We start from the raw sequence: 72,089 nt of genomic DNA, 5'->3' as shown, positions 1-72,089 counted from the left end.
CAATCGATGTACGCGCTGCTTAGCAGACTCATTTGACAGTCGCCCATGAACAAGAGACAACCGATGTTCGCGCTGCTCAGCTGACTCGTTTGACAGTCGCCCATGAACAAGAGACAACCGATGTTCGCGCTGCTCAACTGACTCGTTTGACAGTCGCTCATGAATAAGCGACAGCCGATGTACGCGCTGCTTAGCAGACTCATTTGATAGTCGCTCATGCATTAGCGATAAGCGGCGGTCACGTTCTTCTACTGTTTCGCGAGACAACCGCTCATGAGTAAGAGACAATCGATGTTCACGTTGTTCTAAAGTCTCTTGTGTCAATTTTCTTTGAACATAATTTCGCATTTGAGAGAGCCGTTCTTCACGGTCTTCGGAAGACTCTCCGAGACGCTGAACTTTGTTTCTTTCTCTATTGCGCTTTAGGCGTTCATCTTTGTCCTTTTCAGACTCCTGTGCTCGACGCTTTCTCAAACGAGATGTACGTAAGGAAGGCCTCCCCATCGTGTACCACCTCTTCTATCCTACAATCTATTTTATATTTATTTACACCACTAAAAAGCAAAAAATAAAATTATTTTTAAATAAAAAAAAAACCGCCTTCAAAAAACGCCCAGAAACTAAAAAGCAAAAAATAATTGGATATATTTACCTATAATTTACATACTAATTCCTACTCAAACCCGTAATAAAATTTATTCTACAATTCCAGTAGAAAAATCAACTAAACTAAACACCCACACAAATAAACACTTATATTAATTACTATACAATAAACGATATTAATACTTAACTCATTATTATATACAATTTCTTAATTTTTAAGTACCTTTTGAAGTCGGTGCCTCCCGTACGTATAAATCGCCTCCTATAAATAAACTATTAACTAACCACAGACGTACCTAACTACCTATGTGTGACTAAATAAACTAAGACTAACAGTAACTGAGTAACCTAATCTTAAACAACTACCTAACGACCACCTAGTCCTACTCCTATGGAAACCTTGAGTCTTGGCCAAACTCCAAGTCCAAAATCCTATGAAAAACTAAATAATGAAAGTTGAGACAAACAGTCAAACAAGCTGAAATTGACTCTTGCAACGAACAGAACACAGCGAGCGAAAAGGCATGAAAATCAAATTTTATTTAAATTTTATTTTTATAGACGAATAAAATCTGACCTCGACGGTCGGCCTTATACAGTTTCCGTGACAGAACGATAGGACGATATACTTGATGTGTGGTGCCATCTCTTGAGTAATTTAGGAACTAAACTATACGTACGGGAGGCACCGACTTCAAAAGGTACTTAAAAATTAAGAAATTGTATATAATAATGAGTTAAGTATTAATATCGTTTATTGTATAGTAATTAATATAAGTGTTTATTTGTGTGGGTGTTTAGTTTAGTTGATTTTTCTACTGGAATTGTAGAATAAATTTTATTACGGGTTTGAGTAGGAATTAGTATGTAAATTATAGGTAAATATATCCAATTATTTTTTGCTTTTTAGTTTCTGGGCGTTTTTTGAAGGCGGTTTTTTTTTTATTTAAAACTAATTTTTTGTCTATTTACATTGTTCCTTAATTTAAAATAAAATTGATTTTTCTTTAAAAATAAAACGTAATTAATCTAAAAGTGCTCCCGTAAAAGGGTAAGTTTTTGAATGGTACCTAAAACAAGTAGATAAACTAATAACGTAATAACTTTCGATACATTATTTGCAACCGCCAGTTTCCTACTTAGTTAATTTTAATTCTAATTATTTTATTTTGACAATCATAGCCCTAGTAGTTAATTTGAACCGTTGTATTAACAATTAACGTAGTGTATTTACCAATTCATTAGTAATTTTCAATCTACATTGCATCATCATTGTAAAATTATTTTGACAACCCTCTTTTTTATATTTTTGTGAATAATTTAATTCTTTTTAATATTTTGGGCCTTCAGCCATATATTTAGCCAAATCATTGTAATCTCCGTTCTGATATCGCCACACCGGCAATTCTACCATGTCAAGTACCTACCTTCTGTGTTCGACACGGGCCCGGGTTCGATTCCAGAACGGAAATTTATATGACCAGAGGATAACCCACATTGGTTATCAATTCCAGGAGCTACGTTTGGATTTGAAAGCGTGGTCTGGACTTAAAGGCGGGTTTAACCCCCATCAGCAACCTCCATCATCTAGTCAGCACCGTCGGGTACCCACGGCAACATCTGCTGACACCGAACTCCCGGCCTCACACCATCTACGAGGCCGACAACACGAGGGGAGTACACATTACTGCCGCTAGGGCAAAGGCCGAAATCAACGTAACACCACGACCCTACAATTTTTGTGTGCCGACCTACGAGCTAAGCCGCGGTAGTTTTCTGTACCTACTATCATTTTTATATTATTAAAATTCTACCGTGTGCTATTTATGCCGTTTCATTTCCATCATTTCTCTCATTATCATTTTTTTTACACCCGGTACACTGGCGCCTTCACGTGGTTGATTTCTGCTTTTCCTTAGTGGTATAGTGATAGTTTGTATGGTGCGTGCTTGTTTTGTAAAACGCTTTTATTTTTTTTGGTTTGCAGTAACTGAGATGAAAGCAGCAATTTCACACAATTATATTGTTTGTTCCTTTTTTCCATATTATTTTTATTAGTAGATTTTTTGTGAAAACTTTGTATTATTATTTTTTTTGCCATTATAAAGCTGCGTTCACACCAGTTGCAAATTTAATTTTATTGTTGATTAATTCACCTTTATTTTGCCATTCATATTTCATTGTTTTGTCATCGAACCAAAGCGTTCTGTTAAGCTGATTGTAACAGAACAGAGTATTTTTTCGTAATATTTTGTTTTTGGTACCACTCAAAAAACAAACCCACCCGGCAACAAGGTTTTTTCCCGTGTTGCGGTTTGTCTTGTAACATTTTTATACACTTATTCAGGATAATTTTTTTTCATTGGTTTTTCTGATTTAAAAAAAAAATACCATGCCGTACCCAATCAAGTACTTCTCATTACAAAAGTCGGAATTGGAGTACGAGGTTGCAGTCAGAGGGGAAACTCCTAGTGCCACGGTCGGTGGCAGAGCTTAGGAAACAAATTAATAAACTGAGTCAATTGCACTTTTCTGAGGACATTTTATGTTCTCATTTGGAACCTGCTGAAGACCTATCCAGCTGTTTAGAACTGCTGGATAAGATTAACACAGCGTTTACAGGTGATGTTCCAGATAAAAATACACTTGCTCGGTACGAAAATTTATTACATCACCTATATCATCGGCTTAACAGGATAGAACCAGACAGGCAGCTTTTGGATAACCATATACAATGCAACGTATTGTTCAAGGAGCTTTATGAAAAACTTTTAAATTTAAAGCCAAAGAGTATTGACCCACTTGCAGTAGCTGGTCCGAGTTCAGAACCCGCAGCACCATCATCTTCGGTAAATGTAAACGTCACATGTGAAGGCGGCACCAAAATTTCATCCGAAGTAGACAAATTAAAATTTAATGGTAAAACATGCGTTCGTTCGTTCATCCAAAGAGCAAATGAGTTTAGTTTGGCCCGCAATATATCAGGTACCAAGCTTTTGGCTTATGCTACCGAGATTTTTGTGGATGATGCCCTACACTGGTATCGCGGTGTTCAGGAGCAGGTTTCAACTTGGGAAGAGCTCACCGTTCTCTTAAAGCAGGATTTTGACATAATTAATTACGACTACCGCCTATTATCGGATATTTATTTATTTATTTATTTATTTATTCAACTCTTTAAATCTAGCATTACAGGAAATGGTCCTAATGCACTAGATTAAGCCTTAAATATTATCTAAATCTAATTAATATATTAAACTAAAAATTAAAAAAACTTATATTAAACCCCCACTATCGTAGCAGATAGTCCCCAATGCAACTCTTGTGAATTCACTTAGAGCACAACAAAACAGGTCAGTTTTCCCCGCTATGACGTTAAGGGTGCGAAGCGCGCGCGTCAGCGGCGCCTTGCTGAGCAGGCTGGTGCGCTCCACCGGTACCCACAGCAGCGGCGGCCTGCGTCTCCGACCCACGTATCCATCCGGGACTAGAAACCTGACTTGCCCTAAAACATCCGAGCTATGCAGCGCCCCTCTTATTACTTTAAAAATATATGTAACAAGTGCTAGTTCCCGCCTAACTCTCAGCTCATTGTACCCGACCATACCTAAAACAAATAACGTAGGATACATTAAGGGGTAGAACGGGTATACCCCATACAGCTTCAGGTAGAGGAACCTAGCAAATTTGTTTTGCACCCGCTCCAACATGAGTCTATATTTAGTGTATTCGTGCTAGAACTCAAGCTAAGAGCGAGAACATCACCATTTACCTATCAATCTTAGCAAGCATGTTTGCACGATTGTCAAAGCCCTTGCCAGAGGAGGACAAGCTCGAGATAGTGTTGCACAATATTCATCCTCGTTATGCGAGTACACTGGCCTCTGCAACAAACATTGTTCCCGTTGAAGAATTACGTACATTGTGTAAAAATTACGAAAACTTTCAGTCACGTTTGTCTCAATATCACACACCTACGGCCGCGACATCAGAGACTTTTGCACCGGAGTTCTCATACAAAGAAGAACCGAATACTGGCAACAAAAACAGTAATTATAGGCCGAATTTCCATAAGAATTTTAATGACAAACAAACCACCAACCCTAAAACTAATACTACTAACAACTATGTCAATCAAAAATATTTGCATGCAATTAACAACACTAACTCCACTAATATCAATAAACCACCCTATTGTCAGAGATGCCGAAATAATTCTCATCATTTCCGAGACTGTAAAAGTACAGAGATTATTTGCTTCAGATGCGGATACAAGAATGTTAAAATCCCAGACTGTCCAAATTGCAACTCAAAAAACTAGGTCGGCAGAATTGTTGTAATCCACCTCCAAGTAAAGGTCACCTCGAACAGAAAGAATGGGAGGAATGGTTGGAGACGATACGTAAATTTTTCATGTGTTATAAAATTGCAACAATTCGGCCTAATAAACCAATAGATGATACTAGACCTTATTTAAATATTAAAATTAATGATGTAGAAGTCTCAGGTCTCTTAGACTCGGGAGCAACCATCACTATTATAGGTAATGGTGCTCATGAGGTTTTAATGAGTCGTGGCCTTAGATTAATTGAATATAATGAAATGTCCATTGTCGCTGCCGGGGGTCAAACTCTTGGTAGTATAGGGTATATGAACCTACCCATACATTTTGAGGGCCAGTTTCATATTATTAAAGCACTTGTTGTTCCAGGCATTAAGTTATCACTTATTTTAGGTATCGATTTTTGGCGAGCCTTTCAATTATGCCCAAAATATTTAGGTTCAATTTCATTAACAGCTGAGCCATCAAAGGATTTGAATGACAACAATCATACAAACACGTTAATATAATAATATTGGTGAAATCTAAAGAATTCCTGGAAACATTGGCCTGAAATATTTTCTTATATCTATTTTTGATTCCTAGATTTTTGTATATTTTTGTATCTATCTTAATTTAACAGCAGTAACCTTCATTTAATGGTAAAAAATTTAAAACTTTTTTATCAAAATGTAAGAGGAGTACGAACAAAGACAAATGATATATATCTTGCAATTCTTAATTCAGACTTTGATATTTTGATATTTACTGAAACTTGGCTAAACAGTGGAATATCTAATAATGAGTTCATTGATGATAGGTACAACGTGTTTCGTCGGGATCGCGAGACTTGTGATACGAGTAAGTTGGATGGTGGAGGGGTTTTAATTGCGGTATCAAAAAAATTTAAATGCTACAGGATTAATGCATGGGAAACAAAATACGAGGATCTCTGGGTTAACGTAGTAGTAAACTCAAAAACTATTTCCATATGTGTAGTATATATCCCTTCACCATTAAAGTATGACACTCTTCAGGGTTTTACTCAGAATGTTGAACGGATAATAATTAACAAACAAATGCCAACTATGGTAATCGGAGACTTTAACATACCATCAATAAAATGGGTTTACGAAAATAATAGTCTTAAAAACAACATGATTCCAGGCAATAACGGTCCGGAAATAACTCTTATTAAAGATTTTATGGCATTGACTAGCTTATCTCAGTATAATGGTATCAGTAATGCTTATGGTAAAATTTTGGATTTAGTTTTAAGTACCTCCAACAACATTACAATTTATGGCAGTGACTTTTCTGCTTGTCCTATTGACAAACATCATCCACCACTAGAGATTAATTTTGAAATAGCTTCTAAAGAACATTTACTAAAGCCCAATTCAATAGTTAAATACGACTTTTTAAATACTCGATATAGTTTTCCGTAAGAAAATATTACCGTTACGCGACCAAACAAAGCGGTATTGTTTATTCTTTGCAAAGGTACGTGCTGCGGCGTAGATGTCCTTCGATGTTGAAGACAAGTGCTCTGAAATATACACTGGTTTTTTTTCTCCAGAAATTCCAAGATGTGTTGTGTTCAACTTGTCGTCTTTATTCGCTTTATTAAAATTGATTACGCCAGCTAAAAACTTATCTCGAAGCAGAGAGGAGCTGAACTTGACGATTACAGATCTAGGCCTGGGCGATTCCTTGTTAAGTTTAGCGACACGGGTGCATTTAATTAGACTCCCTTCAGCGATAGGAATGTTTACTACACTTCCTATTTGTTCAACCGTCTTGACTAAGTTTTCGCCTCTAAACTCCGGAACGCAGTGTAACTCAATATTGCTGGCTCTTGCCTCCTTGTTATTGATCGTATTTGTGTGACTGTTTATTATTTCTCTGAGATCACTATTGCTCTTCTTCAAAATTATAATCTCCTTTTTAGCGTCCTCCAACTCTTGCTTAGCTGTGTCAAATAGACTTGACAAATAGTCGAGGGAAGACTTGATGGTGTGTAGCCCGCTTAATTCCTCGCGGATTTTTCTTAACTCCACACTTACTGTTTGAGAGATGACTTCCTTCAGTTCTTTCCTTATATCCGATAACCAGTCGTTAGAATCGGTAGTGTTTTCATTTAGGTTACTTTCAAAGCGAAATCTACGGTAAAATACTTTGACAGTTTTGGCAAATCCACTGGCCACGGGCCACAGGCGACTTATTCCCAGATGGTACGATGCACTCAAAGTGGTATAGTAATTGACATTTAATGCATTTTATTCTCTTTTGGGTTACTTGTACGCTAATTTTGCAAACTTTACATTCGTTCGTCATTTTAAGAAGTTACTTAATATATTATGCAACTGGTGTGAACGCAGCTTTATAATTGCAACGTATGTACTAATACGTAGGTACCTACAAAACTTGAATAAAATGAGTTACAAAAATACCTAACTATTAACGCAAGGTGGGTACTAGGACGTACACAACTCTTAATAATAACATTAGGTAATTTAAGTAGCATTATAAGTATGTAGGCGTGTCAATGTTATAATAGAATACTGTCATAGATTCCGTGAAAAGAAACATGAAGGAAGCTTTACTCTGTGAAAAGAAGCCATCTTGGATTAGCCGGCAGAGTTGGATTTTGACAGACACGCGTAGGTTGTCAGATTCAGAATTCACTCTAGCCTTTTTATTAGAATTCAGATTAGCTTAGGTAATTCGAGATAGGTAGCTTTTAGCGTGAATAATAATGATCGTGATATTTAATTCTGTGATTGTGATAATGTAGAATGTTTGTGTTAAATCGTAACCTTAAAGTAATTCTAACCTTTAATGCTATCCGGTGACTTTGTCTGCAAAGCACTATTAATAATGTTCGCGTAGTTGTTAGACGAATATGGAATATTAATTATATTGGTGAATATTAGAGTAATTCGTGAGTTAACGGTTGGCTCAGTGGATAGATTATTATAATGACATCCGTTAAGGTTATTTCTGCAAACGCTAGTAATTTAGAGTGTAATTGGAGATATACCGGCAGTTGAGATAATAATTAGTTTAAAGTGATAGTTTAGTGTGATAGTAATTTGCAGTTAACTTTGATAGTACCCGCTTTAGAAACGTATAACCCGTTTGGTTAAGAATCATTGATGACTCTTGTGTAGGGTAGACACTACCCTACACAAGAGGTAGGGTAATCAGACAATGAGTTTCCCATTAGATCGAAAGCTTGCATTCTGGTGGTTTCGAGGAAACCGGGCACGAGCTGGCGATCCCTTGAGTGGGATTCGCGTAGGTAGGTATAGTGTGGCGATTGCATGCCTGGATGAATAGTGTTCGAGGCGCCGTAGCGCACGATGCTATGGCATTCGGTATGTAGACGCGCATAGAGTGGATAAGGTAGAGCTATTGTGATATTGCGAGTTAGTAAAGAGGAGTCAATAATATGATCTGGTTTAGATAGTGAGTGTCAATGCAATGATTATTGTAAGAGTGTTCATGAAGTTGAGATTGATGATTGAGCTAGTCGCCACGCGAGTTTCTTGCTGGCTCTTCTCGCGGTAGGCTGTAGCATTCCGAACCAGTGGTAGATTGTCTTTAGATAATCAGATAAAGAAATGGCTAGTGATTTGATTCAGAGGTTGCAATAGCAATTGTGCCCTAATCACATGATGCGATGATGCTATGATGATGATGATGTTGAGATTAGGTTAGAGTGAGGTGAGGGGTCGCTGTGAGGGGTGGTTGGAGGCGACCTAGGTAGGGTTAGGTTAGGTTTACCTCGTTACCTTGCGTTGATAGTTTCCCTGTGCTATACGTGAGAGTTTCCATGATAATAATTGAGGATAGTCCATGTAATTTGATAACACAAGAATATCGTTAGTTCACGTATGCGGCCTGGTTCATTTTAAGAAAGTAAATCCCGACTCATCCAATAGGTTGTTTAAAGTGCTGAGAACTAATTGTAAAGATCATTGATTAAAGTACCTAGTGGTTAATTACTACGTTCTGATACGTTCTGATGTCGGCTGAGGATTAATAATAATAATTATCGGTCATTCTCCTTCCTATTTCTGATGTACGTGATTAGCGCGCCTACAAGTACAATAATTATGAATGTTTACTAATACATACTTTTTAGACTTTAAACAAAAAGAAATGCAAAAACACCTGACAAATAATGCGAAGGTGGGTACTAATACGTACACAACTTCTGAAACATTAGGTAGGTATGTATGCAAGAATTATGTGATAAGAATTACGGAGGTTATAATGTAAAATTTGCTGCTATCACCTCAGTTGCTGCAAACCAAAAAAATTAAAGCGTTTTACATAACAAACACGCACCGTACAAAACTATCACTATACCACTAAGGAAAAGCAGAAATCAACCACGTGAAGGGCGCCAGTGTACCGGGTGTTAAAAAAAAGATGATAAGATCGAAATGATAGAAATGAAACTGCGTAAATAGCACACGGTAGGATTTAATAATATAAAAATGTTGGTACAAAAAAACTACCGCGGCTTAGCTCATGGGTCGGCACACAAAATTTGTAGGGTCGTGGTGTTACGTTGATTTCGGCCTTTGCCCTAGCGGCAGTAATGTGTACTCCCCTTGTGTTGACGGCCTCGTAGATGGTGTGAGGCCGGGAGTTCGATGTCAGCAGATGTTGCCGTGGGTACCCGACGGTGCTGACTAGATGATGGAGTTTGCTGGTGGGGTTTAAACCCGCCTTTAAATTAAAACTTCGCCCCTGGAAATGATAACCATAGTGGGTTATCCTCTGGTATATAAATTTCCGTTCTGGAATCGAAAACGGGGTCCGTGTCGAACACAGAAGGTAAGTACTTCGACATGACAGAATTACCGGTGTGGCGATATCAGAACGGACATTACAATGATTTGGCTAAATATATGGCTGAAGGCCCAAAATATTGAAAATAATGAAATTATTCACAAAATTATAAAAAAGAGGGTTGCCAAAATAATTTTACAATGATGATGCAATCTAGATTGAAAATTACTAATGAATTGGCAAATAAACTACGTTAATCGTTAATGCAAATGTTGAAATTAACTGCTAAGGTTATGATTATTAAAATAAGCCAGTCCTGAGAAACTTACGAACAAATGGTTTTTGTATGGAATAACTAACTTTGCGTTGCCAACATTCAAAACGTGAAGTCATTTTACCAACCAACATAATTCACAAAACGTGCACAAAACCAAACAAATATGTCTGCCTTGGTCGTATTTCGTTGTTTCGTCATAATATTATTGTATTGTGTAGTTTATTTGTTTGCATAACAAACAACATCAATCGACATATTTTTTTTGTATGTGACTACTGACTATTGTGTTACGTCGAGGTGAGCCGCACTGCTCCGTTTCAACATCATCATCACATTTTACGAGATAATTGACTCTTTAGTTATAAGCGAGATATTTGACTCTATTAGTGATAGTGAATCTTTATTATTTAACGAGGAATTTGACTTTATTAGTGTTATGTGAATTGTTGCTGAATTGTAATATATATAAGTTATAACCTATAAAAAAACACCATGGGTAAAGGTCATAGAACATGTGAGGCTTGCGGTATCAACTTCACACGATGAAAACTCCTTGCTTTTTCACATGTTATTAGTATTTTAGTCAGTCCTCAGCACTGAAAGTCCTGTCTGTTCCAGACGATCATCAGAATATCGTGATCGATATTCGTGGAGACTTTCCCTAATCATCTCCTTTTTTAGTCGCTGATTAATAAGTAAAAAGTAATATATAAAAGAAAAAGCTGACTAACTTATCTGTCAACTCACAGCTTAAACTACTGGACGGATTTGGCTGAAATTTGGCATGCTGATAGGATAGGTAGATTAAGATGTAGACATCCTCCTGATTGCTATCTCTCGTGAATTGCCGTACTTGCAGCTTGGATCCTCTTCTTTAAAAGGTAACTGCACAATGTATCGACTTTCAGAGTCTCTGGTAGTTGTTTCTTGAAAAAAATCTTCACATCGTTGTTCCTCGACCGTGCGATGGTTTTTACTAAGAGTAAAGTTGTCAGATTCAAGTTCCCAAAATTTCTTGAGATTAAACTCTTTATCATTATTTTGAGCATGCATAGCAATGATAGTTGTATAGCACTTTATTGTATCCCTTGTTTCATTTTCCTCACTTACCTGTCCAGACAAAATCCAGCCGAGTTTCGTATTTTGCGCGATTGGTGTCCCTGGAGGTCCTCGAATCAACCCCTCCACTAAAATATGACAGTAGACGTCGGCGCCAAGCAAAGTGTCAATTTTGCTCGGTATGTTAAAGTCGGGATCAGCAAGCTTCATTTTCGGCAAGTTTGGCCACAAGTGAGCTACAAATTTCCTATCAGGTATGAATGAAGTTTGCTTGTTGAGAACATGTGCCTTAACACGAATGGTAAATGTTGGATCCTGGAGAGATTGCAACTTTAGATAAACCACGTATTTAGAATCAAGTGATGCGTTGCCCACTCCAGTTATGACACTGTTGGCTTTGACTTTCTTTAGGTCCAAAAGCCTGACTGCAGACTCCGTTATAAACGAAGCTTGTGATCCTTGGTCAACTAAGGCCCTCAGTGTCATAGTAGACCCAGTGTTTGTTTCAGCTTTCAATAAGGCTGTTGCTAACAAAACCTGACTTTTTGTATTAGAACAGCAAGTGGTAATATTTTCTATTGTTGTCTCACCTTGTTCTGTTGTGCTGTTCGTACCAATGTCGTTACTATCCACTGATTGATTGTTAACGCCTGGATTCTGAGTTGACAGGTTAGAACCGTGAATCTGTGAGTGATGTTTTCCCTTGCAGTATCTGCACCGAGTGGGTAGCCGGCATGAGGATACTAAATGATTTTTCCCTAAGCAGTTAAAACATAAACGGGTACTTTGAACAAAATTACGACGTGTTGTTAGATCTGTTTTGGAAAAGTCATTACAATTCCCTAACTTATGATCGGTGCCAGAACAATAAATACAAGAAATCGACTGGTTGTTATCAAAACTGGTAGATACATGATGTGACTGAGAACCCTTTACTACTTTAGTGCCTAAAAATTCAAGTGATCGAAATCTATGTTCTAAAAACTCTAAAAACTGTTTTAATGTAGGCAATTCATCGGTGAAACTACAAGCCTTTGCTTCCCATTGTTTACGGGACTCAGTGTCTAGTTTTAATGATAAGATATAAATGACTATGATATCCCAGTTTTCAACATTAATGCCTATATTTACTAGAGCATTTAAACATTCGCTAGTAGTATCTAAAAGTTCCTTTATAGCTTTCGATGATTCAAAAGTAATGTTCTTTTGGCTAAAAAATCGTTTAAAAATACAGTTAGTTATGAATCTCTTATTGTTATATCTACGTTCTAAATATTCCAACATGTTGTGTAGTTCTCGTTTGTAATCGCTAGATGCCGAAGCAGCTGTTCAGCTTCACCGTGGCGGCGCGGGGTGTCGAAGCCCGTATCCCTTTTCGATACAGGGCTTCGCGACAATGCAACAGGGGAGCTTGTGGACTGTAGTTTGGTGGGTTTGACTGCGTAAGGGACTTGGGAATCAGAAAAGGAAATCGGCGTACCTTGACATCACAGCTGCGGCGTTCTCACATATCCTTGCTGGCCTTTAATCTTCCAAGACACCTTTGGCGATTATTTCACGATGGACACAGTCTATTTATAATTATTTAGATTTGGGCACACGCGTATTTCACGGTAAATTTGGTCTATTATAGCGGTTTGGACAAGAATGCGGATTTTTCGATAATAATTAAACTAGCGGTGCACACACTATGTCAACTTGATGTCTCCGATCCCCATCTTCGATCTTCCATCTTGCGGGTTGCGCGGGGCGCGGGCGATCTTCTTCCATATGCAATAATTCTGTATTTGAGACGCGTAGCGCCATCTCGCGGTAGATTGCAAAGTTGCCGATATAGGTAAAGGATTATAAAAGGTGAATAGGAAAGGATTTTTGGAAATTTGATTATGGCGCAACCATTCCCCGCGGCTTGAAGCATTGCCTTCAAAATTATAACGCGAAATTTACGAATTGAGAACAGATAATGAAATTTTAATTACGAACCTATTTGAAAACTATATACAACTTAACTAAAGCGAATCCTAACCTAAGCGACTATAATATACTAACTAATCTTTAGGTAAAGGACAAATACGTACTACAGGACGCAAATAAGAACCCGTAGCAGTACGAACGCGGACAACGCGAATAACGCCGTTAGAACCCGGGAAGACTTCCTCGATCAGCCCTAACGGCCAGTGAAGTGGTGGTGCGTTATCGACTATAAGTATTACGACGTCACCTTTCGCGACTGGGTTAGATTGCACACGAGAAATTGGAACCCTTCGCGAAAGAAAACGTTTAAAGGCTCCAAGAAAGCTAGCTGTGCTTAAATCGCCAGCAACCTCTATGTGCACAGCGCGGGTAGTCAAGCACACGAAAATACACACGTGTGCCTTCGTCGAACGAATTCCATGACCACGAGGGGTAGTGACTTTAAAAGGGCTTGCGTAATCAGTGCCCGTATGCACAAAGGGTTTAGTTACTTGCGCGACTCGACAGGAGCGGTGGTCTGCCATTTCCGAAAAATTCGGTTTAGCATTAACTCGAAAATAGGGAAGGCGTTTATGTACCCAGTTCCGAATAAAATTGCGACCGGATTGAATCCAATTCCTTTGACGCAATATTAAGCCTTTAGCGTAATCTAAATCTGACGCAACTATAGCACTACGTAATGGTAGGAGTTTTGCAAAGCGGCAGATGAAAACTACGCAGCGTAGGAGTTTCGACCACGTCGAGAAGCGATCTACGAGTGAAATTATTAAGTTCGCTTCACTGTCGTCAGCAGCGAGAAGAACATGTTTCATTTCCTCTGGGGGCTGTGCCACCGTGGAAAAATTGAAAGCGGTAACAGGCCAAAGATTTGGATCTGATAGGATCCGTTGAGGACTACAAAACCAAAGCGGGTGATCAATATTTATGCGGTTGAATTGGAATCTGCGGTCACATGGCCGAATCCCAATACTAAGAAATATTTGACGAATGTCAGCGGCAAGAGCGATGCGGTATAAACGAAAATGAACGAAAATGTGAAATAAGTTCCCTTGCAGATTCTGGTCAGCATGCAGAATATCATTGAGGGAAACTTGCGGAGTCATTTTAGAGCTAGTGTCCAGTACAATCCGCAATTTAGAGGTCACTTTATCTTTTCTTACCCCGTGGTGAGAAATCGCACACGAGGGCAAATTCTGCGTTGTCACCGTATCTAGTGGTGCAAGCGAGATGTAGCTCTTGTCCAAATACTTGACCATGACGCTGTCGTTGGCCTCCTTTAGCTGAGGTGAGGCTAACATTTCGAACTCTAGGCAAAAGAAGAGGGATTTCGCCTTCTGAAAGGAATCCCCTAGCGACATAACGTCCTCCTCAAATGGGAGTGTGACTTCATATCGTCCGTCTGCCTCGCGAGTAGTCGTGCTATTATAGGACTCTTTAGACGCCTTGTCATCTGGACTTAGTGGTTGCGGAGCGTTCATTTCGTCTATCTGCCGGAATTTACGCACAACAGCAACTAGCGGATATGCGGTACAACAATAACAAACTGACTCGAAACTATCAACCCGAGCAGGGGCAGAACCGACGATGACGTAGCCTAGAACTGTTTCTAAAGCTATCGGCGAAAGACATTCAGACTGACCTTGAACCTTGCGAGACAGTAGAAGATGAGGAAAGATTGAAGCTCCTATCAACAAATCAATGTCTCCCGAGTTAAAATATGTGTCGTCAGCTAAAGGTAAATTATTGAAATTTATTAAAGCCGAAATATCTACCGACACAGTGGGCAAGCATTCTGTAATCTTGTCTACAACGAGCGAATCCATGTCGAAGCAAACACTAAGATCGAACCTAGAAAAGAATTTTATGGGTACCGAACCCTTTATTGGTTTAGTAGTACCCCCAATCCCCTCGACTACAGAACACGTGGGGTTTTCATTTAAATCTAAACCTAAACGCTGGCATAGATTCCGACTGGCAAAGTTACTTTGTGAGGCACTGTCCAATAATGCGCGCACCCTATGCTCCTTCCCTTGCGAATCAAAGACAACAACGCCTGCGGTAGCGAGCAATACCGTAGTAGGTGCACGGGAAACATTGCAATTTGATAGGGAACATAGCGTGACATCATTGGAGTGCGCGGGCGTGATTGCGGGTTTCGACTTGTTCTTATTACTAATAACAGGCGAACTAGTCGTAGCGGCGATGCGCACGGCTGCAGCTGGCGCCAGTCGAGGCGCACTGTCACCGGACGCGGAATCTGCGAGTGCGGAATTCACTAGTGCGGAATTTGCGAGTGCGGAATTAACGAGTGCGGAATTTGCGAGTGTTGAATTAACGAGTGCAGGATTAACGAGTGCGGAGTTAGCGAATGCGGAATTAACAAGTGCGGAATTTGCGAGTGCGGAATTAACGAGTGTGGAGTCAACAAGTGCGGAATCCGCTGGTGCGGATTTTTCGAGTGCGGAGTTAGCGACAGTGGAATTTGCGGAGACAGAATTCGCGAGTGCAGAATCTGCCGAATTTGCGGATGCGGAATATTTACTATCAAAGTGGATTAGGGTATGGTGAGCTAGGCCGCACCGACGGCAGCGTGCGGTCGAGCCGCACCTAGACAGTCTATGGTTTCCTAGGCAACTCACGCATAAATTATTCGCCTTAACATATTTAAAACGATCATTAACTGGCATATTATGAAAGGCGGAACATGTGTACAAATGTTCGTGTTGCGAGTTACACAGCGAACATAGAGGTTGCGTAGGCGTAGTCGCGGTATTTAAGTATGTATGCGTCGATTTGGAGGGTATCGAAGCTTTCGATGCCGTATCCGATTTCTTTTCTGTGCTTTTCGGAACTTCAGGTTTTCCAGACGTGCGTTGTAATACTTTAATATGCTCGCGGAGAAAAGAAATGAAATCGTCATACGACGGTATCTCCGTACCTCGTTTATTCAACTCGAATAGGCGAACTGTTTCAGAGTCCAATTTCTTTTGTGCAATGTATAGAAATATAAAGTCAGCGAGGTCATCCAACTTTAAATTTCGAAGAGCGGCGGTGGACGAGGCAAACGTATCTAAAAAACTCTCAAGATTATTTGAAGTTGCGGTGGATATCGCCTTAATATTATAAATTTGATCTAAGTACGATGTAGCTAAATAACGTTTATCCTCAAATTTATCAACAATTGTTTTGAAAATTAATTCATAATTTTCCGGGCACGGCGTAATGCCGGCGCAGGCTAATTTCGCCTTTCCGGACAATTTACCCAACAGATAATATAGTTTTTCGGCGTCTGTAAGAGACTTGTTCTCATGTATGATAGTTTTAAAATTAGCGTAAAAGAGACTCCAAGATTTTGTGTCAGTTCCATCGAAAGAGACTAGCTGAATCGGCGGCAGATATGGCTTAAGTCGCCGCATCTCCTCGCTATCAACCTTATTCGAACCTTCGCCGTATTGCGAAACCAAACGTTTAATTCTGCCATAAAGGCGCTCGAAAGAAATTAAACACTTCAATTCCGGAGTCGCTTTCGGATATAACGACAATAATCGATTATTGTAATCGTCAACGATTTTGCTGAATTCGGAACGCAATGTTTCGATATTGCTGCTAGCATCGAGGAAATCCTCCCGCAGCGACGGGTTATTCGCTATGTCTTTTGATAGATCGTAAATTTCTTGTAAACAAGCAAATATGGTATTGCGTCGCTGTTCCAATAAAATAAGTTGCACATCGGCATTGTCTTCCGAATCTACGTATTTATCATTTTTCGGCATTTTAATCGAATATTAATCGATAGTTAAATCGAGAGAATATTAATGTGTAAATATCGTGCCTAATGATGATGATGATGATCATCAAACAGTAGGTTATTAATAGGTACAATACAAGTTAAGCGGGAAGAAGTAAAGTTACGCGGACTAAGTATATAATTTTATTATTTCGAATCGAGTAAATTTATTTAAAGTATGTGGGTACTTCGGTTACCTACAGAATATTTTCGAACTAAATTGTAATAAACAACTCAAATAAGTACCTAAGCACTTCAAATGGTTGACCACGAATAATATAATATGTACCTACCTATCTACTTTTGAGGTAGGTATATTATGAACTATGAAACATTGACCTATAAAATTATAACCCTATTTCTTAAGCAGCGCGGGATAAACGAAATAATTTGTTTGCTTAAGTTATAAGATTTTATATAGCGGGACGTTAATTAATAACTAATAATAGGTAATTACGTATATTTTAACAAAATTACGTGTTCATTCCGGTTCGATTGGAGCCAAAAATGGCGGCGCGGGGTGTCGAAGCCCGTATCCCTTTTCGATACAGGGCTTCGCGACAATGCAACAGGGGAGCTTGTGGACTGTAGTTTGGTGGGTTTGACTGCGTAAGGGACTTGGGAATCAGAAAAGGAAATCGGCGTACCTTGACATCACAGCTGCGGCGTTCTCACATATCCTTGCTGGCCTTTAATCTTCCAAGACACCTTTGGCGATTATTTCACGATGGACACAGTCTATTTATAATTATTTAGATTTGAGCACACGCGTATTTCACGGTAAATTTGGTCTATTATAGCGGTTTGGACAAGAATGCGGATTTTTCGATAATAATTAAACTAGCGGTGCACACACTATGTCAACTTGATGTCTCCGATCCCCATCTTCGATCTTCCATCTTGCGGGTTGCGCGGGGCGCGGGCGATCTTCTTCCATATGCAATAATTCTGTATTTGAGACGCGTAGCGCCATCTCGCGGTAGATTGCAAAGTTGCCGATATAGGTAAAGGATTATAAAAGGTGAATAGGAAAGGATTTTTGGAAATTTGATTATGGCGCAACCACACCGGTTAGGTAGCTCTTAAGATAGTGAAGTTTCTGCACGTTCAGGAGCGATTCATTGTTATGTATGTAATGAAATGACATTTCATAAAATTGAGTTTGCCGCGCTTCGCGCGTGTATCAACTTGTCTGTGGTGGAGTGAGTGACGCATTGTGTGCAATGGCGTAATTACGTTGTTTTGATTTGTAAAAAGATAATTTAACGGATAAAGTTGAGGAGGCGATATTAGTGAACTTTAAATGTCGTTTCTTTGTTTTTCAGGTGAGAACTCATAGTTTGTTGTACCTATGTACCTACCTAATATTGTAAAAGTAAACGGGTGTTAAAATAAAACTTTGTTTTTCAGAGAAACCATTTATGTTTAATTGCAAAAATCCTCAACAATATAATCTTATAAAACGACATTTTCGTTAACTAAAGGAAGATGGACCGGCTGCAATTTGAGTTTACGATGATAGCTTCAAGTGATGGCAAATCTAATGTATTGGCCATAACCTCAATATCTACAGAAGAAGGAAAATGTTATGTTTTACCTGATGAGTTGAAGCCGGTAATTCACCATACGTATATTGTTAAAATGAACACTTTCTCAAAAATAAAAAATAGCATAAAAAAAAGACACCAAAGTAGAAAAATATGGATAAAATTGGATGAAAATCTAAAGAAAACGTACATAGATGAGGAAGGTAATATGCAATTCTCAGATCAATATTTAGAAGAAATGAGCACAAAACAACCAGAACACAGAGATGACAGTTTGCAACATATCTTGGAAAAATTAATAGAAACTACAACCAAGAAAGAAAATCAACATAACCTAAAACATATTTCAGAGAAATTTATTATTGAAAAATTCACAAGCAAGAACCCTAATGCAATGCAATGGATAGAGAATTTTGAAAAAGAATGTGAGCGCTTTAATATAACAAAAGATGAAACAAAAATAGACATATTGAGGTTATTTTTAGAAAAATCTTGTTTAGATTGGTATAGCTCGATGGTTATAAAATTAACAGTAAATTCTGAATGGAAGGAATGGAAAGACAAATTTTTGGAAACTTTTAAAAATCAAGGATGGGACATGGTCACAACTGCCCTCGCATTCAGGTATAAAGAAGGATTGTTGATTGATTATGCTATAAAAAAAGAGCGGCTCATACTAGATATAAACAAATCGATAGACCCGAAAACAATGACAGATCTGATTGCAACAGGTCTACCTGGGTTTATCCTAAATAGGTTAAACAGGGACGAACTCAACAACACTACTGATTTGTTCAACGAGATAAGAAAATATGAAGGTATGATATACAAGAAAAACTCAACTATAAGAAAAAGTGGTACATTTTTTTATAAAAATAAAACTAATGAGAAGAAGCCATGTAAGACTTGTGAATCTTTGGACAAAGGAATTAAATATCATCCGGAGGAGTCATGTTGGTTTAAAAAAAATAAAAATGAATCTGAAAAGTTCTTTAAAGCTAATAACTCCATTATTGAAGTAGACATGAATACTGAAAAAAAAAAACGAGTAAGTACACCATTAATCAAAATCAAGCTTTTATTAGAAAATAAATTAGAAGTGAGCGGCATTTATGATTCAGGCTCACAGATCTCGTTAATAAATTCAAGACTGATTAAAGTAAAAGAAAAAAAAGATAACGTGAATATAGCATATATGAAAACGGTTAATGGTGTGAAGAAGACAGATGGCTTGATAACAATAAAAATAAAAATCCTTGATTTAGAAGAAGAGGTGGATGTATATATAATAGAAAATGAGGATTTTGATGATTTTATAGTCGGATTGGATATGATAAAGAAATTCAAATTAACACAAAATGAGGACTTGCGGATAGAGCAAAAGAAAACAACAAATAAAATAGACATGATGTCTAAAGATAACACAAATGAAGATAAGAATATAAAAGCATATGCAATAAATTTCAATGAACACATAGAAACACAGGAATTTGTTAGTATGACAGACCATTTAGATAATGAAAAGAAAATTGAGATAGAGAAAATTATAAAGGAATATAAAACAATTTTTGCTAAGGATAAGTATGATATAGGATCAGTTAAAGATTATGAAGCTCGTATAGATTTACTAGTAAATAGATACTGTAGTAAAAGACCATACAGATGTACAATAGAAGATAAATTAGAAATTGAAGAGCAAATATCTATGTTACTAAAGAATAATTTAATCGAAGAATCCTACAGTCCATTCGCTGCACCAGTGACTTTAGCATTTAAAAAAGGTGAAAATAGAAAATCCCGCTTATGTGTAGATTTCAGAGAACTAAATAAAATTGTTGTACCACAAGCTCAACCTTTCCCATTAATAGATGATTTGATTATTAAAACTAGAAATTGTAAATATTTTACCACGCTGGATATAAACTCAGCATTTTGGGCAATACCACTACGGGTACAAGATAGAAATAAAACAGGATTTGTCACACAAGATGGCCACTTCCAGTGGACCTGCCTCCCTTTTGGCTTGAAAACATCACCAGCAATTTTCCAGAGAATTTTAAGCAATATTCTAAGAAAGCACAATCTCACAGGATACTCCGTAAACTATATTGATGATATTTTGATATACTCGTCCACTTTTGAAGAACATATAAAACACATAAGAAGTGTATTAGAGGCAATAATAAAAGAAGGCTTTAGATTGAAATTTAAAAAATGTACCTTTGCTTCAGACTCAGTAAAGTATCTTGGCCATGTAATTCAGAACAATTCGGTAAGACCACTAAAAGACAATTTGATTTCAATAAGATCTTTTCCAACTCCTAAGACGCAAAAGAATATCAGACAATTTTTGGGAAAAATCAACTTCTACCATGAATACATACCAAGAAGCGCAATTATCTTAGATCCATTACATAATTTATTAAGAAAAAATCAAAAGTTTGTGTGGTCAGAGAAGTGTGAAGAATCATTTAATCAAATAAAAAGATATTTATGTTCTCAGCCGATATTGGAAATATATGACAAAGACTTACCAATAAAAATCTTTACAGATGCATCCTTAGAGGGCATCGGGGCAATACTAAAACAAACACAACTAGATGGTAAAGACAAACCGGTGGCATATTTCTCAAAAAAACTGAATGAATCTCAAAAACGGAAAAAGGCTATATATTTGGAATGTCTTGCTATGAAAGAAGCTGTTAAATACTGGCAACACTGGCTCATTGGAAAACAATTCACTATCTACTCAGACCACAAACCTCTAGAGAACATGAACATTAAAAGCAGGACAGACGAAGAATTGGGTGATCTCACATATTACCTATCGCAATATGACTTCACAGTAAAATACATACCTGGTAAAGAAAATGTAGAAGCAGACTGTTTGAGCCGAAACCCTGTATTAGAATCAGAAGATAACAAAGAGGAACTATTGAAAATAGTTAATTTAATACAAATAAAAGATATAGTTGAAGACCAAGAGAAAAATGAAACAATAAAAGAAAAGAGAAATCTTATACACAAAAATAGAATTTATTATAAAAAAATAAAGAAACATGAAAAGATTATCCTTTCAGAAGAATTTAGTAAAAGACTCATAAAAAAGGTGCATGAAGATCTATGCCATATTGGGATCAGACAATTGCAGAAAAAAATAAGTCCAATATATACAGCTAAAAACCTAACAAAAAATATCATAAATATTTGTAAAACATGTGAAATATGCATAAAAAATAAATCAAGATGTCAAGGAAAATTTGGATTAATGTCACAACTGGGACCAGCCACAAAACCATTTGAGATTATGTCAATGGATACTATCGGTGGCTTTGGAGGCTCTAGGTCAACAAAAAAATACCTACACCTTTTAGTTGATCACTACACGAGATATGCATTTATTGCGACTTCAAAAACACAGAATGCAAGTGACTTTATAAAACTTACAAAAAATGTGCTGGAGACAGATGAGATTGGAATAATTCTGACAGATCAATATCCGGGCATCAATTCAAGAGAATTTAAGCAACATTTGCAAGAGAATAATATTAAACTAATTTTTACAGCTGTGAATACACCATTCTCGAACGGCTTGAACGAGAGATTAAATCAAACAGTAGTAAATAAAATAAGGTGCAAAATAAATGAGAAAAATAATAAGAGAACATGGACAACAGTGGCAAGAGAATGTATACAGAAATATAATGAAACAGAACACTCCGTTACAGGCTTTGCACCAAAATATTTACTGGATGGTACGAATGTTAGTATTCTACCAAATGAATTAAAAATAACAGAAAGGGAAGACAAGTGGATGGCTGATAGAAAATTGGCATTAGAGAATACAATAAAATCCCACATGTACAACAAGAAAGTATTTGATAGAAATAGGAAAATTCAAGAGTTTAATATAGGAGACAGTGTATATGTAGAAAATGGAAATAGATTGAATAGAAAGAAATTAGACGAATTAAAAATAGGCCCTTTCAAGATAATAGAGAAAATATCGAACTCCATGTATAGGATTGACACTGGTAACAGAAAAACAGAATCAACTTTATTCCACATAACAAAATTACAACCTGTCACAACAGAGGCTGAAGAAGAAGTAGCGGAAAACGAATATGAAGATAACTTATAGGTATATTGTGTGGATATGTTGTTTAGAATTTTCGCTCTTAAGGGGGGGAGATGTAATGAAATGACATTTCATAAAATTGAGTTTGCCGCGCTTCGCGCGTGTATCAACTTGTCTGTGGTGGAGTGAGTGACGCATTGTGTGCAATGGCGTAATTACGTTGTTTTGATTTGTAAAAAGATAATTTAACGGATAAAGTTGAGGAGGCGATATTAGTGAACTTTAAATGTCGTTTCTTTGTTTTTCAGGTGAGAACTCATAGTTTGTTGTACCTATGTACCTACCTAATATTGTAAAAGTAAACGGGTGTTAAAATAAAACTTTGTTTTTCAGAGAAACCATTTATGTTTAATTGCAAAAATCCTCAACAATATAATCTTATATGTATAAGTGCTACAAAGAGATCCCGGAAGGTAGCCCACTCAGAATAGTCGCCAGAGAAATTTGGTATAGTAATTTTAGGTAGCTGCACCCCTCGTTGATTACCATCGCATGATGAATCTGAACACGATTTCTTAACGTCTGATGTGGTTCTGAATTTTGAGAGACGTTCTTTTAGTTCTGTTTTGTAATCCATATACACTTCTTCTGTTAGGCTGTAAATATCTTTCAAGAAGTATTCAGAGGTTTGGACCACCTTTCCATCAAATTCCGACGTAATTTTCTGATTAGTATCATAAAAAGTTGACCACTCTTTTTCTAAACTTTCCAATCTTGTTTCTATATAACCTTCCGTCACTCTCTCTTTCGGAGATTTTTTAAAGTTCGAATATCCTTTGTTAATTTTTTTGTTTATATTTTCCTGTATTCTTACTAGCGAATCCATTTTCTGTGTGCGCCAAGGCTATTCCAAATTACGGTATAGGTAAATGTGATAGTTTCTAAGTTGGGTTTAAACAAATTATTTTCGAGGTAAAATTCTTCAAAATTTCAGTCAAAAGTCCAGTCTATGTTTCAATTTCTAAGTTATTCGAAAATTCGGCTACGTTCAAGACTCTTCAAAATGTTAAAGTTCAGCCCCCCAATTGTGTAAGAATAACCATTTCATGGCTATCGCAATCGTCAAGAAATTCTGCCATTTGATTGGTTGATTCGCTGTTTACACACAAAACCAATCAACACAGCCAATCAAAGGGCAGAATTCTTGACGATTGCGATAGCCATGAAATGGTTATTCTTACACAATTGGGGGGCTGGTTGCGTTTCAATTTCTAAGTTGAAGTTCATCTATGTCCCAACATTGTTTAAATTTTTTCTATTTATGGTGAAATTTTTCTAAGTTAATGTTATTCGAAAATTCGTCTAAGTCCAAGATTCCTCAAAATATTTCTAAGTGTTTGAAATGTAAAACACTTAGCCAAATTCGGGCATGGATTCCCCGTCTCAACCACTTTTCACTTAAAATTCTACAAGTCCATGCAATTTTTAAAGTTAACTAGTTCACTATCTTAAGGTTCACTTTTGGTTAGATTTTATTACGACATAATGTACTTACAGTTTACCGCGCACTGGTACTCACAAACAACAACAACAACAGGGTCATCTCCGTTTGGTCGATAATCGACCAGACGGGGGTACGGGCCTCGAGGCTTTGCCTCCTTACCCGGGCGGGTCGCTGGGCATCTCTGTGCCCAGGTGTTTGTCTTTTAGCCTTTTCGGCTAGGGCCTGCCATCTTGGCTTGGGCCCTGGTGGTTAGGTGTGTCCGTTGGTAGGTCTCTGCACGACGGCGCTAAGCGTGTCGTCCTGTGCAGAGACGTTATCGGTGTCAAATCCGGTAGTTGTCTCGTCGTCTCGGTCGTCGTCGCCATCGCCTGCGTTGCGCGCTGGTGAGGGCGATCGGAGAAGCTCCCGAGGTAATGGACGCCCGTCCATCGGACGTGGGATGAGTGGAGCAATGCCGTGGAGGTGTTCGCACGGTCCGTTGTCCGCGCGCGCAAACATGCGCCGCGCGAGTGTACGGACGTACTCCTCCACGGAGGGCGTCTTGAGGTCGCGGTGTATAACGTCGTTCCTCACGTACCTCGGAGCTTGGACGATTGTTCGCAGGCATTTGTTTTGCTGGACCTGTAGGCGGCGTCTCTGGTACTCGGAGCAAAGGGAGTACCAGGCTGGTGCCGCGTACGTCAATCGTGAGCGGACATAGGCTCCATAGATCCGGAGCTTGGTCTTCGGTGTGAGGCTCGAGGTGAGGACCTGGCGCAGCATCGACGTAGCCGCACATGCTTGATTAACGACGTGATTAACCATAGAGGTCATGTGCAAGCCAGAGTCGATGCGGCACCCCAAGTAGCGCACCGAAGTCTGCCACTCTATGTCCTGCCCCCGGAGACGGAGTTGACGGTACGGCTGCCGGGCGCCGAACAGGATGGCAGTCGTCTTCCCCACGTTGACTGCCATTCTCCATCTGTCCAGCCACTCCGGCAGCAGGTCCAGCAAACGTTGTAGACGATTGATGGCGACGATTTGGTGGTGCGACGACGCTAGATACGCGCTGTCATCGGCATATAGCGATAACAGCACGTCTTCCTCCCCCTCGCGCAGATGTTTGGCGAGGGTAGGGATGTCGTCCGTGTATACTGCGTATAGGCACGGGGATAGGCAGCTGCCCTGCGGTACTCCTGCAGGTATTGGGCGGGGCTGGGAGTCCTCGCCTTCTACGGACACTCGGAATGATCTGCCCTCCAGGAAGGATGCTACCAGCCGCACTATCGCAGGTGGTAGGTTGGTCGAGAGGAGCTTCGCCAGGAGGCCGGCATGCCACACTCGGTCGAAGGCCTTCTCGATATCGAGGAAGACTCCGACGGTGCAGTATCCTTTGTTCTTCTCGCTGGCGATAAAATTGAGTCCTCTCGCAAGCTGGAGCGTCGTAGAGTGGTAGCTGCGAAAGCCAAATTGTTCGGCCCGCGGTCGTAGGTGCGGGGCAAGCCTTCGCAGCAGTAGGCGCTCGAACAGCTTGGCAATGTGCGGCAGGAGGGTGATGGGTCTGTAGCTTCCTGGAAGGCGGCGGTCTTTTCCCGGTTTGGGGATGGTGATCACCTTCCCCAGTTTCCAAGTGTCCGGGAAATGGGCGGTGCGGAGAATGCCATTGAATAGTCTCGTGAGTGCGACGAGACCTCTTCTGGGCAGCTGCTGGATTGCGGCAATCGGGATTCTGTCGTAGCCTGGCGCCTTCCTTTTGGGGAGTCGGGAGACGGCCTTCCTCAGCTCTAACGGGGATATGAAATCGTCTCCCCGGAGCGGAGGGTTTTGGGACGACAGAAATTCCTCAATTTGGTCCTGGATCTCTGCGTGGTGCCTATACACGGCGTCGTCGTTGGCCGGTGGGTTGGGTGTGAACTGGGTCTCCATATACTCCGCCATGATCTCTGCGCGGTCTTTAGCGGAGTATCTTCGCCTACCCTGGCTGTCCAGCAGAGGGTAGACGGGTGAGTCGGTCCCGGTGAGCGTCTTGCACAGGTGGTAAAGCGTGGTCTCGGACTCGGACGCCGCGTCGATTGTCTTCTCCCAGTCTTCGTCTTCGCGTACTACGAGCGCGAGCGCCACCTCCTGTGCGAGACGGTTGAGATCACTCTTCACTCTCGGGCAGCGAGTCCGCGCCCATAGTTTGCGTAGGGCGCGCTTCTTCTCAAGCTTGTCCCGGAGTGAGCTCGGTAGTAGGTCTCTTTTCCTTGTAGGGGGTCTGGTTGTTGTGGCTTCGGTTTTGGCGTGCTGTATGGCCGATGTTATGGCGAATGCAGCCCGGTCGACGTCAGCTGGGGTCGTGATAGGTCCGGTGAGCTCAAACTCCGACAGCGCGGCCGCGTATTTCTCCCAATTTGTTTTTGTATTAGGCGGTCGCGGGATAGTGAAGTCGCGCTGGAGGTTGAGCGTGACCAATATGGGTAGGTGTTCAGTGTCGAGGTCATACATTGGCTCGACACTGATAGGGTGGTCCAGTCTGTGGTGTAGCACGATGTCCAACACATCTGGTTGGTGGTGATGGGCTGCAGGTATATTGGTCGGCGCGCCCGGTCCCAATACACCATAGTTGTGGCGCTCGCTGTCCTCGAGCAGCATCCTTCCGGCCGCGGAGTTGACGCGTGAGCCCCAAGCTTGGTGTTTCGCGTTTAGGTCCCCCACGACTAGTGTAGGCACTTACGACTCGAGGAGAGTGTGGACATCGGTACCGTGGAAAGGCTCGTTCGGCGGTCGGTAGGCGGCATAGATGTTAAGTTCCTTTTCGCCCGCTTGAACACGCACTCCCTGTGTGCGCAGAGATGTGTAGGGTGTGTGCTCGAGCTCCTCGTGTACTAGATCTCTCCGTACCAGGGCCGCTGTTCCTCTGTAGGCGTAGCCCCGGGGGGAGATCTCGTCGCGCCGGTACACGAAGTAATTGGGTACTCGGAGCTCTATGTGGTCCGCGAGCTTTGTTTCTCCCAGGAGGATGACATGTACGTCCTGCGACTGGGAGAGCTGCGTGAGCTCGCGGACGTGGCCTCTGATGCCGCCTGGATTCCAGTAAAGGATTCTCAGCCGGAATGGAGCCGAATGAGGGGTGTGAGGGCGGCCATTCCTGCTGCGATGGCCGCTGCGATTCCCTGGCCCTGCTGGTAGGTCGTTAGCCCGGTCATTAACGCCTCCATTACAACCCGGACTATGGCTAAAAAGTCCGGGGTGCTCTGTCCTTCCCCTGGTTTATTTGTGTTGTAGGGGCGGGGGGCGGGGCTTGTGTTGGTCGGTGGGCGGAGTCTGTGCCTGGAACCGCCTGTACGGGTACAGGTCGGGAGGCCGTAATGGGTTCCTGCGCAGGTCCAGTAGCATCTCTCATTTGCCTCGGTTGAGGCGTTGAGGCGGCCGCGGGCTCAGCGCGCCTCGGTCGGGCGGTGCGGTTTCGCTTCCTCCTGCGCGGAAGCGGCTGGCCTCTCTCTATGGGTCGGTTGGCCGTCGCGGTCAGAGTGGTAGGACGAGTGTTGTCCTGGGCCATGGTAGCTCCAGTGGTTGGTGCTGCGGTAGGCGCGGACGATGCTGCGGTGGATGCGGGCGGTTCTTGAGCCTGGGGGGGTGGGGCCATTGCGGTGTTCTGTGCGGCAGTGGGAGGCGCTGCGGTCCCGCGCCGCGGCGGCTCTCGTCCCACAGGTGCGCGCGGGGGTGGCGGAGGCACAGCTATGCCTCTCCTCCTCGCTTCGCGCTTGTAATGACTGCATCTGCGGTCATTTGCGGCATGATTTTGGCCGCAGTTTGCGCAGATGGGCGGATCGTCTCGGGACCTTGTGCAGTCTCGGACGGGGTGGGGTCCGGCGCATCGGACCCACCGGAAGGGCCTGTGGCAGTTCACCGAATTGTGTGCGTACAATTGGCACCGGTGACACTGCGGCGGCTTGCTTCCTCCGCGCCAGGCCTCTATAGTTAATTGCGGCATGTAGAGGAGCTCGGTAGTGGCGTAAAGCTCCCGCAACTCTTCTTGTGTCATGTGGGCCAGCCGCACGTAGTACGTGCAGCCGTGCTTTCCCCGGGGCGGCGGGAGCGCTCTCGCCGCTTCGGCTGGGAAGCCGAGTGCGCGGAGCGCGGCGACCACCTCCTCCGTTGGCGTTTCAAGTGGTAGGCCCCGAATCGCCACCTTAGTGGGTATTTCGGCGGCCGGGCTGTAGCAGTGCCATGCCAGGCCGGTGGGGGGGGGGAGTACCTCCTCCAATGATCGACTGTCCGTGCTCGATATGCTGGATGTCCGCGACGAGCAGGATGATTCGGATTTTCGAGACGGGCGGCCAGCAATGCTCAGCTTCACCCGTTTGTCCTCTTGATTGTCAGAAGATCCGGAGGATGACGTGGAGGGACGAGCGCGCTTGGCGATTTCATGACCGAGCGTAGGCTTAGCTACCCCGGACATGATGTGCCGCGGCTCATCGACCTCTTCTTCTTGGGGGTTTGGTGGTGGCGTAGGTCTTGAGGTTGACGCAACGGCTAGAGGTTGTCGTGATGAGACGACGACAGGGAACGGGGTGATCGTCTGATCAATTATATCCCGACGTACTACTGCACGTGGGATCCCCGTCCGTCCTCTTGCACGTGATTTGGTCCTTTGGTGCTTGGGATTGTCCGACATGGTCGGTGTTGCATTCGCTACCCTTAAACAGGGCGACGTGCTCTAACCGCTTGCGACCCAGCCGGGTGAGACCCCGAGGGGAGGCCCAGCTTAGGTGCCGCGTCCGGAGCAGCCGTCGACCCTGTTTGGTGTGGAGGGTTATGGCGTGCTGTTATGTATCCCAGCGGGTTCTTTCCTCAAGAAAGAAGCGCTGGGATGAATGCGATTATTGCCTCGGCTGGGTGCGATGCGTCCTCGCGCGGTTCGACCCGGCCGCTTCCTCAAGCCGCACGAGTGCGGCGAGTACAGCTGTCACCGGGGACCGCGGGGAGCAGGGTACGGAAAGACCGAGACTGAAACGCTATCTATGTCTGGGGGCTCAAGATCCCGGGATCGAGCACACACTGAGAACAATAGTGCACTGCACTATACAGACAAACAACACACACACTTAATCACTACTTGCTGGGTACTTCCACCAGGGGGCGCCACTGTTGTCGCAAACTGCACTGACATTCGGTCTCGAAGAGCCATGAATAAAACCCGTAGTTGGCAGAAGACATTTATTTGGTAAAATTCAATTTAATATACAGTACTGTTCGATCATAAGTAATAACTCGATGTAAAGTCAAACAGCGCCATCTAGTAAGTGAGAAGGTAGTTTTTTTTACAATACTTTATCGTTCACAATTGGACACATGTAAAAAGTTATTTTTGACAAATCACGCAAAAAATCAAAGTGAGACCACAGGCGACAGACTCTCAAACATTTTTTTTTTTTTTTTTTTACTTCATAAAACCGTATAACCGAACACTCTGAGTTCAAGCTTTTTAATTTAACACAGACTTAAATAACATTCATCCAGATTACAGAAATTTAGATAAAAATTGATTTATTTATCAGTTAAACCACCGACAGTTTGTAAAATAGTCTTCTAAAAGGTAAAGGTCGAGATGGCAATCTGGGTGGGAACGCCTCGCACACCCGAACACAGACAGACAGACAGACAACAAAGCGTTCCTATAAGGGTTCCGTTTTTCCTTTTGAGGTACGGAATCCTAAAAATCATGATTTTTAGGGTTCCTCGGCTTCGCCTCGGCCTTCCAATATAGATACTCGGCCATTAATCGCTTTATTTCAGGCCTGGAATGTAATGTACTATTGTGGTATTGATTCAATATACCTATCTAGTGTATGTCAAATCTGCACTGGGCCTACGTGGCGGACTATGGCCTTATCTCCTTCTGAGAGGGAAATCCGTGCTCGGTAGTGAGCCGTCTATGGGTTAGTCACGATATTTTTTAGCTAGATGACCGCGATGATCTCGTCAGTTTGGATTTAGGTTTTTAAAAAGACCTACTGTGGTAATTTTTGTTTTTCCAGGATAAAAAATAGCCTTTGCAAACCAAATTTCTTTAGATAGGCTAATACACCCGAGAGGGAGACCCGTGCTCCGTGGTAAGCCGGCGACGGGTTGACCATGATGGTGTATTTCTATTTTTTTTTTATTTTTTTTATTGCCGCTATAAGAAATAAATAATTAGTTTATTCATTTTAACAATATATTTAGACTTGTGATATTGTAGTAACGCCATCTACACGCTTTACTTTGAACTACTTCGCAACTTACTAGTACTATGAACCAGTGACTTTCTCAACATGGTTCTTAGACATGAAACTAGATGGCGTTGACATGTTATTAATTATATATTTGTCTTACAACGAAAAACACTTATTTTTAACTAACTGATGCCCGTGCTAGATTAGCCTCTGTTTATAGAGACAATAGAGTCAGGAATCAACCTACTGAGAGTCTAGACCTTAGTTCGTTATCAATAAGCTAGGGCGTGGTTGTAGGTAGGAGACAAAATAAAAGATTGTATAAGGAAATAAACTGTTTTATTCAGGGAAAAACTCCCTCCAAATCAAAGTTTATCTTTACCATTACTTATTGCTTTATCATTAAATAATTTATTATTTCCTTTAAGAAAAATCTACCGCCAGTTCGTAAAAAGCATATTATCTACCGAGAGAAAGAACTGGCAAGAAAAAACTCGGTGGTGTCTATTTTGAAATACCAATTACACATTTGAACAATACATAAATCAACATACATAGTACAACAAAAGAAATATAAAATCAACAATTAATAAAATCTTAATTAAGTTTCGCCATGTAAGTACCATAGATTTGCCATTTATAATTCTGTTAATTGTTCTGTCACGTCTGTAGTATTTTTTCTATCATTTGACGTGCCTCTGTTTACAAATAAAATGTCTATGGTTTAGAATTAATTCTTAAGCAAAATCTAAAGAGTTTAGTAGCAATTTCAAGAAATAAATAGCAACTCTAACCATTTATCTTATACCCGCGACTTTGTCCGCATAGATTTAGGTTTCAGAAGTCTCGTAGGAAATCTTTATTATTCTGTTAGGCTAACATGCGCACCACGAGAAAATTTTGTCTACGCATTTACTCGTCTTATTTGTATGAAGAAACACGAGATAATGCGTAGACAAAATTTTCTCGCGGGGCGCATGTTAGGCCATCTGGGATTGAAAGCCTATGTCTGTTTCCGGGATGCAAGGTATCCCTGAATAGTAGGTAGGTACCTGGTTTTATAATAAAAATCACGAACTGTATCCTATGCGTGTGTGACACAGACTGCAATCTACAGACTACAATGTATAGTACGCTACAGGTTGATGTGGCCTGTGTGAATCGGGGAGGGAACGCTCCGCACACCCGCACAGTCCCCGCGCTAACCTGGTGCGGGCGGGCGCGGGTTTGCGGGGCGTCCCCACGCCTTCATAACTACTTATATTCTAATGATTTTACATTGGCACGGGGTTTACGCACATTTTGACACTTTCGAACATGCTTTAAACAAGTGCGAGTCAGGCTCGCGCAATGAGGGTTCCGTACTACATTCGTATTTTTTCGACATTTTGCACGATAATTCAAAAACTATGCGCTGGCCACGCCCCTTTCTTCGTAAACTTCGGCTATTAGTACATTATTTTTTGACACCTCTAGTGCGCAGGCGCAGCGAGCCGTTCAGTGCCGGCACACCGCCCAGCCCGCCATACAGTCGCACCGCGCGCTCGACCAGGTGAGCCCCACACCGCACCGCACACCGCACACCGCACACGAGGGTACTGTGGTGCGGCAGGTCTGCAGATCATGACGCCCGACGGCTCGATGGCGACGGCGCGGCCGTGGCGCCGGCGGGCGCGCAGGCCGCCTACGCCATACAGTCGCACCGCGCGCTCGACCAGGTGAGCCCCACACCGCACCGCACACCGCACACCGCACACGAGGGTACTGTGGTGCGGCAGGTCTGCAGATCATGACGCCCGACGGCTCGATGGCGAAGGCGCGGCCGTGGCGCCGGCGGGCGCGCAGGCCGCTTACGCCATACAGTCGCACCGCGCGCTCGACCAGGTGAGCCCCACACCGCACCGCACACCGCACACCGCACACGAGGGTACTGTGGTGCGGCAGGTCTGCAGATCATGACGCCCGACGGCTCGATGGCGAAGGCGCGGCCGTGGCGCCGGCGGGCGCGCAGGCCGCCTACGCCATACAGTCGCACCGCGCGCTCGACCAGGTGAGCCCCACACCGCACCGCACACCGCACACCGCACACGAGGGTACTGTGGTGCGGCAGGTCTGCAGATCATGACGCCCGACGGCTCGATGGCGACGGCGCGGCCGTGGCGCCGGCGGGCGCGCAGGCCGCCTACGCCATACAGTCGCACCGCGCGCTCGACCAGGTGAGCCCCACACCGCACCGCACACCGCACACCGCACACGAGGGTACTGTGGTGCGGCAGGTCTGCAGATCATGACGCCCGACGGCTCGATGGCGAAGGCGCGGCCGTCGCGCCGGCGGGCGCGCAGGCCGCTTACGCCATACAGTCGCACCGCGCGCTCGACCAGGTGAGCCCCACACCGCACCGCACACCGCACACCGCACACGAGGGTACTGTGGTGCGGCAGGTCTGCAGATCATGACGCCCGACGGCTCGATGGCGACGGCGCGGCCGTGGCGCCGGCGGGCGCGCAGGCCGCCTACGCCATACAGTCGCACCGCGCGCTCGACCAGGTGAGCCCCACACCGCACCGCACACCGCACACCGCACACGAGGGTGTACAGTGTGACCTAAGTAATATCTATATAATAGCCCATAAGTACACATACATATTGTATCTGAATGCATTCATTTAATAAATCAGTCCAAAACCAACGCTCGGGTCGTACGCTCATTTCCAACACCTTGTCCCAACCTTAGATGGCGATCCTGCCATGCGGACTCAAGGACTCAAAATAATTATTGCCATGTAAAATATAACCGGATAAGGCCTCAAACAAAATATAATAATACAAAATGTGAAACTCAAAAGTCGAGAAAGAAGATATATTTATTAATCAAAACGGCAATAAAAACAGCTCCGATATTGAACAATTTCGCTGGCACATTTCTTCAATAAACATAGTTATGATCATCATATGTACAATTTGACTACTGGGAGTACTATACTTAGTATTTAAATTTAACAAGAAATGCCACGAAAACTGGATGATCAGCCAGCTAAGCCAACACGTACTTAGAAGATCTACAGGCGGCGAAAAATGGACAGTGCGGCGTTTGTTTTCAAAGTGTTTTCCGAAGTTTTTCCAAAATAGTGTTTTTTTTATGTGAAGATAAATTTTAAACTAATACCTAAGTGAACATTTAAATTAGAGACTAGTGAAACTAAGGGTTTTTAGACATAATACCAATAATTTGTGATTTTAACGGTGTCCAGATATAAGTTAAGTTAATTTAAATATGGCAAAATTCGAGTTAAAGGTAGCATTACAATTACTGCCAGTCATCGATGACTCTGAAAAGTCTGTGAAGCAATTAATTGACAATATTATAATATACTATGATTCTTTGCTTGCGCATCCCGATTGTAAAAATAATCTTATTCAATTCATATTAAAAAGTAGACTGTCACAAAATGCTAAATTACAATTACAGTCAAACTACACAGCCATCGATGATTTGGTTAGCGATATGCGGCGTGTGTTACTGCCACAAAAATTGCCTATAGCTATTCAAAATAAGATACAACAGCTAAAACAAAATAATAAATCTATAGAAGATTACGCGAAAGAAATGTCTGAACTTTTTGTTGACCTGACAATATCGTAGGCAAAAGGTGATTCAAATACATATGCGGTACTTAAGCCGTTAAATGAAAAATTCGTCACAAAAAAATTTGCCGACGGGTTACGAAATAGAACACTTAGCACAGTAATTACAGCCCGGAACTACGACTCGCTAAAGGATGCGATTCAGGGTGCCCTTGATGAAGAAATCTCGAACCCTTCCCCTTTAACAGGTGATTTATTAACCATGAAGCATCGACCATACTATCGGTCTAGGAATTTTAATAATCACACAGGTAGATGGAATACAGGTAAGTATACAGGTTCAAGGCCATTATATTATGTACCAGGCACAGGACGAGCATCAGTGCATCAGGCTCCAGCACACTATTATTCTTCTTCGAGAGGAAAACAGAACGGCGCTCGTGGGATAACACGAGGTCGCGGAGGTAAGTTTAGTAATAATACCTATTATGGAAATCGAGAGAGTAGAATTAATCGAGCTGTAAATGTTTTGACCCAATCGGAACCAAAAACATCTTCCGAAAACCAAAATCAGTTTTTTCGAGACTAAAAATGTTATATTAACCTTAAACAATAATATAAAGTACGTAGAATTATATTTGAACAATAGAAGATGTTACTGGTTATTAGATACGGGAGCCAGCATATCAGCGGTAAATAATGAAACAATAACATGTAATAATACACCTCTGTGCGAAAGCCGTATTCTAATCAACGGCGTGGGAGGTCAGATTCAAGCGAAAGGCTCTGTTTATTTGACACTATCTGATCCAAGCGGTATACAATTACCGCATGAGTTCTATGTATTCGATTCTTTACCGTGTACGGCTAATGGAATTTTAGGTTTAGATTTTCTTTCTTTATACGGAGCTCATATTGATTTAGAAAAATGCATTTTAACATTGAACTATAATGGAATAAAACATGTATTACCATTGTTAAATAATATTAAAGTTGAGAAACCCAACTTTTTGACTATACCTGCTAGGTCTGAATCTACTCACTACATTAGTACTAGTATGACTGAAGAATGCGTAGTCTGCGCATCCGAATTAAAAGACGGAATTTTTATAGCGAACATGCTAGTAACACCTAAGGACGGGAATATACCAATACGAGTTTTGAATACTACCGAAACCGATTTTTATTTACAGGATATAAAGCCTATTGTACACAAGGCCAGTGATTATGATATTTGTTTGTTTGAAAATCCCTGTAGAGACTCAGATAGAGTGAAACATTTATTTAAATTATTAAATTTAAAGCACTTAAATTTAGAAGAACAAGCTAGCATTGAAAATATATGTGCAAAATATAACGACATATTTTACCTTGAAGGTGACCAATTTACCACTACTAAGCTTTATAAGCACTCTATTTCTTTAAAACCCAATACGACACCGGTGTATTCCAAGCCTTATAGACTTCCGCATTCACAAAAGAATGAAATGGATAAACAAATCGATAAGATGCTTAAACAAGGCATAATAGAACCATGTAACAGTGAATGGTCTAGTCCTGTTCTATTAGTTCCGAAAAAATCGAACTCTAATACGGAGAAAAAATGGAGATTAGTTATTGACTATAGAAAATTAAATAATTGTATTATTGATGACAAATTTCCCCTACCGAATATAACAGACATATTAGACTCATTATCAGGTTGTATATACTTTACCCACTTAGATTTATATCAAGGTTTTTATAATGTTGAGCTGGATCCAGCTAGTAGAAAATACACAGCTTTTAGTTCAGGCCAATATCAAATGACCAGAATGCCTATGGGCCTTAAAACAAGCCCAAGTTCGTTTTCACGAATGATGAATATGGCAATGGCCGGTTTGTCCTATGAAAAATGTCTCTGTTACCTCGATGATTTAATTATTTTTGGACGAAATTTGTCAGAACTTAAAATTAAATCCAGCAAAATGTGATTTTCTCAAAAAGGAATTATTTTATTTGGGACACGTAGTGTCAGGCGATGGCATCGTACCCGACCCTCAAAAAATTAATGTCATAAAAAACTACCCCATCCCAAAAAATGCTGACGAGGTGAGACGATTCGTCGCATTAGCTAGTTATTATAGAAAGTTTATACCTAATTTTGCCGAAAAGGCTTACAACTTAAATCTTTTATGCAGAAAAAAGGTTCAATTTATATGGGATAGTAATTGCCAAAAATCTTTCGATATTTTAAAGGAATGTATGATAACACCACCAGTTCTACAGTACCCTAATTTTTCGAAAAGCAATCAGTTCATTGTTCACACAGACGCATCAGGTTACGCGATAGGTGCAATTTTATCAAATTCGGATGGACGTCCAGTTGCTTACGCAAGTAGAAGTCTTAACAAAGCTGAACAGAATTACCCGACTATTGAAAAAGAGCTTTTAGCTGTGGTCTGGGCAGTAAAATATTTTAGACCTTACTTGTACGGTCGTACTTTTAAAATTCTTACCGACCACAAACCTTTAATTTATTTATTTAGCATGAAGGACCCTTCGAGTAGGTTGCTTAAATTTAGATTGACTTTGGAAGAGTATGATTATTTGATAGAGTATGTGAAAGGTAAAGACAATGTGGCTGCAGACGCATTATCTCGAGTGATTATGAGTTCTAAAGATTTGAAAGAGATGAGTGATAGTGTATGTGTGATGACGCGTGCACAAAGAAAACGGTTAGATACAAGTGCTTCTTCGGATGATATGATCTCTACCGACGACAGGTCTGATCAGCCAATAGTCGTAGACACTCATATTAAACCAAAGAATGCAGTTGAATTAAGGTTCATAGACGGGAAAATTTTAAAGAAAATACGTCAAGAAAATAAAATTAATTGTGAAAATAATATTTTTTCATATGATAGTAGTCAAATGACGATATATATAAACCCTGCTTCTCAATCGCAATTGACGCGAGCCGCATTTGTGAGAGAGCTAGGTGAATTTTGTGAACGAATAAATATAAAAGAAGTATATTTTATAAAAAATAATAACAATAATATATTTGTTAAGAAGTTAGTAGAGGAGATAAAAAATACAACTGAATGGAAAGGACCTCGTTTATGTATTTTAGAGGACGTTAATAGAGTAGATAATATAGATGACAGAAAAGTTATATTAAACGACTTTCATCTTTTGCCCACAAGTGGCCACGCGGGCTTCAGACGAATGTTAAATAACATAAAGAAATATTATTTCTGGCCAGGACTGGAAAAAGACATAATTAATTTTGTGAAAAAATGTCCTAAGTGCCAAAAACAAAAATATACCACTACGGTGAAAGAACCTATGGTAATTACTTCAACAGCTCATTCAGCTTTTGAAAAAATATTTTTAGATATAGTTGGACCCTTAGATAGAGATTATAATAATTATACGTATATTCTTACGCTACAATGCGAATTAACAAAATACGTATGCGCATTTCCACTCATTACAAAAACAGCCACAGAAGTAGCGCGTGTGTTTGTAAATAATTTTATCCTTGTTCATGGAACACCAGCGATTGTGGGAACAGATCGAGGATCTGAATTTTTATCGGAAACTTTTAAAGAAGTTTGTAAATTGCTCAGTATTTCTCAATTAAATTCAACGGCATACCACCATGAAAGTATAGGCGCTTTAGAGAACTCGCATAAGAGCTTAGGAAGTTTTCTAAGAATACAGACAGAAGGTAGACCAGATTTGTGGAGTACATGGCTTCCTTTTTGGTGTTTTGCATATAACACAACTGTACATTCATCAACAAAATTTACACCTTTTGAATTAGTGTATGGGAAAAAATGTATCCTACCAAGCAATCTTTCAACGAAGATAGAACCTCTATACAATCATGATAACTATCCTCAAGAGTTGAGATATCGCTTGCAAGTTTCACAAACAGAAGCGCGTAATAATTTAATAAATAGTAAATTTAGACAAAAAACTAGATACGATAAATATGTTAATCCTATAAAATATAAGCCTAACGATTTAATTTTAATTAAAAATGAAACAGGCAATAAACTGTCAGATTTATATTTAGGACCATATAAGGTAATTGAAGACTTGTCACCTAATGTAAAAATAGAATATACTAATGGAAAAATAGATATTATTCATAAGAACAGAACAAAACTATATTTTACTGATTAACTGTAATATGAATAAGAAAAAAAATGAGAATATTGTAATTAGATGTAAGAAGTATATTGTTCTACTACGATTTCATTATTTGTACTTTTTATAATTTGTATTGTACCTACTTTGTGTTTAGCTATTAAGAAAAAATTATGTAATAAAAATTATTAATAATTTTTTTACCACCCCATGGGAGGTGTACAGTGTGACCTAAGTAATATCTATATAATAGCCCATAAGTACACATACATATTGTATCTGAATGCATTCATTTAATAAATCAGTCCAAAACCAACGCTCGGGTCGTACGCTCATTTCCAACACCTTGTCCCAACCTTAGAAGGGTACTGTGGTGCGGCAGGTCTGCAGATCATGACGCCCGACGGCTCGATGGCGACGGCGCGGCCGTGGCGCCGGCGGGCGCGCAGGCCGCCTACGCCATACAGTCGCACCGCGCGCTCGACCAGGTGAGCCCCACACCGCACCGCACACCGCACACGAGGGTACTGTGGTGCGGCAGGTCTGCAGATCATGACGCCCGACGGCTCGATGGCGACGGCGCGGCCGTGGCGCCGGCGGGCGCGCAGGCCGCCTACGCCATACAGTCGCACCGCGCGCTCGACCAGGTGAGCCCCACACCGCACCGCACACCGCACACGAGGGTACTGTGGTGCGGCAGGTCTGCAGATCATGACGCCCGACGGCTCGATGGCGACGGCGCGGCCGTGGCGCCGGCGGGCGCGCAGGCCGCCTACGCCATACAGTCGCACCGCGCGCTCGACCAGGTGAGCCCCACACCGCACCGCACACCGCACACGAGGGTACTGTGGTGCGGCAGGTCTGCAGATCATGACGCCCGACGGCTCGATGGCGACGGCGCGGCCGTGGCGCCGGCGGGCGCGCAGGCCGCCTACGCCATACAGTCGCACCGCGCGCTCGACCAGGTGAGCCCCACACCGCACACCGCACACGAGGGTACTGTGGTGCGGCAGGTCTGCAGATCATGACGCCCGACGGCTCGATGGCGACGGCGCGGCCGTGGCGCCGGCGGGCGCGCAGGCCGCTTACGCCATACAGTCGCACCGCGCGCTCGACCAGGTGAGCCCCACACCGCACCGCACACCGCACACCGCACACGAGGGTACTGTGGTGCGGCAGGTCTGCAGATCATGACGCCCGACGGCTCGATGGCGACGGCGCGGCCGTGGCGCCGGCGGGCGCGCAGGCCGCCTACGCCATACAGTCGCACCGCGCGCTCGACCAGGTGAGCCCCACACCGCACCGCACACCGCACACCGCACACGAGGGTACTGTGGTGCGGCAGGTCTGCAGATCATGACGCCCGACGGCTCGATGGCGACGGCGCGGCCGTGGCGCCGGCGGGCGCGCAGGCCGCCTACGCCATACAGTCGCACCGCGCGCTCGACCAGGTGAGCCCCACACCGCACCGCACACCGCACACCGCACACGAGGGTACTGTGGTGCGGCAGGTCTGCAGATCATGACGCCCGACGGCTCGATGGCGACGGCGCGGCCGTGGCGCCGGCGGGCGCGCAGGCCGCCTACGCCATACAGTCGCACCGCGCGCTCGACCAGGTGAGCCCCACACCGCACACCGCACGCGAGGGTACTGTGGTGCGGCAGGTCTGCAGATCATGACGCCCGACGGCTCGATGGCGACGGCGCGGCCGTGGCGCCGGCGGGCGCGCAGGCCGCCTACGCCATACAGTCGCACCGCGCGCTCGACCAGGTGAGCCCCACACCGCACCGCACACCGCACACCGCACACGAGGGTACTGTGGTGCGGCAGGTCTGCAGATCATGACGCCCGACGGCTCGATGGCGACGGCGCGGCCGTGGCGCCGGCGGGCGCGCAGGCCGCCTACGCCATACAGTCGCACCGCGCGCTCGACCAGGTGAGCCCCACACCGCACCGCACACCGCACACCGCACACGAGGGTACTGTGGTGCGGCAGGTCTGCAGATCATGACGCCCGACGGCTCGATGGCGACGGCGCGGCCGTGGCGCCGGCGGGCGCGCAGGCCGCCTACGCCATACAGTCGCACCGCGCGCTCGACCAGGTGAGCCCCACACCGCACCGCACACCGCACACCGCACACGAGGGTACTGTGGTGCGGCAGGTCTGCAGATCATGACGCCCGACGGCTCGATGGCGACGGCGCGGCCGTGGCGCCGGCGGGCGCGCAGGCCGCCTACGCCATACAGTCGCACCGCGCGCTCGACCAGGTGAGCCCCACACCGCACCGCACACCGCACACCGCACACGAGGGTACTGTGGTGCGGCAGGTCTGCAGATCATGACGCCCGACGGCCCGATGGCGACGGCGCGGCCGTGGCGCCGGCGGGCGCGCAGGCCGCCTACGCCATACAGTCGCACCGCGCGCTCGACCAGGTGAGCCCCACACCGCACCGCACACCGCACACGAGGGTACTGTGGTGCGGCAGGTCTGCAGATCATGACGCCCGACGGCTCGATGGCGACGGCGCGGCCGTGGCGCCGGCGGGCGCGCAGGCCGCCTACGCCATACAGTCGCACCGCGCGCTCGACCAGGTGAGCCCCACACCGCACCGCACACCGCACACCGCACACGAGGGTACTGTGGTGCGGCAGGTCTGCAGATCATGACGCCCGACGGCTCGATGGCGACGGCGCGGCCGTGGCGCCGGCGGGCGCGCAGGCCGCCTACGCCATACAGTCGCACCGCGCGCTCGACCAGGTGAGCCCCACACCGCACCGCACACCGCACACGAGGGTACTGTGGTGCGGCAGGTCTGCAGATCATGACGCCCGACGGCTCGATGGCGACGGCGCGGCCGTGGCGCCGGCGGGCGCGCAGGCCGCCTACGCCATACAGTCGCACCGCGCGCTCGACCAGGTGAGCCCCACACCGCACCGCACACCGCACACCGCACACGAGGGTACTGTGGTGCGGCAGGTCTGCAGATCATGACGCCCGACGGCTCGATGGCGACGGCGCGGCCGTGGCGCCGGCGGGCGCGCAGGCCGCCTACGCCATACAGTCGCACCGCGCGCTCGACCAGGTGAGCCCCACACCGCACCCCACACCGCACACCGCACACGAGGGTACTGTGGTGCGGCAGGTCTGCAGATCATGACGCCCGACGGCTCGATGGCGACGGCGCGGCCGTGGCGCCGGCGGGCGCGCAGGCCGCCTACGCCATACAGTCGCACCGCGCGCTCGACCAGGTGAGCCCCACACCGCACCGCACACCGCACACGAGGGTACTGTGGTGCGGCAGGTCTGCAGATCATGACGCCCGACGGCTCGATGGCGACGGCGCGGCCGTGGCGCCGGCGGGCGCGCAGGCCGCCTACGCCATACAGTCGCACCGCGCGCTCGACCAGGTGAGCCCCACACCGCACCGCACACCGCACACCGCACACGAGGGTACTGTGGTGCGGCAGGTCTGCAGATCATGACGCCCGACGGCTCGATGGCGACGGCGCGGCCGTGGCGCCGGCGGGCGCGCAGGCCGCCTACGCCATACAGTCGCACCGCGCGCTCGACCAGGTGAGCCCCACACCGCACCGCACACCGCACACGAGGGTACTGTGGTGCGGCAGGTCTGCAGATCATGACGCCCGACGGCTCGATGGCGACGGCGCGGCCGTGGCGCCGGCGGGCGCGCAGGCCGCCTACGCCATACAGTCGCACCGCGCGCTCGACCAGGTGAGCCCCACACCGCACCGCACACCGCACACCGCACACGAGGGTACTGTGGTGCGGCAGGTCTGCAGATCAAGACGCCCGACGGCTCGATGGCGACGGCGCGGCCGTGGCGCCGGCGGGCGCGCAGGCCGCCTACGCCATACAGTCGCACCGCGCGCTCGACCAGGTGAGCCCCACACCGCACACCGCACACGAGGGTACTGTGGTGCGGCAGGTCTGCAGATCATGACGCCCGACGGCTCGATGGCGACGGCGCGGCCGTGGCGCCGGCGGGCGCGCAGGCCGCCTACGCCATACAGTCGCACCGCGCGCTCGACCAGGTGAGCCCCACACCGCACCGCACACCGCACACCGCACACGAGGGTACTGTGGTGCGGCAGGTCTGCAGATCATGACGCCCGACGGCTCGATGGCGACGGCGCGGCCGTGGCGCCGGCGGGCGCGCAGGCCGCCTACGCCATACAGTCGCACCGCGCGCTCGACCAGGTGAGCCCCACACCGCACCGCACACCGCACACCGCACACGAGGGTACTGTGGTGCGGCAGGTCTGCAGATCATGACGCCCGACGGCTCGATGGCGACGGCGCGGCCGTGGCGCCGGCGGGCGCGCAGGCCGCCTACGCCATACAGTCGCACCGCGCGCTCGACCAGGTGAGCCCCACACCGCACACCGCACGCGAGGGTACTGTGGTGCGGCAGGTCTGCAGATCATGACGCCCGACGGCTCGATGGCGACGGCGCGGCCGTGGCGCCGGCGGGCGCGCAGGCCGCTTACGCCATACAGTCGCACCGCGCGCTCGACCAGGTGAGCCCCACACCGCACCGCACACCGCACACCGCACACGAGGGTACTGTGGTGCGGCAGGTCTGCAGATCATGACGCCCGACGACGGCTCGATGGCGACGGCGCGGCCGTGGCGCCGGCGGGCGCGCAGGCCGCCTACGCCATACAGTCGCACCGCGCGCTCGACCAGGTGAGCCCCACACCGCACCGCACACCGCACACCGCACACGAGGGTACTGTGGTGCGGCAGGTCTGCAGATCATGACGCCCGACGGCTCGATGGCGACGGCGCGGCCGTGGCGCCGGCGGGCGCGCAGGCCGCCTACGCCATACAGTCGCACCGCGCGCTCGACCAGGTGAGCCCCACACCGCACCGCACACCGCACACGAGGGTACTGTGGTGCGGCAGGTCTGCAGATCATGACGCCCGACGGCTCGATGGCGACGGCGCGGCCGTGGCGCCGGCGGGCGCGCAGGCCGCCTACGCCATACAGTCGCACCGCGCGCTCGACCAGGTGAGCCCCACACCGCACCGCACACCGCACACCGCACACGAGGGTACTGTGGTGCGGCAGGTCTGCAGATCAAGACGCCCGACGGCTCGATGGCGACGGCGCGGCCGTGGCGCCGGCGGGCGCGCAGGCCGCCTACGCCATACAGTCGCACCGCGCGCTCGACCAGGTGAGCCCCACACCGCACCGCACACCGCACACCGCACACGAGGGTACTGTGGTGCGGCAGGTCTGCAGATCAAGACGCCCGACGGCTCGATGGCGACGGCGCGGCCGTGGCGCCGGCGGGCGCGCAGGCCGCCTACGCCATACAGTCGCACCGCGCGCTCGACCAGGTGAGCCCCACACCGCACACCGCACACGAGGGTACTGTGGTGCGGCAGGTCTGCAGATCATGACGCCCGACGGCTCGATGGCGACGGCGCGGCCGTGGCGCCGGCGGGCGCGCAGGCCGCCTACGCCATACAGTCGCACCGCGCGCTCGACCAGGTGAGCCCCACACCGCACCGCACACCGCACACCGCACACGAGGGTACTGTGGTGCGGCAGGTCTGCAGATCATGACGCCCGACGGCTCGATGGCGACGGCGCGGCCGTGGCGCCGGCGGGCGCGCAGGCCGCCTACGCCATACAGTCGCACCGCGCGCTCGACCAGGTGAGCCCCACACCGCACACCGCACGCGAGGGTACTGTGGTGCGGCAGGTCTGCAGATCATGACGCCCGACGGCTCGATGGCGACGGCGCGGCCGTGGCGCCGGCGGGCGCGCAGGCCGCTTACGCCATACAGTCGCACCGCGCGCTCGACCAGGTGAGCCCCACACCGCACCGCACACCGCACACCGCACACGAGGGTACTGTGGTGCGGCAGGTCTGCAGATCATGACGCCCGACGACGGCTCGATGGCGACGGCGCGGCCGTGGCGCCGGCGGGCGCGCAGGCCGCCTACGCCATACAGTCGCACCGCGCGCTCGACCAGGTGAGCCCCACACCGCACCGCACACCGCACACCGCACACGAGGGTACTGTGGTGCGGCAGGTCTGCAGATCATGACGCCCGACGGCTCGATGGCGACGGCGCGGCCGTGGCGCCGGCGGGCGCGCAGGCCGCCTACGCCATACAGTCGCACCGCGCGCTCGACCAGGTGAGCCCCACACCGCACCGCACACCGCACACGAGGGTACTGTGGTGCGGCAGGTCTGCAGATCATGACGCCCGACGGCTCGATGGCGACGGCGCGGCCGTGGCGCCGGCGGGCGCGCAGGCCGCCTACGCCATACAGTCGCACCGCGCGCTCGACCAGGTGAGCCCCACACCGCACCGCACACCGCACACCGCACACGAGGGTACTGTGGTGCGGCAGGTCTGCAGATCATGACGCCCGACGGCTCGATGGCGACGGCGCGGCCGTGGCGCCGGCGGGCGCGCAGGCCGCCTACGCCATACAGTCGCACCGCGCGCTCGACCAGGTGAGCCCCACACCGCACCGCACATCGCACACCGCACACGAGGGTACTGTGGTGCGGCAGGTCTGCAGATCATGACGCCCGACGGCTCGATGGCGACGGCGCGGCCGTGGCGCCGGCGGGCGCGCAGGCCGCCTACGCCATACAGTCGCACCGCGCGCTCGACCAGGTGAGCCCCACACCGCACCGCACACCGCACACCGCACACGAGGGTACTGTGGTGCGGCAGGTCTGCAGATCATGACGCCCGACGGCCCGATGGCGACGGCGCGGCCGTGGCGCCGGCGGGCGCGCAGGCCGCCTACGCCATACAGTCGCACCGCGCGCTCGACCAGGTGAGCCCCACACCGCACACGAGGGTACTGTGGTGCGGCAGGTCTGCAGATCATGACGCCCGACGGCTCGATGGCGACGGCGCGGCCGTGGCGCCGGCGGGCGCGCAGGCCGCCTACGCCATACAGTCGCACCGCGCGCTCGACCAGGTGAGCCCCACACCGCACACGAGGGTACTGTGGTGCGGCAGGTCTGCAGATCATGACGCCCGACGGCTCGATGGCGACGGCGCGGCCGTGGCGCCGGCGGGCGCGCAGGCCGCCTACGCCATACAGTCGCACCGCGCGCTCGACCAGGTGAGCCCCACACCGCACACGAGGGTACTGTGGTGCGGCAGGTCTGCAGATCATGACGCCCGACGGCTCGATGGCGACGGCGCGGCCGTGGCGCCGGCGGGCGCGCAGGCCGCCTACGCCATACAGTCGCACCGCGCGCTCGACCAGGTGAGCCCCACACCGCACCGCACACCGCACACCGCACACGAGGGTACTGTGGTGCGGCAGGTCTGCAGATCATGACGCCCGACGGCTCGATGGCGACGGCGCGGCCGTGGCGCCGGCGGGCGCGCAGGCCGCAGGCTCATGGTGGGCTCATGTTGAATAAAACCCGTAGTTGGCAGAAGACATTTATTTAAGAAAGAAAGAAAGAGCAACTCCATCATGGTGTTCTTATCGTTCACTCCTATCCATCGTGGGATTTTAAATCCAGTAAGTGCTGTAAGCTCATTGCGGTAATTAATCCAATCTTTAAGTAGATTAGGTGGTAGTTCTTCGTCCCAGCCTATCCCTGCCAGCCATAACCTTTGGATCATAATTTTTGCTTTGACGATTGCTGGTGCTATCCAACCCATAGGATCGAATAGTTTAGCGATATCCGAAACGACCTTTCTTTTTGTTACGGGTTTGTTGACTGCTGGCAGCTGAACAGAGTACTTGAAGTCATCGGTACGACGGTTCCAGGTAAGTCCCAGTATCTTGATTGTTTCATCAGTCTTTAACGTCAGGTCATTTTTTGTTGACTTGTTCCCTTGGTTAATTTCATCTGAAAGCTCATCATTATTACTAGACCACTTTTGAAGTTCAAATCCTCCTTTGTTCAGTATTTTGCTTATCTCAACAAATAGTTGCTTGCCTTCGGCCACTGACTGGCACCCGGTAAGGAGGTCATCCATGTAAAAGTCCTTTAAGATTTTTTCAGTGGCCATCGGAAAGTCCTTTCCTTCATCGTAGGCGGTCTGATGCAGCGACCTGACCGCCAAATAAGGAGCCGATGCCGTTCCGAACGTTACACGTGTTAGACGCAGATGTTGAAGGTCTTCGTCAGTTCGTGTCCGCCACACCAGCCGTTGAAAATCGATAGCCTCGTCTGCCACCCTGATCTGGCGGTACATTTTAACAATGTCGGCCACCATGCATATGGGATGTATTCTCCACTTCATGATGATATGACGAAGCTCAGCCTGCAGAGTAGGACCTACCATAAGATCATTGTTATGGGATGCTCCATTGTTATCCCGACAAGATGCGTCAAACACTACCCTCACCTTGCTTGTGGTTTTATCGGCTCTAATTACGGCGTGATGAGGTAAGTAAACACTGCCAGGTTTATCAATCTGTTCTGGATGTATCACCTCCATGTGACCAAGGGTTAAATACTCGGAAATTACATCAGAATATTGCGTTTTTAAATTGGGTGATTTAAGTAAACGTTTCTCTAGCATAAGAAACCTCGTGATTGCTATCTCTCGTGAATTGCCGTACTTGCAGCTTGGATCCTCTTCTTTAAAAGGTAACTGCACAATGTATCGACCTTCAGAGTCTCTGGTAGTTGTTTCTTGAAAAAAATCTTCACATCGTTGTTCCTCGACCGTGCGATGGTTTTTACTAAGAGTAAAGTTGTCAGATTCAAGTTCCCAAAATTTCTTGAGATTAAACTCTTCATCATTATTTTGAGCATGCATAGCAATGATAGTTGTATAGCAATTTAATGTATCCCTTGTTTCACTTTCCTCACTTACCTGTCCAGACAAAATCCAGCCGAGTTTCGTATTTTGCGCGATTGGTGTCCCTGGAGGTCCTCGAATCAACCCCTCCACTAAAATATGACAGTAGACGTCGGCGCCAAGCAAAGTGTCAATTTTGCTCGGTATGTTAAAGTTGGGATCAGCAAGCTTCATTTTCGGCAAGTTTGGCCACAAGTGAGCTACAAATTTCCTATCAGGTATGAATGAAGTTTGCTTGTTGAGAACATGTGCCTTAACACGAATGGTAAATGTTGGATCCTGGAGAGATTGCAACTTTAGATAAACCACGTATTTAGAATCAAGTGATGCGTTGCCCACTCCAGTTATGACACTGTTGGCTTTGACTTTCTTTAGGTCCAAAAGCCTGACTGCAGACTCCGTTATAAACGAAGCTTGTGATCCTTGGTCAACTAAGGCCCTCAGTGTCATAGTAGACCCAGTGTTTGTTTCAGCTTTCAATAAGGCTGTTGCTAACAAAACCTGACTTTTTGTATTAGAACAGCAAGTGGTAATATTTTCTATTGTTGTCTCACCTTGTTCTGTTGTGCTGTTCGTACCAATGTCGTTACTATCCACTGATTGATTGTTAACGCCTGGATTCTGAGTTGACAGGTTAGAACCGTGAATCTGTGAGTGATGTTTTCCCTTGCAGTATCTGCACCGAGTGGGTAGCCGGCATGAGGATACTAAATGATTTTTCCCTAAGCAGTTAAAACATAAACGGGTACTTTGAACAAAATTACGACGTGTTGTTAGATCTGTTTTGGAAAAGTCATTACAATTCCCTAACTTATGATCGGTGCCAGAACAATAAATACAAGAAATCGACTGGTTGTTATCAAAACTGGTAGATACATGATGTGACTGAGAACCCTTTACTACTTTAGTGCCTAAAAATTCAAGTGATCGAAATCTATGTTCTAAAAACTCTAAAAACTGTTTTAATGTAGGCAATTCATCGGTGAAACTACAAGCCTTTGCTTCCCATTGTTTACGGGACTCAGTGTCTAGTTTTAATGATAAGATATAAATGACTATGATATCCCAGTTTTCAACATTAATGCCTATATTTACTAGAGCATTTAAACATTCGCTAGTAGTATCTAAAAGTTCCTTTATAGCTTTCGATGATTCAAAAGTAATGTTCTTTTGGCTAAAAAATCGTTTAAAAATACAGTTAGTTATGAATCTCTTATTATTATATCTACGTTCTAAATATTCCAACATGTTGTGTAGTTCTCGTTTGTAATCGCTAGATGCCGAAGCAGCTGTTCAGCTTCACCGGTTAGGTAGCTCTTAAGATAGTGAAGTTTCTGCACGTTCAGGAGCGATTCATTGTTATGTATAAGTGCTACAAAGAGATCCCGGAAGGTAGCCCACTCAGAATAGTCGCCAGAGAAATTTGGTATAGTAATTTTAGGTAGCTGCACCCCTCGTTGATTACCATCGCATGATGAATCTGAACACGATTTCTTAACGTCTGATGTGGTTCTGAATTTTGAGAGACGTTCTTTTAGTTCTGTTTTGTAATCCATATACACTTCTTCTGTTAGGCTGTAAATATCTTTCAAGAAGTATTCAGAGGTTTGGACCACCTTTCCATCAAATTCCGACGTAATTTTCTGATTAGTATCATAAAAAGTTGACCACTCTTTTTCTAAACTTTCCAATCTTGTTTCTATATAACCTTCCGTCACTCTCTCTTTCGGAGATTTTTTAAAGTTCGAATATCCTTTGTTAATTTTTTTGTTTATATTTTCCTGTATTCTTACTAGCGAATCCATTTTCTGTGTGCGCCAAGGCTATTCCAAATTACGGTATAGGTAAATGTGATAGTTTCTAAGTTGGGTTTAAACAAATTATTTTCGAGGTAAAATTCTTCAAAATTTCAGTCAAAAGTCCAGTCTATGTTTCAATTTCTAAGTTATTCGAAAATTCGGCTACGTTCAAGACTCTTCAAAATGTTAAAGTTCAGCCCCCCAATTGTGTAAGAATAACCATTTCATGGCTATCGCAATCGTCAAGAAATTCTGCCATTTGATTGGTTGATTCGCTGTTTACATTTTATCACAGCCAATCAAAGGGCAGAATTCTTGACGATTGCGATAGCCATGAAATGGTTATTCTTACACAATTGGGGGGCTGGTTGCGTTTCAATTTCTAAGTTGAAGTTCATCTATGTCCCAACATTGTTTAAATTTTTTCTATTTATGGTGAAATTTTTCTAAGTTAATGTTATTCGAAAATTCGTCTAAGTCCAAGATTCCTCAAAATATTTCTAAGTGTTTGAAATGTAAAACACTTAGCCAAATTCGGGCATGGATTCCCCGTCTCAACCACTTTTCACTTAAAATTCTACAAGTCCATGCAATTTTTAAAGTTAACTAGTTCACTATCTTAAGGTTCACTTTTGGTTAGATTTTATATTAATGTAAGAGAAACTCGTATCACATCTGCATTACATTTATTTCCCAAAATAATCAAACTACTGTTACAACATTTTATTAAGGTTTTTGACAAGAGTATATTATAATAACTACGTTTTTGGTATCTTCTATTAATCTATGGTCAGGTTTGTTGAAAAGGGACATAGACTATAAAGTATGCATTGCTACCTATATTTTAACACTCCCCTTCAATGCTTACTTTATTAAATATTTAGGTATCTTTAATAATCACATATGTACATATCGGATGGACATATACCACACATACATGAAAATTTATGTAACAAATCTTTACACAATGCTTTTGTAAACATATCAGCCACCTGATCTTGAGTTTTTACATATTTCAAACAAATTCTACCTTTATTAACAAGTTCCCTTATATAATGATACCTTATATCTATATGTTTCAGCCGTTTTACACATGTGGTGCTTGCAACTGTTATGGCAGACTGATTATCACAATACATTGTTATCTTATCAGTATGAATATCAAAGTCCTGACACAAGTTTTGCAACCAGCATGCTTCGCTTGCTGCCATGCTTAACGCTATGTATTCTGATTCTGTAGAAGAGAGACTTACTGAACTTTGTTTCTTAGAACACCATGATATTAAGCAATTTGAATACATAAAACAATAACCGGTAGTGGATTTTCTATCTTGCAAGTCTCCTCCCCAGTCAGCATCACAGTACCCTATCAATGACACATCATTACATTTATATACTAACTTATAATTTAAAGTATATTTTACATATCTCAAGACACGCCTTAAAGCACTTAAAAGGGCATCACTTGCACAATTTTGGAACCTAGAAAGTATAGAAATTGATATACATAGATCTGGCCTGGTTCCTAAGACTGCATACATTAAACTACCTATTATCTGTCTACACTGATTTTCAATAGTTTTATCACCACACTCTTTATTTTCCAATATTTTTGAATTAAAGTTTTGATCAATGGGGGTTGATATTGGTTTACAATCCTGCATGTTAAATTTTCTTAATACACTTTCTAAATAACGTTTTTGATTTAATTCGGTAATACCTGAGTCTAAATTTTGCTTAACATTAATACCTAGAAAGTCTGACACTAAACCTAAGTCTTTCATGCTAAATTCTTTACTTAACAATAACTTAAAATCCGATATTTGTTTTTCATTACTTCCAAAAATCAACAAATCATCTACATACAGAAGAACATACATTTTATCTTTGCTATCACACTTTGTATATAAGCATGAGTCACACTGTGATCTCTTAAATCCTATTTTAGTAATAATTGAATTAAATTTTTCATTCCAACTTTTAGGTGACTTTTTAAGGCCATATAAAGACTTATTTAGCTTAACAATGTTTTTATCCCCACTGAAAGCCCCATCAGGTAACTTAATAAACACTTTATCATCAATTTCCCCATATAGAAAAGCCCCTGTAACATCCATTTGATATATAGGTAATTTACACTGAGTTGCTACTGCAGTAAATAACCTGAAAGTTGACAACTTTGCCACAGGTGCGTAAATATCATTTAAATCCATTAAATCAGTTTGTTCAAAGCCTCTAGCAACAAGCCTGGCTTTATATTGGATAGTATTACCTGATTTCTTCGTTCTGAAAACCCATTTACTACTAATAGCACTAACATTTTCAGGTAAATCACAAATTTCCCAAGTATTGTTATTTTTTAATGTCTCTAATTCCCTATCAATAGCTTTTTGCCAACTACTAGCATCCTGCCTACACATAGCCTCTTTGTAAGTAGTGGGTACTTCATCTAAAGTAGAAACATTATTACACCTGAAAAAAGAGGTTTTCTTACGGATACGCTTGGGTTTATCTTGTGTAGTGAACTCAGGCTCATTTTCACTATTGCTACTTTGAGTTTCAACTTCATACTTACTGTCTTGTTCATCACACAAGTTTTCTTCACATACAGTTATACTTGGCTTTGATTCTAAGCTATCACATGTATTTTCTACATACACAGTTTCCTCATACACTTGTGAAGGTTGTTTTTCTTCAGGTAAACTATTTTTTATAAACACTACATCGCACCTAATGTCAACGGTGTTTTTGAGTGAGAAATATATTCTATAACCTTTAACATTCTCACTGTAACCCACTAATATACCTTTTTCGCCTTTTGGGTCCCACTTCTTTCTTTTTTCTTTAGGAATATGGGCGTAAACAGGTGTGCCAAAGATTTTTAAGGAATTTATATCAAACTTTTTGTTAGACCACAACTCATAAGGAGTTTTACCTTTTATAGTACTTTTACCTGTCCTATTTAAAACATATGCAGCTGTATTAACCGCCTCTGCCCACAAAAATTTAGGTAACTTCTTAGCACACAACATAGTCCTAGCAGCTTCAATTAAAGTTCTATTTTCCCGTTCTGCCTTACCATTTTGCTCAGGACTATATGGTACTGTTTGTTGGTGAATTATACCACGGTTATGGAATAGTTGAGCCACATCTTTGTTTAAAATTTCCAACCCATTGTCACTCCTAAAATATTTAACTTTATTTCCCGTTTCATTTTCAGATTTATTTAAAAAATTCTCAATACAAGCCTTCACTTCATCCTTCCCTTTCAAAAAATACACACTCCTATAGTTAGAATAGTCATCCTTGAAAACAAAAAAATACCTTGCACCTCCGAGTGATGTTTCTTCCATCGGGCCACAAGTATCAGCATGAATTAACTCACAGGTTCTAGTTGTTTTTACTACACTGTTTGGAAACGGTAGACGATGAATTTTACCTTCCAAGCAACTTTCACATGGTTCTTGCACACTACTTGCACCCTCTAAACAAATATTATTGTTTTTTAACACTTCTTTGACATAGATCATGTTTTGGTGAGCAAGTTTTTGATGCCACTCATTTAAATCAGTATTAATTTGCACAACATTTGTTTCACAGCATTTATAACGGAAATCTAAATAATAAAGGTTACTAATTCTTTTAGCAATAGCGGACACTTTATTATTTTTAAAAAATTTACACGAATTTTGGTCTGTCACCATGATGTAACCTTTAGATGTAACACATTTTACGGAAAATAAATTTGTTTTTAAATCGGGAACATACAAGACATTGTCTATGGTTGTGTCAACCCATAACTTTCCATTGAATACTTGAACTATTAAACTCCCTAACCCTAATACTTTAATAGGTGTTCCGTCTCCTAACATCACAGATTTATTTGCCATAGGAGTAAAGGAAGTGAACAATTTTCTATCTTTACACATATGATCACTCGAACCTGTATCAACCAGAAATGTACATTGGTTATAATCTTTAAAAGAATTTGAGACTACAAATGCATTACTAGAGCTAGTACCTTGTTTATTTAATCTAAATCTACACTTATTCTTCGTATGACCTGGCTTTTTACAAAAAAAGCAGCGTAGCTCAGATTTACTGTTACCGTGAGCATAATTTTGACTATTTACTGGACTGTCCGTCTTCACTTTACACTCAAATTGAGAATTATTATAATTTTTACACCGATAACACTGAAACTGTTTACCACTATTCCTTTTGGCTGTAAAAGCTGATGCAGGCATTGAACTCGAAGTCTCCTTCATTCTCTCCTCTTCCACGAGCAGTCGAGCAACCAAATTGTCATATGTTTGTTTGTCATCCGGAGCAGACTCCCATGCAGACACAAAATGTTTGTATTTCTCTGGTAATGACATAAGTACCTTGGTTATAACGAATTTTTCGGATATATCTTCTCCCATTTGTTTGAGGTTATTTTTCATTTCCTGAATTTTGGACAAAAAAACTGACATTTCCGTACCTTCTTCAAATTTGAATTGGAAGAATCGCTGTTGAACTATGTGAATATTCGTCTCACTTTTCTGTTCATACACACTTTGCAGCTTTCTCCACATTTCTGCTGCAGTACTACAGGTTATAATATGCAACATGACATCCTCCGTCATCCTTGTGACAAGTAATGATTGAGCTTTTGCATCCTTGCCTTCCCATGCAGTTTTTAGAGTTTGATCTTCGGGTTTGATACTCTTACCTTCTACGATGTCAAATAATCCTTGACCTCTCAGTAAGACTGAAGCAGGGTCTTTTCACTCAGTACATTTTAGCCACAGTACAAAATCGCACAGGGTACATTGACTCAGACTTAGCTCGACAGATGGCACTAGTAGTAAGTTTTGTTGCCAACCACGCGCAACAGGTGGCACTACTTGTAAATTTTGTGGCCGGTCAGCAGTGTGACCGTTTGTGGCAGATTTCTGCCATTTGGGCAGATTTGGCTCCTAAATTTTAACTCTGGCAGAAAAAGCTGACGATTTAACAAAGTGGTAGATTGTGGCAGATTTCAAGGAAATCCTTATTATTTTTCTAATCTATCGCCCCACTTATCTAATCTTATTATTTTTCTAATCTATCGCCACACTCACACACACACAGTTAAAGTATCAATTATTAATCTTGGCAATCTATTTTCGTCCTTATTCAAGCAATTAGCAAGGAGTGAAATGTAAAAATTCTTAAATGTGATGGATGAATGCAATAAAAATATATATATATATGAAAAGACATTGCTATGCTAGGAGAGTCAGACTCAGAATAATATTAATAATAAATTAAAAAGCAAATTCGTAACGTTTTTTTCTTTTTAAAAATTACACGGTAATTTACACGGTACCTATTCTTTTAGCTCATCCACCGTAATTTAATCAAGAAACACCGTATTTTTAACCTTACAACACGGTAATTCTTGATTTACATATGGAAACACTGGCACAGTCACAAATTGTCAAGTCTGTGGTCTGTGTCTATTAAAAATTATTTATTTTCAACCACTTTTTTCCGAGGTTTTCCATTATCTCAAGGTGTTTATATTGTGATATTTTCCAACGACTTGACTTTGTTACTTGGATTTTGGTGATTCTGTTATAGTGAAGTGACTTGTGCTTTATTTTGAACTCTTACAACTCTACCGAGCAACTTTCTTTATTTCTTTGTACCTCTTTCAAGCTATTCGAAACTGCAAAGTATGGATTTACAGTGCATTGTCCTGATCGGGATGTGATGGAAAAAGCCATAAAACAAGAAAAAAGAAGAGCTCTATAAGTACCTAACTAATATAACCCCGACTACGTTTCTCGGACTACGATTTGCTGTAATAACAGAAAAAAAGTGTGTGCCCAGTTATAAAAATAAATAAAAGATTATTACCTTATTTATGTGTTTTATTGAAATTAACCATAGAAAAATAGAAATAAAAGAAAATTTAAAACCTATATATAGGTACCTATCTAGGTAGCGTATATACTGTACCTATAGGGATTAGTATATATAGCAGATCCTGTAGTTGCAACTCAGCTCAATAGATGGCGTTACCAAAAAATAGGGACTGATGACTCTATACCCGTATATTCAATGTACTCTGTGGACTGAAGTTTGAAATTTCCAAATGTTCCAATTTTTGGAACCCTCCAGTTTACATACCGTCCCTTGAGCCACTGGTATAATCGTTGTAGTTTCCATCTTGTAGCACTCCAACCAACTTGTAACTTCCTACCTTGCCTTTGAACAGGTAGTATTTGCAGAGATAATTTCGTACCTCGCCAACCACGCCGCCACGTGCTGTTTGCCGGACGCGTGTTTTTATCAAGTTGTATTATTTTACGACAATAGCAGAGTTATACCCAATCCATCCAAATAGTTTACGTGCTTGCGCCCATAACCTATTAATGTAAGAGAAACTCGTATCACATCTGCATTACATTTATTTCCCAAAATAATCAAACTACTGTTACAACATTTTATTAAGGTTTTTGACAAGAGTATATTATAATAACTACGTTTTTGGTATCTTCTATTAATCTATGGTCAGGTTTGTTGAAAAGGGACATAGACTATAAAGTATGCATTGCTACCTATATTTTAACATTTTATTACGACATAATGTACTTACAGTTTACCGCGCACTGGTACTCACAAACAACAACAACAACAGGGTCATCTCCGTTTGGTCGATAATCGACCAGACGGGGGTACGGGCCTCGAGGCTTTGCCTCCTTACCCGGGCGGGTCGCTGGGCATCTCTGTGCCCAGGTGTTTGTCTTTTAGCCTTTTCGGCTAGGGCCTGCCATCTTGGCTTGGGCCCTGGTGGTTAGGTGTGTCCGTTGGTAGGTCTCTGCACGACGGCGCTAAGCGTGTCGTCCTGTGCAGAGACGTTATCGGTGTCAAATCCGGTAGTTGTCTCGTCGTCTCGGTCATCGTCGCCATCGCCTGCGTTGCGCGCTGGTGAGGGCGATCGGAGAAGCTCCCGAGGTAATGGACGCCCGTCCATCGGACGTGGGATGAGTGGAGCAATGCCGTGGAGGTGTTCGCACGGTCCGTTGTCCGCGCGCGCAAACATGCGCCGCGCGAGTGTACGGACGTACTCCTCCACGGAGGGCGTCTTGAGGTCGCGGTGTATAACGTCGTTCCTCACGTACCTCGGAGCTTGGACGATTGTTCGCAGGCATTTGTTTTGCTGGACCTGTAGGCGGCGTCTCTGGTACTCGGAGCAAAGGGAGTACCAGGCTGGTGCCGCGTACGTCAATCGTGAGCGGACATAGGCTCCATAGATCCGGAGCTTGGTCTTCGGTGTGAGGCTCGAGGTGAGGACCTGGCGCAGCATCGACGTAGCCGCACATGCTTGATTAACGACGTGATTAACCATAGAGGTCATGTGCAAGCCAGAGTCGATGCGGCACCCCAAGTAGCGCACCGAAGTCTGCCACTCTATGTCCTGCCCCCGGAGACGGAGTTGACGGTACGGCTGCCGGGCGCCGAACAGGATGGCAGTCGTCTTCCCCACGTTGACTGCCATTCTCCATCTGTCCAGCCACTCCGGCAGCAGGTCCAGCAAACGTTGTAGACGATTGATGGCGACGATTTGGTGGTGCGACGACGCTAGATACGCGCTGTCATCGGCATATAGCGATAACAGCACGTCTTCCTCCCCCTCGCGCAGATGTTTGGCGAGGGTAGGGATGTCGTCCGTGTATACTGCGTATAGGCACGGGGATAGGCAGCTGCCCTGCGGTACTCCTGCAGGTATTGGGCGGGGCTGGGAGTCCTCGCCTTCTACGGACAACCCACCACCTCCCATGGCCCCACCAACCTCGCGGTTATATGGGCCGAAACGCGGGAGGGCGCCCGTTCGGTACTTGCTCGGTGGCTCTTTCCCGGGGCGCCTTCTTGACTCCCTACAAATTCTTTCTTTCCTGTCCTTGTCCCTAATTGGTCTTTCTCCCCTTTCTGGGGCAGACGTACACAACACGCAGATCCCCGCGTGCCCCGCGGTCCGGATCCTTCCTCAAACACCCACTGGTCCACGATCACGGTCCGAGCTGTTCCGCCTCTTGTGCCAGTGGTGCGCGAACTCCCGTAGCTTGCCGAAGTTTACCGCCGAAGCAACGAGGTCCTGGTAGTAAACCGGACCCTCTTCCTCGCGAACAATCCCGTCCAGCAGGGCGCACCGGAGGTCCTCGTACAGCGCACACTCCCACAAGACGTGGTGGAGGTCTTCCTCCGCCAGTCCGCACAAGCAACCACCACTCTCCACGAGGCACATGTCATGCAGGCGCTTGTTGAAGCATCCATGGCCTGTCAGGATCTGCGAGGTCTCATAGTCCGGTGCGACCCAGGTTGCCCTGAGCCGACCGGCCACGTCCGGGAAGAACCGACGCAGCTCACCACCTTTCGTCTCGTCCGTCCAGCGCGCTTGCCACTCCGCAACAATGGCCAACCCGATCTCGCGTTTACGCCTGCTCAACTCCGCTTTGACCACGGTCCTACGCGCCTCATCTACCCGGGCAGCACGGATCACCTCCAGGTCCGCCGGCAACACCCCCGCCAAAACAGCGAGGGCCGCGGCACTGTTCGATCGGTACGCCTTGGTCAAGAGGATCAGAGCGGGCCTCTGGGACCGGACCAACGACGTCCGCACAACATAGAGCGTCGCCCTCTCGGCCCAACACGCCGCAGCATACGTGACCGATGCTACATAGGTGCCGTAATAGAGAACGCGCAACGCGGGGTATCGAATGCCCCAGGAAGAGGTCGACACACGCGACATCTTCCCGAAGCAATTAGCGGCGCGCTCCCCGATCGATCGCGCATGCTCGGCGAAAGACAGACTTGAGTCGATCGTTACGCCCAGTACGACGGCAGACCGCAGGCCTTCTACGGACACTCGGAATGATCTGCCCTCCAGGAAGGATGCTACCAGCCGCACTATCGCAGGTGGTAGGTTGGTCGAGAGGAGCTTCGCCAGGAGGCCGGCATGCCACACTCGGTCGAAGGCCTTCTCGATATCGAGGAAGACTCCGACGGTGCAGTATCCTTTGTTCTTCTCGCTGGCGATAAAATTGAGTCCTCTCGCAAGCTGGAGCGTCGTAGAGTGGTAGCTGCGAAAGCCAAATTGTTCGGCCCGCGGTCGTAGGTGCGGGGCAAGCCTTCGCAGCAGTAGGCGCTCGAACAGCTTGGCAATGTGCGGCAGGAGGGTGATGGGTCTGTAGCTTCCTGGAAGGCGGCGGTCTTTTCCCGGTTTGGGGATGGTGATCACCTTCCCCAGTTTCCAAGTGTCCGGGAAATGGGCGGTGCGGAGAATGCCATTGAATAGTCTCGTGAGTGCGACGAGACCTCTTCTGGGCAGCTGCTGGATTGCGGCAATCGGGATTCTGTCGTAGCCTGGCGCCTTCCTTTTGGGGAGTCGGGAGACGGCCTTCCTCAGCTCTAACGGGGATATGAAATCGTCTCCCCGGAGCGGAGGGTTTTGGGACGACAGAAATTCCTCAATTTGGTCCTGGATCTCTGCGTGGTGCCTATACACGGCGTCGTCGTTGGCCGGTGGGTTGGGTGTGAACTGGGTCTCCATATACTCCGCCATGATCTCTGCGCGGTCTTTAGCGGAGTATCTTCGCCTACCCTGGCTGTCCAGCAGAGGGTAGACGGGTGAGTCGGTCCCGGTGAGCGTCTTGCACAGGTGGTAAAGCGTGGTCTCGGACTCGGACGCCGCGTCGATTGTCTTCTCCCAGTCTTCGTCTTCGCGTACTACGAGCGCGAGCGCCACCTCCTGTGCGAGACGGTTGAGATCACTCTTCACTCTCGGGCAGCGAGTCCGCGCCCATAGTTTGCGTAGGGCGCGCTTCTTCTCAAGCTTGTCCCGGAGTGAGCTCGGTAGTAGGTCTCTTTTCCTTGTAGGGGGTCTGGTTGTTGTGGCTTCGGTTTTGGCGTGCTGTATGGCCGATGTTATGGCGAATGCAGCCCGGTCGACGTCAGCTGGGGTCGTGATAGGTCCGGTGAGCTCAAACTCCGACAGCGCGGCCGCGTATTTCTCCCAATTTGTTTTTGTATTAGGCGGTCGCGGGATAGTGAAGTCGCGCTGGAGGTTGAGCGTGACCAATATGGGTAGGTGTTCAGTGTCGAGGTCATACATTGGCTCGACACTGATAGGGTGGTCCAGTCTGTGGTGTAGCACGATGTCCAACACATCTGGTTGGTGGTGATGGGCTGCAGGTATATTGGTCGGCGCGCCCGGTCCCAATACACCATAGTTGTGGCGCTCGCTGTCCTCGAGCAGCATCCTTCCGGCCGCGGAGTTGACGCGTGAGCCCCAAGCTTGGTGTTTCGCGTTTAGGTCCCCCACGACTAGTGTAGGCACTTACGACTCGAGGAGAGTGTGGACATCGGTACCGTGGAAAGGCTCGTTCGGCGGTCGGTAGGCGGCATAGATGTTAAGTTCCTTTTCGCCCGCTTGAACACGCACTCCCTGTGTGCGCAGAGATGTGTAGGGTGCGTGCTCGAGCTCCTCGTGTACTAGATCTCTCCGTACCAGGGCCGCTGTTCCTCTGTAGGCGTAGCCCCGGGGGGAGATCTCGTCGCGCCGGTACACGAAGTAATTGGGTACTCGGAGCTCTATGTGGTCCGCGAGCTTTGTTTCTCCCAGGAGGATGACATGTACGTCCTGCGACTGGGAGAGCTGCGTGAGCTCGCGGACGTGGCCTCTGATGCCGCCTGGATTCCAGTAAAGGATTCTCAGCCGGAATGGAGCCGAATGAGGGGTGTGAGGGCGGCCATTCCTGCTGCGATGGCCGCTGCGATTCCCTGGCCCTGCTGGTAGGTCGTTAGCCCGGTCATTAACGCCTCCATTACAACCCGGACTATGGCTAAAAAGTCCGGGTTGCTCTGTCCTTCCCCCTGGTTTATTTGTGTTGTAGGGGCGGGGGGCGGGGCTTGTGTTGGTCGGTGGGCGGAGTCTGTGCCTGGAACCGCCTGTACGGGTACAGGTCGGGAGGCCGTAATGGGTTCCTGCGCAGGTCCAGTAGCATCTCTCATTTGCCTCGGTTGAGGCGTTGAGGCGGCCGCGGGCTCAGCGCGCCTCGGTCGGGCGGTGCGGTTTCGCTTCCTCCTGCGCGGAAGCGGCTGGCCTCTCTCTATGGGTCGGTTGGCCGTCGCGGTCAGAGTGGTAGGACGAGTGTTGTCCTGGGCCATGGTAGCTCCAGTGGTCGGTGCTGCGGTAGGCGCGGACGATGCTGCGGTGGATGCGGGCGGTTCTTGAGCCTGGGGGGGTGGGGCCATTGCGGTGTTCTGTGCGGCAGTGGGAGGCGCTGCGGTCCCGCGCCGCGGCGGCTCTCGTCCCACAGGTGCGCGCGGGGGTGGCGGAGGCACAGCTATGCCTCTCCTCCTCGCTTCGCGCTTGTAATGACTGCATCTGCGGTCATTTGCGGCATGATTTTGGCCGCAGTTTGCGCAGATGGGCGGATCGTCTCGGGACCTTGTGCAGTCTCGGACGGGGTGGGGTCCGGCGCATCGGACGCACCGGAAGGGCCTGTGGCAGTTCACCGAATTGTGTGCGTACAATTGGCACCGGTGACACTGCGGCGGCTTGCTTCCTCCGCGCCAGGCCTCTATAGTTAATTGCGGCATGTAGAGGAGCTCGGTAGTGGCGTAAAGCTCCCGCAACTCTTCTTGTGTCATGTGGGCCAGCCGCACGTAGTACGTGCAGCCGTGCTTTCCCCGGGGCGGCGGGAGCGCTCTCGCCGCTTCGGCTGGGAAGCCGAGTGCGCGGAGCGCGGCGACCACCTCCTCCGTTGGCGTTTCAAGTGGTAGGCCCCGAATCGCCACCTTAGTGGGTATTTCGGCGGCCGGACTGTAGCAGTGCCATGAAATGGCACTGTCTTGTGCGGCGGCCACTGTAAGGTGGCGCTGTACGGCACGGAATTCCTCCGCCGTCCTGGGAAGGAAGCGCACCCCGCGTCCTAGGGGGCGTGCGTTTGGCGCGTGCCCCAGCGCTCTGCTGATCGTTTCAAAGTGCCTCGTCCAGTTTGGGAGGCACTCCACGATAATGGGTGGATAGGCAGAGCGCGGCGAGGGCTGCTGTGGGTCGGTCGCTGTATCCTGAGCGGCGGTCGGCGGCGGCGGGTGTCGCTGCGCGGTCGATGTGGCAGTGGGCGGCGGTGTTCGCCTCGGTGATGCGGCAGTCGCGGCGTAGGATGTGCTGGGCTGCGGCGACGCCATCCGCACATCCTCTTCCGCGTTACTTGGAGATGCGAGTCCGGCATAGCTGGTCGAGTTTTTCGGCCAGCTGTCGGACTCTTGTTGGCCGTAGGACTGTGCCGAATGCGACATTTGCATTGGCACTTCGGATGTCGATAATTGTGAACCGACGCGTGTCGGTGGCGTGGGTGAGGTGCATTGTACGGCGACGGGGGCGGCAGGCTCTGCTAATGCGGTGCGCTCTGCGATCGGTGTGGGGGGCCTTTCCGTCGGCGGGGGGCTTGAGGTGTAGGCCGGTGGGGGGGGAGTACCTCCTCCAATGATCGACTGTCCGTGCTCGATATGCTGGATGTCCGCGACGAGCAGGATGATTCGGATTTTCGAGACGGGCGGCCAGCAATGCTCAGCTTCACCCGTTTGTCCTCTTGATTGTCAGAAGATCCGGAGGATGACGTGGAGGGACGAGCGCGCTTGGCGATTTCATGACCGAGCGTAGGCTTAGCTACCCCGGACATGATGTGCCGCGGCTCATCGACCTCTTCTTCTTGGGGGTTTGGTGGTGGCGTAGGTCTTGAGGTTGACGCAACGGCTAGAGGTTGTCGTGATGAGACGACGACAGGGAACGGGGTGATCGTCTGATCAATTATATCCCGACGTACTACTGCACGTGGGATCCCCGTCCGTCCTCTTGCACGTGATTTGGTCCTTTGGTGCTTGGGATTGTCCGACATGGTCGGTGTTGCATTCGCTACCCTTAAACAGGGCGACGTGCTCTAACCGCTTGCGACCCAGCCGGGTGAGACCCCGAGGGGAGGCCCAGCTTAGGTGCCGCGTCCGGAGCAGCCGTCGACCCTGTTTGGTGTGGAGGGTTATGGCGTGCTGTTATGTATCCCAGCGGGTTCTTTCCTCAAGAAAGAAGCGCTGGGATGAATGCGATTATTGCCTCGGCTGGGTGCGATGCGTCCTCGCGCGGTTCGACCCGGCCGCTTCCTCAAGCCGCACGAGTGCGGCGAGTACAGCTGTCACCGGGGACCGCGGGGAGCAGGGTACGGAAAGACCGAGACTGAAACGCTATCTATGTCTGGGGGCTCAAGATCCCGGGATCGAGCACACACTGAGAACAATAGTGCACTGCACTATACAGACAAACAACACACACACTTAATCACTACTTGCTGGGTAATTCCACCAGGGGGCGCCACTGTTGTCGCAAACTGCACTGACATTCGGTCTCGAAGAGCCATGAATAAAACCCGTAGTTGGCAGAAGACATTTATTTGGTAAAATTCAATTTAATATACAGTACTGTTCGATCATAAGTAATAACTCGATGTAAAGTCAAACAGCGCCATCTAGTAAGTGAGAAGGTAGTTTTTTTTTACAATACTTTATCGTTCACAATTGGACACATGTAAAAAGTTATTTTTGACAAATCACGCAAAAAATCAAAGTGAGACCACAGGCGACAGACTCTCAAACATTTTTTTTTTTTTTTTTTTTACTTCATAAAACCGTATAACCGAACACTCTGAGTTCAAGCTTTTTAATTTAACACAGACTTAAATAACATTCATCCAGATTACAGAAATTTAGATAAAAATTGATTTATTTATCAGTTAAACCACCGACAGTTTGTAAAATAGTCTTCTAAAAGGTAAAGGTCGAGATGGCAATCTGGGTGGGAACGCCTCGCACACCCGAACACAGACAGACAGACAGACAACAAAGCGTTCCTATAAGGGTTCCGTTTTTCCTTTTGAGGTACGGAATCCTAAAAATCATGATTTTTAGGGTTCCTCGGCTTCGCCTCGGCCTTCCAATATAGATACTCGGCCATTAATCGCTTTATTTCAGGCCTGGAATGTAATGTACTATTGTGGTATTGATTCAATATACCTATCTGAAAAAACGGAAAAAAACGGAACGCAACCGTCAAGCTGTCATGTTGCAAAATCAGCTGTTCCTTAAATTTAAATTGAAATATATTAAAATTAACTAGAAATAAGTGAAAAAACAGTGTGAAATTATTATTATAAATAAATAAATAAATAAATAAGCCTTTTATTACTGAAAAAGGTACAAATTTACAATATTATTACAATTCTAAATGTGTAATTAGATACATGCTTTTTGCTTTAGGTATAAGTACATAATATAGTTGCTTAAAGTTACAGTAAGCAAGTTGGTTTACAATATTTTCTGGTTTTTATTTTATAGAACACAATTTTTGAATTTATTAATACATCTGAATATTTAAAATTTTTGATACTAAATCACAATTTTTTAAAAATTTGAAAAAACATTTATTTTTATTTTTATGGTAAGCTGAGACTTATTATGGTATCTATTATTATTTGCTATGTATAATAGTTATATAATACTAATTTACAATTAAAATTTTTATTATTTTTATCATTTATAACAATATTTATATATAACAATTATCTTGTTTTTTATTATATGATTTATTATTATGTTTTTTTTTTACGATGTTAAAAGAATGTAGGTACTATGTAAATCTCACATTGCATAATATATTAATCTGAATGTTCTTATTTATATAGTGTTATGCCTATTAAAATTTTAATACAATTTGATGAAATATTACTATTCTATACTGTCTATAACTGACAATAAAAATTAATCACAAGCAATTCTCTTTCCTATCTTCATAATAAGTAAGTAGGTATATAGGTTATAGAATTTATAATGGGCATAACGTTCCACATACAAGTAAATAGATAACTATTTTATTATATTTAAGATGACCTAATTATGACAAGTATATTTTTTAATTCCATGTATTAAAGAGTACAAGTACTTACAATGTAACTTAAAATAACGGCAATACCAGTATAAATAATTTATTAAGTTTTAGTAATCCTATTTAAGTAAATATTTTTAACTATGGTAAGTACTATGTTCTGCTATTTTCAGTTCGCCTTTTAGGCGAAGGCCTCCTCCTGTTGGTTATATTTTTCTTAATATTATATTTTATTACTCTTTGTCTTCTAGACTTTCCATTTTCACCATCAGAAGGGTTGTAGTCTAGCACTCCCACGGTGACCAGCCGGCTTGGGAGGCAGAGAGGGGCAATCTTAAGTTTAAAGTTATTTTTGCTTTTGAATTTTATGCTGTTTTCGTAACATTTTGTTATTTTTGTTGAATTTTACAACGTTATGATGGTTTGTCTCCAAAGGGGCGGATATATTTATTTTATACGCAGAACTTTTAGGAAGCAATTCTTTTTGGTTTTCTAAATAAACTATTTTGTCATATTTCAAAATCGCGTTTCTTCCTTGTTTTCTTTCTTCTTCAAGTTTTTTCCTTAATTCTTTCCTTTTTTCCAAGACTTCTTTGGGCAAATCCTCCATTATGTAATAATTTGTTTCTTTAAGACACTTTTTCTTTTTCAATAATTCTATTTTTTTCCCCACCGAAGACAAAACCACTATGACTGGTCTTAACTTATTTTTATTTTTACCCATTCTTCCTATGTATTCTATGCAGTTTTTATCAAAATTTAAATTCATTTTGCTGTTAATTATATTTATTATATTTTCTTCTAAATCTTGGTAGGTATTTTCTTTTTCCTCGATGCCAAAGAAGATTAAGTTTTTTCGTCTAATATATTTTTCCAAATAATTTATATGTTGCTGCTGCTTATTTATTTTTTCTTCTAGTTCGTTATATTTCTCCAAGATGACTAAGAATTTCTTATCAATATAATCACTTATTGCGTTTGTTATTTGTTCTTTCATATCTAGGAAGTCCTTTTTTTGCGAGTTAAACTGTTCTTTAATATCCTCTAGCAAGCGCGAAACACCTTCCATTGTTATTTTTTATTTTTATTTTACTCGTGGAATAGTGCCTAATGTGAAGTGATATCTCAGATAATTATTTTTTCCTATATTTAGGAAAAAATAATTATTATTATTTCTATTTCTTTATTATTATTTCTTATTTTTATTTCTTAGCACTTTCTCTTCGTTATAAGTACGTATTGCTCCCGTAATTTTATTTAGGTAGGTAGCTAGTTTTTAAGATTTAAATTTTAAATGTAGGTATGTAGAAATAATATCTGTATTAGAAGACCGGGATCGAATTCGGTGCTTTTTGTACTCGTCATTGGTCGAACATTCAACTCAACACTTCAATAGATTTAGCCTTTAGGTTATTTGCGGCAACAAGCAGGTAGGTAGGTAGGTAGGTGTGCAGTGCGACAAACGAATATTTTTATTCCAATTAAGTATTTTCATCAAACTTGGCACAAGAGATAACTTCGTAGGACCTATTTATTGTTGTGGTTTACATTAGGCATTAGTTTACCTTGTAATCGGCAAGTTTTATTGTTGCACATCGAACATTGGCGCCATGTTGGTACAATCGTCATGCGTATAAATAAAAAGCACTTTTTCGCGTATTTAACGGGCACTCACACATACGATAACATTTGCACGTAATTATTGAATATAGATCTTCAATTTATTACAATAAACAGACTAAGTATTGCACTTTAACTATTTTCTATTCACATAAATCACGGAGCTGATGTCACTGTGTTGCGCTGCAGCGCCCTCTCCCTCGAAATTATTATTATGCGGTTGTAAATACTGTAAATAACTGTGACATGCGACTATACATAAGCGACATAACCAGAAGAAGGATTTAAACGGAGGGTGGCTGCCGAGTGTTTGAAAATAAACGGCTTAAACTTGGGGAGTATTGCTTCTATTACCTAACTTATTCTTATATTTTATGTATTTCAATGTTATTTTACATAATTAGGTTAGGTACTAAACTCACTACTCTTTCTTTTCTCGAGAACATCGAGACACGTCCCTCCTCACACTAGGCAAAAACCTTTTTCCACTTACTTGACAAATAGTGGAAGTATAGTTGGAGAATAACGAATATTGCCTCAGACAATACTAACATTACACAATACATAATAAATACTAAGTCTAATGCAAAACAATAACTTTATAAATTAATAAGTACTTAATAGTAATAAGTGATGAACTTTGCATTTCATATTGACACCTAATTTTTTACAAATTAAGTACATTATTGTGTTGTAATATTTTGGTCCAGTTAGTGTAGGTGTAGATATACCAAATAACTATAAGTATCATTTTCCTTCACCCACATATATTATTTGGTGTGTTTCAGAGTAGTACACATACACAATGGCACCAACAACCAGGAGGGCAGTAGCTATGGAGGAGCAAGTGAAACTAAAAAATGCCCTCCGGGAACTAAAATCACTGAAACAGCTAAATGAGCAGTTGTTGAAGGAACAAGACGACAGTGAAGCTGAGTTAAGAGCCATTATTACAAAGAACACTCAATTGAAGGCTGAACTGGCTGACCTAAGCAATGTTCATACTATAGTACTGGAAGAACGGGACCAACTTCAGGAGGCGGTCGGCTCATTCAATCAGTGCATCCAAACATATGATGAGGCTCTTAGCAGGATTTCTATGTTGGAGAATGAATTGAGTAGAGCTCAGAAAACAATTGACGACCTTCAGTCTCAATTGCAAAGCCATGAAACAAAGGCAATAAATAATTTGTACGACGAGCTGCTCACTTCATCCCCAGACGCGCCAGGAGTGATCATAGATCTGACTTGTGACAGTCCGTGTGCTAGTAATACCAAGTCATTGCCGGAACATAACTTGGTATATTTGAATAGCCACAACAAAATAAAAAAATATATAAAACTTAGTAAAGTAATTAGAAAAACCAAAAGTTTGATAAAATCTCAAAAAACTCATACAAAAAATATTGCATTACGAAAGGAACGTTCTCAATTATTAAATAAGCTCGATGCTTATTGCTTATCTATTACAGAACTCCGGGATAAGTATAATTTGGATGTTCAAACCTTAAATGATGAAATTTCCAAATTGACTTATTCGCTACATAATGTCACAAACCAATACGAGCTGTCACAAAAACAGATTGATGAGCAAATACTGGCAGCAGATGAATTGTTAGCATTAAGTAACTATAACATGGCTCGCTTTGAGTCATTAACCAATAAGCATGAATGTTCTCCAAATGTACCTATTGTTCACCAAGATAGTCCTGCACCGCTCCCTGTGAAAACAGATACTTGTCCAGAGCAGTGTAGTATTGATGTTACAGAGGTTCCGTGTAGTATTGATGTTACAGAGGTTCCGTGTAGTATTGATGTTACAGAGGTTCCTTCATCTGTCAATATTAATCCCTCAGCTAAGCCAATAAAACAAACTATAATTATTTCTGACAGCTTAGGTAGAGGTCTGGGCTCCATAATGAGCTGTTGTTTAAAGCATTCAGTGATTAATAGATGTTCTCCTGGAGCTAGTTTTAACTATTTAATTAATAACTTAAATGAAAAATCATTGGATAGTAATACAAATGTTATATTATTGTTTGGGGACAGTTTACAAGTCAAAAAACAACAGATTGGAAAATGCATTCAAAAATTATTGCTCCTACATGAGAAAACAAAATGTAAATTTGTTTTGTGTGCTTTTCCTTATTCTGGTACATTAAACAAACAACAAAATGATAAAATACATACTTTAAATTTGAAAATGTATAATCTCACTAAACATTATAGTGAAGCTATTTTTTATTTTGACATTAATAGTATTAAATTGACTAATAAGTTTAAATTGACCGGAGACAGTATGTATCTGCCGAAGAGATGTAAGATGCATATTGCCTCACTATTAGCACATAATTTAAATGATTCAGTTACAAGTGTTGTAACAAACTCTTTTGACTCTTATACAAACTGTACTTCTAGTACAAATATTTATAATATTGACTCAAGTACTTCTAGTACAAATATTTATAATATTGACTCGAGTACTTCTAGTACTAATTTTTCTATTATTGACTCGAGCAATAGTGTAAGTACTATTAGGAACCCTATTGCTTGTTTAAACTAGACAGTAAGACAACGGAGGAGCCCTGTCACATGAAAAATGTACATCAAAGTATACAGAGCTTCACCGGCAAAGAATTAGAAATTGCAAGTTGTTGCAAAAAATCTAATGTTATCAATCTGGTGCACCAAAACATTCAATGTATCAGAGGGAAAGATCTGGAAATAGAACTTTTTTTGAATAATTTCAATATTGATATTTTATGTATAACTGAGCATTGGTTAAAAAATCATGAGTATACATTCAATTTTGGTAATCACCAGGTTGGTAGTTCGTTCACCAGAACCAATGCGATTCATGGCGGCTCGTTAATTTTGCTTAGCAAACAATTAAAATTCAAGAATCGATATGACATAGAGAGCCTGTCTGTTGAGCGAACAATAGAACTATCCTCAGTTGAACTTGAGCAATTCATTGTTGTGTCTGTATATAGACCACCCTTGTCTAACTTTGATCTTTTTGAAAAGGTAATGGATGAAGTCTTATTCAAAATCTCAAAATCAAATAAAAAGCTGATTGTGTGCGGAGACTTTAATGTAAATATTTTGGAAAGTAGCCCTTTAAATGGCAAATTATTAAATCTTTTCAAATCCTACAACCTATCCAACATGTTTATGGAGCCTACAAGAATAACTGTAACTAGCGCCACATGTATAGACAATATTTTTACAAATATAAATCCAATTACTAAAACCATAATTAGCAAATTGGATTCGGATCATTGTGGACAGTTGATCCAGTTTGAAAATTTGAAGAAAAAAAATTCTAAACGTAGAATAACCTTTGTACCAGTAACGTCTGACCGAATTGAGAATATGAGACTAAGCCTTATAAAACACCTTCCATTTTTGTCAAATGGGTTTAGTCCTGATGAAATGTATAATACATTTTTTAATATATTCAATACTATATTTAACTCAATATTCACCAGTAAATCGGTCTTGACTACTGATGCAAAAGTTTTTAGTGAATGGGCAACAGTAGAACTACATAAAAGTAGACAAAAACTATATGAATTGTATGCGGAGCGACAATATGATACTGGTGACGAATTCAAGCAGTACGTTCAACTGTTTTCCAAAAAGTTTAAGAGAGATTGCATTGCAGCCAAGTCAAAATATATCCAGGCAAAAATTAAAAACAGCTCCAATGTAGTAAAAACTACCTGGAAAATAGTTAACGAAGAAACAGGAAGAGTGACACATAAAACTTGTAATTTTGAACTAAAATATCATGACAAGTTGATTACGTCAGACCCCGAGGTTGCAACCGTTTTCGAGACCTTCTTTACAGATATTCCTGTTTCTACTACAAAATCATTGAACTCTTCAGCAGCCGCCGCTCTCTCACTATTGGAGGATAACGTGCCTGAATGTAATAAAATGTTTGAATTCAGTCACGTTAGTTGCTCTGACGTTATCAAAGCTTTTAAATTAATTAATAATAAGAAAACAAATGATCTGTGGGGCATTTCCGTTAACGTTGTGAAATCATTAATTGATATTGTTGCACCCGAGTTAGCATTAATATTCAATAATTGTGTTGACTGTGGTGAGTTTCCAGACTTAATGAAACATAGTAAAATAATTCCATTATTTAAATCAGGTAGTACTAGTGACCCCACTAACTTCAGACCGATATCTGTACTACCCACTTTTAGTAAAATCTTTGAAAAATAATTTTAACTCAACTGCTTAATTTTTTCAACATTAATGATTTATTTCACACCAAACAGTTTGGTTTTACACGGGGTCGCTCAACAACCGATGCTGGTGTTGAGTTAATACTAAATATATTTGAAGCCTGGGAGGAATCACGTGATGCGCTTGGCGTTTTATGTGATTTATCCAAGGCTTTCGACTGCGTTGATCATGAAACATTGGTCGCGAAATTGCACCATTATGGAATTAGGGGTGCAGCATTGGAATTGATGAGTTCTTACCTAAATGATAGAATACAAAGGGTAGACGTGAATGGAAAGCGATCTCCCGGATCCGTTGTAAAAATGGGGGTGCCACAAGGTTCCATCTTAGGACCTTTTCTGTTCCTTATTTACATCAATGACCTTCCTTACCTCGCTAAGGACAATTACGGGATAGTCTTGTTTGCTAATGATACATCACTTTTATTTAAAATCAATCGATACTTAACAACTTTTGATGAAGTAAACAATTCTCTCACCAAGTTAGTACAGTGGTTCGAAGCTAATAACCTGCTTCTCAACGGGAAAAAGACAAAGTGTATTAAATTCACTTTACCAAATGTTAAGCAGGTGAAAACCACTGTGCAACTTAATAATGAGGAATTAGATTTAGTGGATACCGCTATTTTTCTTGGAATAACGTTAGATGCAAAACTTCAATGGGGCTCTCATATAAATAACTTATCGAACAGACTTAGTTCTGCCGCATATGCGGTAAAAAAGATTCGCCAGTTGACAGACATAGAAACTGCGAGACTAGTATATTTTAGTTACTTTCACAGCATTATGTCATATGGTATATTATTATGGGGTAATGCTGCTGATATTAATTCTATTTTTGTGCTGCAGAAAAGGGCTGTTCGAGCCATATACAGTATGGGGCCACGAGAGTCGCTGAGAACTAAATTTAGGGAAGTTAAAATTATGACAGTGCATAATCAATATATTTTTGAAAATTTACTGTACGTACATAAAAACATAAATAAATTTAAAAAAAAAGTGACTGTCATAATATAAATACTAGAAATAAAAATAAACTTGTAATTCCCGCCTCTAGGCTCAGTAAAGTTAGCAATTCATTTGCTCGTAATTCCATACGTTTCTATAATAAGCTTCCAGAAGACATATTGGAGATGTCTCTCAACAAGTTCAAAGTTTTCATAAAACGTAAACTAATTGAAAAATCCTATTACAATGTAAAGGATTATTTAAATGATAAGCAAGCTTGGGAATGAGTTGCTTAACGACTTTGTGATAGTTCTAATAAGTTTCAATAAATTTGTAAAGTGGTGATAATAAAAAGAATACCCGGCTGAGTTTGTTGTGGGCTCTTCTCAGACCTGGGCGCGTTTGGAACCCTCGTAGCTTTAGTTTTAAGTTTGCGTTATAATTATCACCACTATATTATCTTACAAATCTAACACTATACCAGACAATCAATAAGAGTAATTTATTACCTATTTTGAATAAATCATTTGACTTTGACTTGACTTTGACTATCTAGTGTATGTCAAATCTGCACTGGGCCTACGTGGCGGACTATGGCCTTATCTCCTTCTGAGAGGGAAATCCGTGCTCGGTAGTGAGCCGTCTATGGGTTAGTCACGATATTTTTTAGCTAGATGACCGCGATGATCTCGTCAGTTTGGATTTAGGTTTTTAAAAAGACCTACTGTGGTAATTTTTGTTTTTCCAGGATAAAAAATAGCCTTTGCAAACCAAATTTCTTTAGATAGGCTAATACACCCGAGAGGGAGACCCGTGCTCCGTGGTAAGCCGGCGACGGGTTGACCATGATGGTGTATTTCTATTTTTTTTTTTATTTTTTTTATTGCCGCTATAAGAAATAAATAATTAGTTTATTCATTTTAACAATATATTTAGACTTGTGATATTGTAGTAACGCCATCTACACGCTTTACTTTGAACTACTTCGCAACTTACTAGTACTATGAACCAGTGACTTTCTCAACATGGTTCTTAGACATGAAACTAGATGGCGTTGACATGTTATTAATTATATATTTGTCTTACAACGAAAAACACTTATTTTTAACTAACTGATGCCCGTGCTAGATTAGCCTCTGTTTATAGAGACAATAGAGTCAGGAATCAACCTACTGAGAGTCTAGACCTTAGTTCGTTATCAATAAGCTAGGGCGTGGTTGTAGGTAGGAGACAAAATAAAAGATTGTATAAGGAAATAAACTGTTTTATTCAGGGAAAAACTCCCTCCAAATCAAAGTTTATCTTTACCATTACTTATTGCTTTATCATTAAATAATTTATTATTTCCTTTAAGAAAAATCTACCGCCAGTTCGTAAAAAGCATATTATCTACCGAGAGAAAGAACTGGCAAGAAAAAACTCGGTGGTGTCTATTTTGAAATACCAATTACACATTTGAACAATACATAAATCAACATACATAGTACAACAAAAGAAATATAAAATCAACAATTAATAAAATCTTAATTAAGTTTCGCCATGTAAGTACCATAGATTTGCCATTTATAATTCTGTTAATTGTTCTGTCACATCTATAGTATTTTTTCTATCATTTTGACGTGCCTCTGTTTACAAATAAAATGTCTATGGTTTAGAATTAATTCTTAAGCAAAATCTAAAGAGTTTAGTAGCAATTTCAAGAAATAAATAGCAACTCTAACCATTTATCTTATACCCGCGACTTTGTCCGCATAGATTTAGGTTTCAGAAGTCTCTGTTGAGTTTTATTGTATAT

The 72,089-nt window shown here is 44.0% G+C and overlaps 3 protein-coding genes and 1 long non-coding RNA gene across 4 annotated transcripts; 1 reads left to right on the top strand and 3 right to left on the bottom strand.

Annotated features, from left to right (window-relative positions):
* The first annotated feature begins 17,967 nt into the window (after nucleotides 1-17,967).
* LOC138404601 (uncharacterized) lies at nucleotides 17,968-22,854 on the top strand. Its single transcript, XR_011238489.1, has 2 exons — nucleotides 17,968-18,155; nucleotides 18,241-22,854. It is a non-coding gene; the product is annotated as an uncharacterized lncRNA (long non-coding RNA).
* Nucleotides 22,855-27,155: 4,301 nt separating this feature from the next.
* Nucleotides 27,156-28,598, bottom strand: LOC117995952 (uncharacterized). The gene has a single exon (XM_034983967.2). The coding sequence runs from the start codon at nucleotides 28,596-28,598 to the stop codon at nucleotides 27,156-27,158; it is 1,443 nt and encodes a 480-aa protein (XP_034839858.2).
* A 6,247-nt stretch (nucleotides 28,599-34,845) lies between these two features.
* Nucleotides 34,846-51,849, bottom strand: LOC138404599 (uncharacterized). Its single transcript, XM_069509164.1, has 5 exons — nucleotides 51,821-51,849; nucleotides 50,991-51,226; nucleotides 49,559-49,730; nucleotides 45,496-47,373; nucleotides 34,846-34,855 (listed from the first exon to the last, which is right to left on the bottom strand). Exons 1-5 carry the CDS (start codon nucleotides 51,847-51,849, stop codon nucleotides 34,846-34,848), a joined length of 2,325 nt encoding a protein of 774 aa, XP_069365265.1.
* A 7,016-nt stretch (nucleotides 51,850-58,865) lies between these two features.
* Nucleotides 58,866-61,431, bottom strand: LOC117995951 (uncharacterized). Its single transcript, XM_034983966.1, has 3 exons — nucleotides 61,114-61,431; nucleotides 59,314-61,045; nucleotides 58,866-59,218 (listed from the first exon to the last, which is right to left on the bottom strand). Exons 1-3 carry the CDS (start codon nucleotides 61,429-61,431, stop codon nucleotides 58,866-58,868), a joined length of 2,403 nt encoding a protein of 800 aa, XP_034839857.1.
* Nucleotides 61,432-72,089: the final 10,658 nt, after the last annotated feature.

Source organism: Maniola hyperantus, unplaced genomic scaffold (genome assembly GCF_902806685.2).
Source record: "Maniola hyperantus unplaced genomic scaffold, iAphHyp1.2, whole genome shotgun sequence".
Taxonomy (NCBI): Eukaryota; Metazoa; Arthropoda; class Insecta; order Lepidoptera; family Nymphalidae; genus Maniola; species Maniola hyperantus.
Note: the sequence above shows the minus strand (reverse complement) of the source record. Positions and strands in the feature narration are given on the sequence as shown.

Bases quoted from the DNA above. Each gene is read 5' to 3' on its own strand.
- LOC138404599 (XM_069509164.1), bottom strand. From the start codon at position 51,849: ATGGAAGAAACATCACTCGGAGGTGCAAG. The intron at 49,731-50,990 runs GTAAGAAAACCT...TCTCTTCTACAG, and splicing joins AGATAAACCCAAGCGTATCC to AATCAGAATACATAGCGTTA. The intron at 47,374-49,558 runs GTATCATTATAT...CACTCGGTGCAG, and splicing joins CTGAAACATATAGATATAAG to ATACTGCAAGGGAAAACATC.
- LOC117995952 (XM_034983967.2), bottom strand. From the start codon at position 28,598: ATGTCGGACAATCCCAAGCACCAAAGGACCAAATCACGTGCAAGAGGA.
- LOC117995951 (XM_034983966.1), bottom strand. From the start codon at position 61,431: ATGTCGGACAATCCCAAGCACCAAAGGACCAAATCACGTGCAAGAGGA. The intron at 61,046-61,113 runs GTGAAGCTGAGC...GCGGACATCCAG, and splicing joins ACAATCAAGAGGACAAACGG to CATATCGAGCACGGACAGTC. The intron at 59,219-59,313 runs GCCAGGGAATCG...ACTGGAATCCAG, and splicing joins GCTAACGACCTACCAGCAGG to GCGGCATCAGAGGCCACGTC.